At 43.1% G+C, this 72,089-nt stretch overlaps 1 protein-coding gene across 1 annotated transcript; it reads left to right on the plus strand.

The window, feature by feature from the left end:
• Nucleotides 1-6,070: 6,070 nt before the first annotated feature.
• Nucleotides 6,071-44,994, plus strand: prkx (protein kinase X-linked). Its single transcript, XM_085264202.1, has 8 exons — nt 6,071-6,858; nt 17,597-17,765; nt 18,704-18,967; nt 25,305-25,424; nt 32,954-33,049; nt 34,874-34,931; nt 39,874-39,951; nt 40,788-44,994. Exons 1-8 carry the CDS (start codon nt 6,711-6,713, stop codon nt 40,911-40,913), a joined length of 1,059 nt encoding a protein of 352 aa, XP_085120328.1. The 5' UTR covers nt 6,071-6,710; the 3' UTR covers nt 40,914-44,994.
• Nucleotides 44,995-72,089: the final 27,095 nt, after the last annotated feature.

Genomic DNA, 72,089 nt, shown 5'->3' on the forward strand with positions numbered 1-72,089 from the left:
TTTGCTTCATCTGAATTCACGGTACTGCAATGTACAGTATTGAGTAGGTCTATTTGCGTTTTTGGTTGTTTGGAAATGTGTCTCCTGTAAATGTGCCTTCTGAATACACAATGGAAATCAAGGACTGCAGTGCTTTATGTAAAGAAGACTAGTGTGTTCCCCCTGATCTGTAAGTGTTTGCATATGATGCAAGTATGTGTCATTTTGTCAACAGAGTTACATTTTGACAAAGGAATGTTAGGTTTTGACAGCAGAGTTTAGGTTTTGGGAGTAGAGTTTCAATTTGACACAGTTGTGACTGGTATATTTCCCAGTGTTGTGTCATGTGTACTTGTGTGTACAGTTTTGGCACAGAGAGCGGAGTTTTGCAAAATGTGTTCAAGCAGTGGGCAAAAACTGTAAGGTAGGGGTACATGTGTTTGAGGTATGGTAACAACAGCTTCACATTGTGTTACTTTAGTCTAAGCATGGGTTTATAGTGTTCAAGCAACGGGCAAATACTGTAATAAAGTCCCTCTGATTCTGAAGTTTGAATATAGCTGAGCTTTTGCTGGCAAAAGTTGAGGTTTGGAAAGAGAAAATCTGACAGGCCGGATGTGGTTGGCAGGAAGACGAATGGGGCTGGACAGCGTCAACACGTTAACGAGCTAACTGCGCTAACGCACTAGTTCCCACCCATGTAACTGAGCATTGCGTGGCACATCCAACATACTGTTTTACTTTAGTCCATGACACGTTTACCTTCAGGGTCATAAGTCACATGAAGACCAAAATAGTTCCAAACGCCAGATCTGAATGAGGGTGGGGGAGGTTCAATTTGCCATGTTGCAACCAGAGCTTAGCTTCTGTCTGGCTAGCTCGCCCTGCGCTCAGTGAATCTGCGTTCGACTACTCCGCCTAGGCTGCACTGTCGAGCGCAGATCCACTGAGCGCTCAACACAGACAGCATCGTCAGAAGGAAAGTTGATAACATAAATTAAAAATTCTGTATTGTTCGATACGTATGTGTACCGAACCGAAAGCTCTGTATCGAACGGTTCAATATCGATACGAATATCGTTGCACCCCTAGTTAATACTGTCCATATGTATATAGTGCTGCAGAACTGTGGATAACATAACAAACGTCATGTTTGGGGGTCCTAAAGGCACTGCACATCACCCCCAAAACACCAACAACGGTGAAGTTTGGATCATCATAGTGTGGGGCTGTTTTTCAGAATATGGCACTGGCACACTTCATATAACTATAGCAGGGATAAATGGAAAAATGTACCAAGACATTCTTGCTAAAAATATGCTGCCATCTACCAGGACCATGAAATGAACGTGAACGTTTCAGGAAGACAACGATTCCAAGCACACTGCCAAGGAAACTCTCAATTGGTTTCAGAGAAAAAAATAAAGCCTCTAGAATGGCCCAGCCAGTCACCTGACCTGAATCCAAGCCCTTGAGCCCTTGAGTAAGTCAGAGTCAGAGTTGTGGTTCCACAAGTGCTTAGAGGGCAGTTGTACTGAGATTTTTCTCCTTCCTTTTCTTTTAAAATACACCTCAAACTTCTGTGCTGCTGTATCTTTATAGTGTGGCTAGTATATGTTGATAACCTTCGGAACTATTGTGAGGCTCCATGCTACAGATTTGATCAATCAAATAATTGACTGTTATTTCCTCAGAATTCTGGAGAAAAAAAAAAGATGTCCCCACTTTTTCTTTTTCCAGCGGCCAATCATCTTTTGTACCATGCTCCGCCACTGCTGGAGGGGAAAAATGACCTATTGGAGTGAATGGAGATGCCGCAACTCTCCCATTCAACGGCTCTGGAAAGATCTAAAGCTCAGAGTTCACTGAACCTTTGGGAGTAGAAGACTGATTGTGTGGCCAAAGTCACGCCTGAGCAATGGGACTAGCTTCTCCATACAGGAGGCGCCTTGAAGCTGTCATCACCAAAAAAGGCTTTGGTACAAAGTATTAAATGAATCTCACTAAGTGTGTGCAATAATCTTTTTCCTGTGTCGTATTTTCATTTTTACACATAACTTCATTGTGGACATCTATGGTTGGATTTCTTTGTACGTGTGGATTTGATTGGTTATTACTGGCATCTGGTGAAAAGTTCATGCCAACACCTTTACAAAAATATTTACTTAGCGAATGTGGTGATGTGTTCAATACTAATCTTACCTGCTGGGGCTTAATTAATGGATGTGTGCACGTGAGTTAACTGGAGGAACCACATTAGCCAGTATGATGCCAATTTAGCATTGGCGCCTTATGAAAACATTTCAACACGTTTGAGAACTTGTTATTACAGAGCATTAACATCTGGGTTATTTTGTTTTTTGTTGTATTTTTGGGGTATTAGCAATTGGAGGGAAAAAATCAATTTAATCCACATTGAAGTACAGTTTCACCATCTCATCATCTTAGTGTTAAACTGACACTGGAAGTGTCCATAGATGTCCACAATGAAGTTATGTGTAAAAATGAAAATACGACACAGGAAGTGTCAGTTTAGTTACAAGTAAGTTATTTACTTGGGCAGCACAGTGGTGCAGTGGTTTGCACTGTTGCCTCACAAGAAGGGCCTGAGTTCAATTCCACCATCAAGCCAGGGATTTTCTGTGTGGAGTTTGCATGTTCTCCTTGTGTTTGCATGTTCTCCTTGTGTTTGCATGTTCTCCTTGTGTTTGCATGGTCTTCTCTCCGGGGAATCTGGTTTCCTCCCACAATCCGGTAAGGATACCGGATACCATACCATCCAATATGGTATGGTATGGTATCCAAAGAAGCACAGTTAGTGGGGTTAGGTTAAATTGCCCATAAGTGTGAGCATGAATCTCAGTGTGTTAGCTCTGCGACAGGCTGGTGACCTGTCCATGGTATACCCTGCCTCTTGCCCTAAGACAGCTGGGACAGGCTCCAGCCCCCTGAGACCCTGAATTGGATAAGAGGAGGAGAATGGATGGAGTGGATCTTTTAGCACATGAACACAGTGGGATAATAAGAAAGATAAGACCAACTGAAGCTTTGTTCAGAAGCTTGGGCACAAGGAAAAAAACATATAGACTTTGGTGAGTTGGTTGAATTTGTACAAAATGAAATGCCTGGTAATGGACAAGGACATGGATGGTTACACTCTCGTGCAATAAACAGGATGTATGTATCACAAAACACGATAAGATGGCCGATCAGTTTGTTTTACTAACTCATCTACAAGACGCAGCAGCCGTGGCAGTTTGTCCTGCAACAACAACTGTAATCTCCACACTTTGACTTTCTTATGGAAATAGTATTTCACTTTTTTCGTTGTTTTTTTAATTATTGTAAGTAGTACTTACAGTTTTTTACAGACGCTAGGACACATTTCCCAATACTTAGGTCACTTTTGCAAAACTCCTCACACAGTGAGCACAACAGAAGTCTATGTGGGCTAAACTGAGGACCAGTTATCATTGTTTTGGCACAAAATGCATTCAATGACTACATCTCTCAAATTTCATGAATTATTTTCTCACTCAGACACAACAACTGCCAAAAAGCTTTGTACATACAGGACACTTTGCATGTGCTTACATACTGTTTTCAAAACTGTTAAACTTATGGCCAAAACAATAACACAATGCAAAACTTAAAAAGACAGCAAAATCCAACAGCAATATTTTATTGAAACATATTTTAAATCTAAAAATGCAGTTTAACCAGCCACAGCTGATTCTCATTGTAGATGAACATCTGCACAGGTGTTACTCCTTCAATTGTTCAACTCCTTCAATTCTGGCAGCCAGAAGATTCTTTCCTAGGTGTGTTGCCCATAGATGACATAAGATGTGATGTGGATGAGAACCTGTGGCCAAATGGAGGAGACCGAGTAGATTAGCATTACTATTGTATGTGTATCAGTGGATGGTGTGTATACAAATTCTTGTATTTTGGGATTACTTAGTGCAAAAAAATAAAAATACATAAACAAATATTAACGAATTCTGCATGATGTCTGATTCATTCCAGTAACATATATTGAAATTATAAACAGAGATGTGTCCTTGTTTTACACAAGAAAACACTGTAATGCTACATGTTGTTAGTGTTTTTTAGGTCATTGTTTTGTGGGTGACAAAGTGTGTTTGTCGGCTGTCAACCTTTGCTAGTGTTCTGGAAGAATGAGTTTATTTGAGACCTGAATGAAGTGTTTTGGTAGTTGTAGTGCATTTTGAATGTGAAATGAACTGCTTTGCCAAGCTGACGGTCAGTTAGGAGGATTGTGTGAAGAGTTTTGCAAAAGTGACCTAAGTATTGAGACATGTGTCCTAGCGTCTGTAAAAAAACTGTAATCTTGAAATTTCGACATTTCTCAAAATGATCATTTTTAAAAATATATTTTTTATATTACGTTATATGTGTCGTAATGTGGAGGCTGACAGGCAGGAGAAAATAAAGGGGGGGAGTAGAGAACATGATAAAAGGATGGAGCAAAGTGTGTGTGTGTGTGTGTGTGTGTGTAAGTGTGTGTGTGTAAGTGTGTGTGTGTGTGTGTGTGTGTGTGTGTGTGTGTGTGTGTGAGAGTGTGTGTGTGTGTGTGTGTGTAAGTGTATGTGTGTGTGTGTGTGTGTGAGACAGTGTGTGAGAGTGTGTGTAAGTGTATGTGTGTGTGTGTGTGTGTGTGTGTGTGTGTGTGAGAGAGTGTGTGTGTGTGTGTGAGAGAGAAAGAGAGAGAGAGAGAGAGAGAGAGAGAGAGAGAGAGAGAGAAAGAGGCATAGTGAGTAATGAACTTCATTATGAGGGTGGGGAGCTGCAGTAACGCCCCCCAGAAACCAGAGGCAGGCAGAGATGGATCCAGGAGATCTTGGCCATCCACAGCCTCCAAGAGTACCGAAGACCTAAGGCCACACATCTCAGCAAATACTGTGCAGCCATCCCAGAAAGAGAAGGCCGGAGGGCCCTTACTGGTGGTGGTCAGAGGGCCAGTGTCCGGCAGCCTCGCCTCTGTCAGTGCGCCCCAGGGTGGCTGTGGCTACAATGTAGCTGCCATCACCAGTGTGTGAAAAGGTGTGTGAATGGGTGAATGACTGAATGTAGTGTAAAGCGCTTTGCGGTCCTTAGGGACTGAGTAAAGCACTATACAAATGCAGGCCATTTACCATTTTACCATTTACTGGCAGTAAGATACATATTAACTCATTCACTGCCATTGACGTCTATAGCCGTCAATGGCAGTGAATGAGTCAATGGGTTTAACTCATTCACTGCCAATGGCTGGCAGTGAATGAAGTTAAGTAGTTCTATTTACTATCATTTTGATCTTCAGATCAATTTCCTGACCTTGAGGGAGAAGTCCCAATTCAAATGTGACAGGTTATTTCTAATAATATCACCCTTGTTAGAATCAGAGTTTCTAAGTTATACCGCATTTTGTCAATTTTTAACCAAAAAGTCATTAAGCTGACCTTGAAGATCTTTGTGTACTTGAGCAAAATGTAAAGGATGAATGTACTCTATCTATATTACTCTATTCTACATGCCTACAACGTTTATTAGAATTCAGCTAAAACCTTTCATGCCATTGTGTTTACAGAATGATCACACACATATGCAAATGCTACCAAAACATTACCTCATTTCTAGTAATAACTAAGAAGCCGGCACGGCAGGTGCTGCTTGAGACATGTTTCTGCAGGCTCCAGCAGTTGGTAGGTTTGAAATTATGATGGCTCACTGTTTCACAGCAAATAATTATACAGGTTAATGTATAGTGCATCTCTTAGGCTGATTGCATGCAGGACCTGAAGAGTAATAAGATGTCCTTTTTTAATTTCATACATGTATGATATTCTTTTACTGTTAATAGCTTTGTCTGCTTGTTAAAGCTCGGGGTCCGGTACCTGTCTTCATCACCACGCCCTGACTCATGACTCACACATGATTGGTTAACGTCTCGGAACTAATTCGTTTTATTCGTTAACCGATTGTTCGTCAACATCCAGTTTCCGTGCCAGGTCACTTCCAGTAAGACAGCACGTTCAAGACGTTGACTAATATAACATAGAAAATATTTGCATTTTTTCAGACTTTGCACATATACCGCTTCTTTAACGTGCAGATGTAAAACGACAATGATGAAGGAAAACTCGGATCTCGCTCACGTTCTCGTTTTATCCAGTAAACCGGTTCGTTTTCTTTTCTTCTGAAAGTCCTAACCGGAAATTACTTGAAAAGCGACCGGAATCTCTTCCTGGTCGATGTGGACAGAAAGAAGAAATTCAGGGTGAGGTCTGTTGTTGTAGTTGCGATAATAATGGGGAGAATTACTGACGATATGTCGGGAGAGGCCCGTGGTTTATGCAGGACTGCGTTGTGCGGCGTATGAAGCCCACTTTCATTATGCTTGAACAGATGTGCAGCGCTGCATTCTCCATGGACACTGTGTTAGCCGCTAACGCTACAGACTAGTGCACCTGTGACCGGCTTCTTTGTGTCATTTCAATCTGCGGTTATTTTCCCCATTGACTGTTAGTTAACTCAGCTTATTAAGGTGAACTTTAGGAGGTTTTTTGCAATCATCCAGGGCGGCAAGCCCCAGTCACTGGTATCCGACGTGCTGTGCAAGGTTGACGAAGAAGTCCGTCTCCAGAAATGCGTGGTGTTCGCTCAGTTTGCCCCTGGCTGGATGTTTATAGATCCACATAGTCCCAGAATAGTTCCGAAAGTCAGCGATGGCGTCATCCAAAGCAAAGGTCGGAGTCAACAGTGAGACAAACGCCCTTAAAGACAGTAAAAGCAACGCGAGCAGCTCAGCTGAGGACGCCTCACCACATAACCGCACATATTGCCTTGATGACCTGGAGACTGTCGCCACAGTCGGTGAGTTGACCACAACATTTGATTTGTCCGTAACTGTTCGGGTGTCTTATCTTAGGCTTAGGCGGGGTGTTCCCCAGAGGTGTTTGACGCCAGAAAACCTTTTTTAAAATTGATGAGTTTTCATATTTGAGATCTTTTCCTTAAAAACATAAAGCTGGAGCTGGTCACACCTGGACCAGGTGCTGATGGTGTGCAGGGTGAGAGTTTTACAGTCTGTGCTGATTGGTTTCTATGATCGTAACATGTTGTTCTAAGGAAGCAGAAGCTTTGCTGGAGTGTTCAGTGATTTCCTGTTATTGGCAGTCGTTGCCAACTGAAAGGTTCTCTGCTGTGAAACAATCGGATCTGTTCTGTTTCCTCATTAAAATGATCCCTCAGTTGGTCTGAACTGTGAGCGTGCAGTGTGTCACTCTTACTCACACGTTCACTCTTCTGCGTTTTCATTCAGTGTCCAGTGTGTGGCTGTTTGGAGTCATCGACTGTGCTGTGCTCAGGTCTGATAGACCGAATCCTGACTTTGATTCATTCCCATAGAAACTGTTGGAATTGAAGGTTCTGGTCTGAATGAATCTTCTACCGTTTCTTTATCTGTACTTTTCCCAGTAGTGTAAGCTCACTACTGCTGCTGCTGCTGCCCGTCACCCCTCCCAGGGTACGCACCACCAAACTTTTAAGCTTACCTTTTTTTTTTTTCATTTAAATACTCATATTGGTTGTATCAGCAGCAAAAACCACATATTCAAACAGAACAAACACCATTTTTACATATTTACATCATGGACAATAGTTACCAAAGCAGAGTACTGTACAGTTATTAAAATTAGAGTACAGATAAGTGGCAAGCCCAGGCTGTAGTGTGCAAACAGAGCCGGATACTGAAAGGTGCAGTTACAGCGCTGATGTAAACCTCTGTTTGTTGGGAGCAGTTCTGGTTGTGCAGTCTGACAGCTGCAGGGAGGAAGGACCTGCAGAAACGCTCCTTCATGCATCGAGGATGCAGCGGTCTGTCACTGAAGCAGCTCTGCAGCAACATCTACATGCATGGGCTGGGAGACTCTGTCCATCAGAGATGTTATTTTGGCCAGAGTCCTTCTGTCTCCCACCACCTGCACTGGGTCCAGGGTGCATCCCAGCACAGAGCTGGCCTTCCTGATGACTTTATCCATATAATATGGGTTCCATAGGTCAGATTATTAGGTGCGCTCAGACTTGATATGGTACAAAAAAGTAAGAGGCATTTAAAAAAAAATTAGAACAATATAAGCACCAGTGTCAATAACAACACTGTTTTTCAGCTGTGCCCCCACACACCGTGTGGTGTACATGCACACTATGCCTGACCTAAATCCAGTAGAGCAGCATGTTTTGGTCCACCTAACCTGCCCAGATTCACCTCAACGATGCCCTGGTCCAGATCTGCGAGGAGACCCTGTCCCTTGTCTCATTAGGAGCGTCCCCCATGTTGTCAGACGTCCATACAGGCACATAAGGAGTATCCTGCTGCATCAGTTTATCACTTTGGTTTTTGGAGTCTCTTTGAATTTAGCTTACTGTAGTTTTTTTCCACATTTGTATCAAATGTGGCATCCATTTGTTATTAACACATTATCCATTGAGCAGCATCAGGACCCGCACCAGTGGGGGGGTGCATGGTGGGTCCTGAGGTCCTGAGTTGGAATCCACCACCTGGCCTGTTCTGCATGCGTGTTCTACCCATGTTTGCGTGGCGTCTCTCTGAGTAATCCAGCGTCCTCCAAACACATGCATTTGGTGGGGTTGGGTTAATTGATGATTTTAAACTGCCCATGGGTGTGAATGGTTGTCTGGAGTGTGCTAGGCTCCACCCCCCATGATCGCTCGGCACCATATTGTCTTTGCTGACTGAATTGAGTTGGTGAGGAAGGCTGCTGGTGTTTCTGTGTAACTGCTGGCACATCCATCCCTGCCAGGGTTGCACCTCCGCGTCAGTCCAGGACTTAAAGAGAAATGTCGCACTTTTTAAACACAAATAATAGTTTTATCCTTTTAATATGCAAACACTGCAAATAAGTATCTCATCCAATAGTACTTCAGTCAGTATTGGGCGTCAGTGTGCTTCATCATAACTGTGTGGAGGTTACCCTTTGCTCAGGTCAGCTAGTATAAATGAATGAAGGCTCGTGGTTATCAGTAAACAATAAATATAAAGGTGTCACATCTTTCAGTAACAACTCGATTTGGTGCAGTTTGAACTGAACAGATTTGCATTTCAGTGACTACAAATGGCATCCAATTGAATAAAACTATGGGATGACACCATTTATGAATTGTTATGGAAGTGAAAAGTATTCTTCTTCTTCTTCTTCTTCTTTTTAAACATAATTTCCTCTGGAAGGATTCTGATTCTGATGCTGATATCTGATAGGCCAATAATGTCACCTGACCCATGTGTCATCTGGGCTGTAGAGATCAGAAAGCTGCCATGAACATGCCCAGGCAGAGGTTGGACATGTTCAGGCAGCAGGCTGCCGTGAGGACACCTCACTGTTGGCACCTGCTGTACGTGATGCCACAAGAACTCGGGCAGAAACCTTCGGACTCTTACCCAGAGGACTTACAGCCCAGCCAGCCGTGGGCTGGATTTAATAATAATAATGGATTGGATTTATATAGCGCTTTTCAAGGCACCCAAAGTGCTTTACAATACCACTATTCATTCACTCTCACATCCACACACTGGTGGAGGCAGCTACGGTTGTAGCCACAGCTGCCCTGGGGCAGACTGACAGAAGCCAGGCTGCCATATCGCACCATCGGCCCCTCTGGCCAACACCAGTAGGCGGTAGGTGAAGTGTCTTGCCCAAGGACACAACGACCAGGACGGAGAGCCCGGGGATCGAACCGGCGACCTTCCGGTTACAGATACGCTTCCCAACCCCCTGATCTCTCTTAAGCACTGCATTTTTTAATCAGTGTGACAAACAAATGCACGTGCCACACGTTACTTGAATTCAGAAAAGCTCGAGTCCGTTAGATATCCAATTTACAATTGTGTAAACTGGATGTGTAACTGTCTGTAGGGATGAAAGGAGCATGTCATAGAGTTTGCACTTAAAGACCAGTTTACTCAAGCTCAGCGAGTTTCATGATGTCTTATACTGATGTCACAAAAGTCCAGATGAACAGGATCAGCGCTCCTGGACTGAGCGTGCATCAAACCCATACCTTCCTGTTGCTGCTGTCACCCTGACGCTCGTCTCCACCCTCTCCACACTGATCCACCTCTCTTCTGCACTGTGCACTGCTGTGGATGTTTGCGGCATTTCACAGCTTGTTGTGTCTTTATTATTGTACCTGTTTGCCTCTCATGCACATGCATGTTTTCTGTTTTGCTTCTACTGACATTCATCCTTCTTCTCTCCAGTGCATACCTCCACCTGTCAGGCTCTCATCTCTTTCGCTGCATATAATAATGTTGTCTGAGAACATCATAGTCCAAGCAAACTCTCATCTGCCTCGTCTGTGAATCTGTCCATCGCCAGTCCAAGGAAGAAGGGGCTCAGAGTCCCCCCGATGTCACTTCAACCCAGCCCTGATCCGTCTGTCACTCCTGCACACCTGGCTCATTCTCACAATGTCCAGTCCAGCTTTCTGAGTCATTGACTGCTATGCACTCCAGACATTGGATCAGTTCCCTTAATTTACTACAGCACTCCAAACGTCTTATGAATAACTACAAGCCTAATATTAGCTGTCATGGTCAGATTAAAAGCACCTGGAAATGACAGTTTATATAATAAATATCTTTACAGCTGTGATCCCTGATGGCTCGCTGGGCCCTGTTTTAAAATCCTCTCTGATTTATTTTATAGAATTTTTCCTCCTCCTCCTTCTTCTGGTTGCATTTCCTCTCTGTATGAACTGAAGATGTGTTTGTATCTCTGTGTGGTTCAAGTTGAACTTCTCATCTGCTGCCTGTGTGTGTGAGTGTCCTCCACATATGTGAGTCACCCAGTCTGTTATGGGTCTTAAAGTTCTCCTTGTTGTATAGTTGGATCAAGATCAAATGAAAAAAGTTCCCCTGGCAGAACGATTTGAGTTAGTCACTGTTAGGGTGGAAACTGCACCCATCTGTCACCTCTGCTGTCTTTTTGAATGAAGAAACAATGTAAGGAGCCTTCAAAATGATGAATAGTCTAACATGCAGCATTTTGGTAATATGCATTAGGCTGCACACAAGCCAAAGCCTAATGAGTGCTGGGCAGGTGTGCAGCAGGGGATCGCATTCATCCGCTGTTTCTGGAAGCAACGGCATAAAAATCCTATTTGCCAACTCATTTTGTCTGATGAGAGGGATTTGGTGGCTAAAACAGACCAGCTAAAGCTCTTTATATGTGCACTTTAATTGTCATTGAAAACATAAGACAGCTCTCTGGTGCCATTAGGTGAGTCTGCTGCTGTCACATGCTGCGGTGGCCTTTGTGACCGTCACTCACAGTTTGGGGATTTGTTGATGCTGCTTTTATTTATTTATTGTAACTGGCGGTGCAGTGGGAATGTGTGCTGTTGCATACAGTACAGTTGTTTTGTCTAAGCTTCAGAAGCAAACAGGTAGATGAAGAGTTATGGATCAGTTTCAATTCAAAGTACATTATTGTCTGATGTCACCTGGCCTTCACTTTCAGTGTCACTGCTTGGTGTCTGATCACAACACTGAAAAGCATCTCTGTGCTTAGTAACATAACCGAGTGCCTGTGAGAACAGTTCTGTTCTTGGATGAGGGGAAAGGCTTGTCTAACAACATGCTAATTATGTAGTTAAGTGCACTGACGGCTTGCTAGCATTAAAGCTCTCCAGACTGGCTTTTGTTAAATCCTCCCACCATAATGTTTTGGCACAGTCTGCATGGAGGGCAACTGAAGAGTACACAGCTGTGCGTTTCATTCACCCACTATTCATGTCCTATTATAAGAAGCAGAGCCATCCTCTCTAACCCAACTACAGACCAGTACAGAAACTGCCCTTCTCTGACTAGACCTCTGCAAATGACTCATTACAAAGACTGAGGTGTGCGCCGTCTCCCTGAACCAGCTCATGCAGCAGGGCTGATGCAGACGGTCATAATCTTTGGTAATAGGGCGTTGCAGCTGAGTGGGCTGCGTGTGGTCGTTTCTTACACACTGACAGTCCTACAGAAGCATTTTCATTTTAAAAGACATTTTTCTAGATACGACTTGTTCACCTGACTGTGACGGTGCACCGCTGTTTCTTTGTTGCTGTGGCAACAGCAACAGGACTGAGACAAAGGTTGATTGGAGGTAAAGCTGAGGAACGAGACAGCCAGCATTTCATTAGGCAGCTGCAGCAGCTCCACGTGTGACTCAGAGTAGCTGTTATATCACACAGCCCATCAGCGCCGCAGGAATAAAATGCCAATTGGTGCTTTGTCTTTAGGAGGAGAACAGTTCTGGGCTCAGGCCAATACCTGACTGCACAAACTGTCCTCATGTGGCCACAGGAGGACACGCTGCCTGCTCCTGTGGGATCTCAGCCATTACTGCCCACTCTCACAGTTCCACTGTGACCTGACGGCACTCGGTCTGATTGCTCGTGCCCTTTCTTCCCTGTCTGAATGAATCACATTATTCTGTTTTTCTTAATGTTGTTTCTCATAGCAACAAGTATAAGGAGACGTGAAAGACCCACGAGCAACAATGGTGTTGTCCAATCAGATTAAGGATACTAGTCACACATGTAAGTGCAAAAGGCATGAAAACACTTGCACAACTAGTTTACAGGAACAGAGACGAAACTGAAGTGTGTGTGTGTGTGTGTGCGCGTGTGTGTGTGCGTGCGTGCGTGCGTGCGTGTGTGTGTGTGCGTGCGTGTACACTCCCTGAACAGTACTCGTCAAACACTTTGTGATTGCTGCTTCATGTTTCATGACCTACTTTCTCGTGTTACTTTAGCTAATAGCAAATAGCTGCTGCTTGTATAGTCATGATTCAGAACCAGTAGGTGTTTGGGGTCAGCGCAGCAACGTTTGCTCCTCTTCCTCTGTAGCTGACAGTCTGCTTGTAATCAGACGTATTTAAAGCCCTTTAGTTCTCTGTGGGTGGCACTTAAAAGGTTCAGTTAAGCATCAGCAACCTTACTGTGCTGATGGGAGCTCACTTCAGTTCTCTTTGGCTTCAGTAGCTTTGCAATCAGAATTGGGATCTAAATGCACTGTGATGTGAAGCACATTTTGAATCTCTGCATGCTCCTCTTGTATCTTTTATCTGTTCATGTATTCATTTCTATTTGTGTTATTTCAGTTGTTACATTAAATGTGGTGTCGTATGGAGACGTGTAAGGCAGGACAGGCAGGGAAAAGAGTAATAATAAAAGGATACAAATGGAAATGCACACCGTATCGCCAACAGCTGCCCCTGTAAGAAAAAACAAACGTACAACTCCCAGAGCACATAAATGGGAAAATACGCAGATACTTGAATCAACAGTTGTACTGGGAGTAAGTGAGCGAGTGTTATAATAACTGCGTCTTTGTCACAAATGTGCTTCATAATGAGGATGGGAAGCCCCAGTAATGTCCCCCAGGAGCCAGAGGCAAATAATGAACCAGGACAACCGTGCCATTCGTAGCCCCCACAGTACCGAAGACCTGAGGCAGCACATCTGCGACATCTGCAGGCCCATCCTAGCAGGAGAGGGACGGAGGCCCCAGATGGGGTGTCCACATCCAAAGGGTGAGAGTCCCAGAGGACCAGAGGCAACGGCCAGTCGCTAGAGACCAGCCACCTTGGTACTTGGTACAGGTTTCCAGGGACCTGAAAATTCCCCGTGACACCACCGAGTCTGGGGCACCCACTACCCCCACCACACAGAGTAGACTGGGGCTCATCTGCACACTGTGTCACAATACCAATCAGTTACAACAGACACACACACACACTAAAGGGATGAGACAAACTGGTCTGGGTCTGAAACAAGCTGCACCCAACAACGGTTGTTCCCTCACCTGGACGCCCCAACCCACCCAATTGGCCTAACGGCACCCACGAGGCGCAGAGTGGACATTCTAATGTGGGTCGGCCCAAACTGCACGGCGAGTTGGCCAGGGAGGTGCAGACAGCCCCCACAGAAGGAGGGACACAGCCAGAGACCAGGCGACCCCGGGCGTGGGATCCCAGGCCCAGCACTCGCCCCTGCCCAGCTGGGGGCAAGTCCCCCACACCACAAGCACCCCAGTGCCCACATCCCAAGACCGTTAGGCAGCACCCACCCCACTTCTCAACCGTCACCAACTGAGGCAGATGCATAGACACTCCAAAACTGCAACCGCAGCTCTCCAGCCCCCAGGAGGCCACCAGGCACCCGTAGTCCCAGAGACCATCATCACCCACCTGCAAGTCAAACAGGGAAATGAGACTACACCCAACCACCCCCATTAAGTAGTGGAATTGATCAGTGGGGGCCGGAGGGAGACAAATTCATCCGTCCGTGGTTTGGTGAAGAGGCAGACATTCCACCCGTTTCTATTTTGATTGGTGCATAAGGTGTTTTTTTGGTTTCCAGTTCATGAGGATACTTTTCTTTGTGATTCGTAAGAAAAGAAGGAGTATAAATGATGTATTTGCTTCCATATCTAGTTCACCTCTATCACTGAAGTTGCACAGTTTGGGTGAGGTTGGTATGCTGTAACGAGACATGTGGTCATAGGTCTTACCCACATGTGCTCACGACCATATAGCATGCATATAATTCTCAGCAGAGTTGTTTTTGCAATAAGTGCACGTGTTCGACTGAGTGAGGTCCATTTGGAACGAACTTTGCCCTCTCAGTTTATGGTTGGGAGCGAAATTGATTTGTCAATTTTAAACAATACAAACTTTTTGAGGTACAGATATTTAAAACGTTTGACACCCAAGTAGGTATTTCTAGATTCAGGTCTCTGGGGTTGAATCTTTCCTGTATGATGATTTCAGTTTCTCATATTCAAGAAATGTGCATTTGCTGATTCTATGTGTTATAGGTTCTTCAAATGAAACAAATTTTCCATCTTGTAGAACATGTTCTGGATTTTTCCCCTTCTCGTGCCACAGTGAAAAACTGCAAAGCATTGTCTTTTTCTGATAAATATCGGGATTGTTCCAAATCGGTGTTAGTTTCATGGGCTAAGTGGAGACTTCCCACCAGACTGTGAGAGAAGTGTTTATGTTGAGGGTTTTAAAGCACTTATGATGATCAATGCTGGAGCTGATGGTGGCAGACTGGAGATTTTCACTTTTCTACAGAAGGCTTGCTCTGGGTCCAGCATAGGGCTGTCTAAGAAGCTTGGTTTAATCCATTTTAAAACAGATCTATTGGATAAGAAATGGTGAGAAAGATTTGTCAGTTCTAGATCACACTCATGTTTTGGTTTTTGTAGAGTTTAGACTTTTTATTAGGATCATTGAAAATGAGTAGTTTATTTTCAGCAGACTCATCATTTTAGTGGCAACTCTTCCCATGAGTGATATAGGTAAAGTTCTTCAGTGTGTGAGATCACCCTCTAGCATTTTTAATAATGGAATATGATTCAACTGGATCAGGTTTAAGAGCTCGACTGAAAAATGTATACCTGGATATGTAATGTTACCTGGATATATTGGAGCGGTGTCTGACAGTTCAGAGGCAGAGCTGCTGATTTACTCTGGTCGATGGAGTGTCTGATATGGATTAAAACTTATCTATAAATGTGATCGTCTTTAGCAAGGTTTGTAAGTAAAGTAAGTAAAATGTTATTTACATAGGACCTTTCACGACGAAATCACAAAGTGCTTCACAGAAGCTAAAACATAAAAACAAAAAGCAGCCAAAAGCAAGTTTAAAAAGATGAGTTTTTAGCTGTTTTTTAAAAGAGATGACTGAGTCCACAGATCTCAGGCTCGATGGAAGATGGGAGTTCCAGAGTCTGGGGGCCACAGTTACAGAAGCTCTGTCTCCTTTTGTTTTCAACCTCGTGTAGTGGACATGACCTCAGGGACCTACTGGGGATGTAAGGATGTAAAAGATCACTGATGTATGTTGGTGCTTGTCCATGCAGAGCCCTGAATGCCAAAATCATAATCAAAAAGTGGACTCTGAATTTTATGGGGAGCCAGTGCAGCTGGATCAGCAGGGGTGTGGCATGGGAGTACCTGGAAGACTTGGTCAATAGCCTTGCGGCAGCATTCTGAGCACCCTGCAGGCGGTCCAAGAAGGCATTACTTAGACAGGTGAACAAAGAATTACAATAGTCCAAACAAGATGAAATAAATGCATGTATGATCATTGTCAGTTCAGAGCGTGACACAGTAGGACTCAGCAAAGTTTCTTAAATGGTAAAAACAGAAGCGGACCAGAGATATAACGTGAGCGTCCAGCGTCAGAGCTGGGTCAAAAGTAACACCAAGACTCCTAATAGAAGATTTGGCAAATGAAGCAAGAGGGCCTAAATTTTCCACTACCAAGGGCACAAATTTATCGGGAGCATAAACAAGGACTTCAGTTTTCTCTTAAAGGAGATATATAACTGAATATCATCTGCATAGCAGTGATAAGAAATGTCCTTAAACGTGCTCAATAAGTGCTGAAGAGGGAGTAAATACAACAAAAACAATAAGGGTCCCAACACAGAACCTTGTGGCACACCATAGGCAAGAGAAGTGGAGGAAGACCTGAACTTAGAGGTAGCCACAGAGAAGAATCGCTCACACAAACAGTCCAAAGCAGACCCTGATATACCCACCCAGTGTCTCAGCCTATCTAACAAAATGTGATGGAAAGTAACACGTCATAAGCGTATAGGCTCACCTTCTGGTCTGTCTTCAGTTTGAACTTTGATAGCTACGTTTGGTCAGATTGCTGCTGCTGCTGCTAATGGTGAATCCGTTTAGTTCCAGTAGAGTTATATTGTTAAGAAGTTCTGCAGTGTCAGCATCGGAGGGATTCATCTGTGATGAGTGTAAAGCTGCATAAAGGTCTTTAAAATGTTTTTTTTCCTGCTGTACTGAGCGTGTCAATTTCTGGATTAAATCTAGGTTGAAGTCTCCTCCTATTATGAGTCGGTGTCAGTGATCAGAAAGGGAAGGAAAGAAGAAAGGAGGGGTCATCAACATTTGGACCATATATACTAGCCAAACACGAACTTCATACATTAAGTATTATAAGTCTGCCCTCTGGATCTGTAAGTGTTGCTTATAGTGAAGTTAGTTTTTCTCCTAACAAAGGGCAGCCAAAGAACGCCCTTCAAACAAGCTGAGTTGTGCTTACAGATTGATTAAAGGAGTTCAGCTTGTAGTGAAGGAAAAAAGGGTCACACCAAATATTGACTGTGAAGCTTGGTAGAATTGCACAAATACTGCATTTTCCTTATATGTTTAAAAGTATGCAGAGGTTTCAATAAATCCATTTTGTGCATTTTTCCTGACACAATGTAAAACAGCATCTAAAAAAATGAAGGGTGTAAAGACTCTTGCACCACAGACTTGCTGGTGTGCTCCTGCGTACTATTAGAAACATTAAATAAGAACTAAGACACACACATAACCCGTTCACATGCAGCTAAAAACAGCCACAACACGCTGGGAAGAGCAGCCCGCCTGAGCTGCGCCTGCCTGGCACCAGGACGGCCTTGGTTCCAGGCTGATGATTACTCCTGCTTGATAAACAATCCTTTGTCATGGTCAAGTTCCCCTGTGTGACCCCCTACTTCCCCCTGTTTCTCCCACTTTAGGCACGGGGACTTTTGGACGGGTCTTCCTGGTCAAGGACAAAAAGAGCAGGGCCTTCTTTGCCCTGAAGCAGATGAAGATCCCTGACGTGATCCGACTGAAGCAGGAGCAGCACGTCCACAACGAGAAGGAGGTGCTGAGCGAGGTCAACCACTCCTTTCTCATCAGACTGTGAGTGCTCTTCGCAGTCTCATCTGCAAACACATGGGGGCTCGTAGTCCAGTTGTAAATATGATCAACCTATCTCTAATAATCAGCTATGTACCACAGGCCTTCAAGCTGGCTGTAGTTAAACCTTTACTCAAAAAGCATCTCTAGACCCAGCAGTCTCAGCTAATTACAGGCTAATCTCCTTCCTTTATATCAAACATCCTTGAAAGAGTAGTTCACACACTGAGGTCAATTATGGAGTTCCACAGGGTTCAGTGCAAGGCCCAGGTCGGTTTACACTTACATGCTTCATTACAGGCAGTGTAGATGATGAGGGACTAGCAGAGAGGCAATGTTTCTGTCACATTCTCTTTGCTGGCTTCCTGTTAAATCCAGAGTTGAATTGAAACTCCTTCACAAACAGGGTTATGGTTTGCTTTGAGGTGATTGTTGTTGTGATCTCAACCTATATAAATAAAATAAAATTGACTTGAACATTTCTCAGTTTCGATGTGTTTTGGTGTGAATAATCATCCAAAGCATCATAAGAAAACACGCTTACTCTTTAGCGTGTAACATGGGAGCGTTGTGTTTTCTGTGTTACATAAAGGATAGAAATGACAAATTGTGAAAGCAAGAGTAGAGCTGAAACGTATGTGAGGGTCAGAGAGGCCAGCAGCCTCGTCCATCTTCATCAGTGACGGTGCTTTTTTGTCCTCGTTCATCTGAAGTGCCCTCCAGCTGAAACGCTTCCTGCACGCCTGCCCAAACACCACTGGGACATAAAAGAGCCGCAGAATGATGCAGCTTCTCATCTGATGTGATTCTCTCCACTTATTTAGACGTTAACAGTTTTGCCCTGCAGTGAACTTGTAGGACTGAACAAGACAGTGATGATAAAAGCTAAATGTAAGCCTGAGCTAACAGCACGTTTGACCCTGCTGTCTGTTACGTGGCAGGTTCTGGACTCACCACGATGAACGTTTTCTCTATATGCTCATGGACTACGTGCCAGGCGGCGAGCTCTTCAGCTACTTACGGAGCCGTGGGCGCTTCAGCAACGCCACGGGCCTTTTCTATACCTCTGAGATCGTTTGTGCCATTGAGTACCTCCACTCCAAAGAAATTGTGTATCGAGACCTGAAGCCTGAGAACATCTTGCTGGACAGCGAAGGACACATCCGTCTGACCGACTTTGGCTTTGCCAAGAAGCTCACGGACAGGTAAAAACCAGTGTTTGTGTGCTCACTGGATATTTGTTTTGAGGTAAGAACTAAATGCAGAAGAAAGATTTAAGGTAACGAATGCGTATTGTTGAAACAAGTAACACCCATAAGACACTAGCTGATGCTGGGGACGATACAGAGCTGTCTTTGGAATAAAGATGTGTTTTGCAATAAAATAGCTTCTTGTGGATTTCGTTCAACAAGCCTTTTGTAGCTTTCAGTTGCACGAGTCCATCATGAGCCCCTCAGCCTCAGTCACGATGCCTCATCAAGTAATGAAAGCTGATCGTGGATGTTGGAGACGAGTAACTGAGGTTTAACCTGAAAGGGCAGCAATGGTAGCAATGATTTGGTGTATAACTCTGTGCAGCACACAGACTCCATCTTCCGATTGCTCTTGAAGGTGTCCCACTGCAGAAAATTAGCTTCTGTGATTGGTGGAGAAAGTAGATGATTGCTTGTCAGAGCTGAAAGGAATTTGGAATAGTCTCTGAAATGATCTGTAAAGCCAGATGACAGATAACAAATGATATCATGTATTTATAGAAACAAAGCCAGGAGCAACAAAGCAGCTGATTCTAACCAGACGTGCTCATAAACTGAGTGGAAGGCTTCGTCTGATCCACGGCAGACGTGTCCTTCCAACACATTTGCCTGTTTATAGTAAAACATTTAGTACATACAGCTGCAAGATGTATTGAACATTATGTTCATAATACGTTATTGTCCAATAAGCCTGGGCTTGTTGCTTTTTCTAATGCAATCATGTTTCTTTCACACCAGAACTTCATGTCACCCCTCAGCCGTCAGAGGCTCGTGAAGTATGGTCAGGTGGTGTGAATCCACCAACTGGAGAACAGCACCACAGGTCGCATTAAAACTGACGAGATCTATGACCTCAAGATCGGAGGTCAAGTTTTCTGAAAATCTTACAAACGCAATAACTTGAAAACGAGGCGACATGAGATTTTGAGAGCATAGAGGTGTGCGCCCGCAGGCTGACAGTACTTTTAATAAACCATGAAAGAAGGAACTTTCTGTTCCACATTAATGTGTCCAAGTTTTAATGCACAGACTTTATTTGCTGTGTGTTTTACTGAATCTGATTAAAAGATATGTTACCAAAGAAAAAAGCCCAGATTAGCATCATGTGATGCACACATGGGTGGCTGTCCCTTCCCTGCGTCTCACTGTGCCCCACAGGCTACTGCTAAACCTAGAGGTCAGACCTGAGCTGACCTTTGGTTGAAACCTGCAAATATCAGGTTCAGTTTGTGATACTGAACCTTTATATTATAATCTGCCTGCCTCTCTGCCTCAGCTCCTTCCTACTGTACATCAAATAGAAAATGTAACCACTTCTTTATAAAGCGACGCCTCTGTAATTCATACAAGATAATGATGTGAGGAACAAATGTCCTCTTGATTGCAAATGCTGTCGGTGCTCTGCCCACACGGCTCACTGCGCTGCGTCTATACCCGGTTATGTCCTGGTTTGTGAGGATTCAGGTTGCACTTCATTACGTTTACAGTAGTGAAGTTTGTTCTCCTCATAACAGAGTATTTTGTGGGAACAGATCTGAATGTTTACTGTTGTTTGCGTGTTTATGTAACTACTGTGGGATCCATGGATGGGATGCGTGCACAGTAAATGACCTCGGACAGCATCTGCTGTCATTTGGTGACATTATTTTTTAAATGATCCAATAAAATAGAACATGTTGGATGTTGTTGATTGAAGCGTGGGATTTTGGGCTGAATGTGATTGGATAAATTTGGCATTTTGTATTTTTGCTGCATAAATTCTGTTTTTCTGCAGCTTTGCCTGAGAAAGAGCACAAACGACCATCGGTCAGGAGCCCTGGACACAAACAGCCGCTGCACTCGTGTGAGGCAGAAGCCGCCCTTTGTCTTTTTATTTAGGATTGTTTTAACTGTGAGGTTCTGCTGGATTGTGCACACGGTGCACGTCCACTGTCACGGCTTTAGCTGAAATTTAAAAGACGCACGAAAGCGTTCACAGGGGAGAGTTGACAGAGGCAGCTTGATGGCTTTTCACTGACTGAGGACGTTCACAACAGGTAAAAGCACTTTGGCTTGGACTCATGCTGCTCACTGGATGGTTGTATTGTTTTGAGTTTGATTGGCCAGTTAGCTCATAGAGAGCTTCATGTTCCTGTGAGATGGAGGAAATGTTTCACTGGAGGAGAAACTGGCGTCCTTTAGCCTGAATTAGATATACAGTAGTCGAGATCTCCCGGTCACCTCAGCAGAATGTCGAAGATGCAGAGTGAAGGCAGAGATGGCTTTATGTCTGCACTGCGGTCTCAGTTTCTCTCTGCATTTCGCCCAGAGCTGTACATGTAAAGATAATGGTGTAAGATTACATTTCCCCCAGACTGCGAGAGCAGAACAGATGGACAGCAGATACCTTTCTGATGTGCAAGTGACCCTCTTATATAAATGGAGGGCAGCAGAATTGCCTGGAATAGGAAGACAACTGCCTGATTGCCACGAGCTTTGTTGTGCTCTCCACGTTCAGGTTGTGATAAAGCACAGAGCTGCCAGTGTCTCCACAGTGCCCCCTGCTGGCAGATACACTCATCAGCACATTCAAACGTGACGACACGAAACTGTCGATATCATCACATATCACACTTATGTCCATCCTGCACCCCACGTATGATTCTACCGACAGCAGCAGCCTCCTCCTCCTCCGCCGGGGCGACGTGATTTCCATACAAATTACTGTTGTCATGGTAACTGGTTGAAAGAGGTCATTACCTAGGTGATATTGGTGACAAATGATGAAAGGCTGGCACTGGACCAAGTGCTCTTCAACAAAGGACAAGTGGCTTTGACAGAGGCGTGTGTGTGTGCGTGTGTGTGTGCGTGTGTGTGTGCGCGCGTGTGTGCGTGTGTGTGCGTGTGTGCGTGTGTGAGTGTGTGCGTGCGTGCGTGCGTGCGTGCGTGTGTGTGTGCGTGCGTGTTTGTGTGTGCGTGTGTGTGTGTGTGAGCGCGTGTGTGGTGTGTGCGCGCGTGTGTGGTGTGTGCGCGCGTGTGTGTGTGGCGTGTGTGTGTGTGTGCGTGTGTGTGGTGTGTGTGTGCGCGCGCGTGTGGTGTGTGTGGCGTGTGTGTGTGTGGTGTGTGTGTGTGGTGTGTGCGCGTGTGTGTGTGTGCGTGCGTGCGTGTGTGTGGTGTGTGTGCGTGCGTGTGTGTGGTGTGTGTGCGTGCGTGTGTGTGGTGTGTGTGCGTGCGTGTGTGTGGTGTGTGTGGTGTGTGTGCGTGCGTGTGTGTGGTGTGTGAGCGCGTGTGTGGTGTGTGAGCGCGTGTGTGGTGTGTGCGCGCGTGTGTGTGTGGCGTGTGTGTGGTGTGTGTGTGCGCGCGTGTGTGTGTGGTGTGCGTGTGTGTGGTGCGTGCGCGTGTGTGTGCGTGCGCATGTGTGTGTGGTGTGTGTGTGGTGTGTGTGCGTGCGTGTGTGTGTGGCGTGTGTGTGTGTGTGTGGTGTGTGTGTGCGCGCGTGTGTGTGTGGTGTGCGTGTGTGTGGTGCGTGCGCGTGTGTGTGCGTGCGCATGTGTGTGTGGTGTGTGTGTGGTGCGTGCGCGTGTGTGTGTGTGCGTGCGTGTGCGTGGCACATGCAGAGAGTGTCAATCAGCTAGACAGGAGCATGCACAGCCACATGTAAGTAATCTGCTCTAGACTGCATTTCATCACAGCTCCTGGACAAACAGCTGTAGTGATGATGATGTGTTTCAGTCTTATCTTCTGATGTTGTCCTCTAATGTTCTGTGTTGGAGGATGAAACCTGCCCAGTGTTGCTGCAGTGCGCTCACACACTGGCGTGGCTGCTTTGTCAGTAATAGACTCTTTGGTTGCTGTGGCAGAAAGATGATGCAGAGGTGATGCACATTTAAAACACGCCTAACTGAAATGTGCAGGAGCGATGCTGTGACTAATAGTGTCGGCTGGTTTTTCTTTGTTCCATTAGTCTGCTGGTGTGTCACCAGTTGCAGCAAAGCAGCTGATGTACTTTATTAGTTTAGTTACAGATTTGTGTTCCTGTTCTGCGCTTCATGGTTCACAGCACAGCTTCAGATCCAGGTGAGAGCAGAGTGTGGGTGTGTGTCCAGCACCAGCTGTATCCAGTCTGAATACAGATCAGTTTAAGCCTTTTATTGGTCTGTAAATTCTGAGGACGGAGAGGGAGAGACAATTAAACATGCTAGAGTGGACATGTGGGCGGGGTCAACAGCAGCAGTTATAAATGCCTCTGCCCATATTCACTGATGATTTTCTCCCAGTGTCCAGGTGGGTTCTCTCCAGGTTACTGCGACTTCCTGCCAGTCTAAACACATGCAGGTGGAGGGGTTAAACTGTGTGTAGGTGTGAGTGTGTCTGTGTTAGTCTGGCAACCTGTCCAGGGTGTGTCCCACCTCTCGGTCGGTACATGCATTTAATGGAAGCTTTGTGTGTTTTCCATTCGCACACTGTGGACGTTGTAAAGCATTTATGGACATGAATAGTAGCATTTGACAGGATTGCTGTCTCTCTAAACATGGCTGCGACTATATTAACGTGACAGTCTATAAATCTGTTCTCCACTCTCGGATTTGGAACATGCGATCATGTGAGTCTGCACAATAACAGGAGAGTTTGTATGCATCAAAAGCAGCTCTCACCAGCGTGCTTGTTTAGCTGTGTGGAGTCAGGACGATCTTCCAAGGCTCCTCTAAGTATTGGATCCTTTGATGGACTTCTTCTTTGTGGAGAGACTGAAACAGTGTTGTGCATGTTTATTCTTTCACCTCACAAATTGTCATTTCACTTATTTTGAAAAGTTCTGGTCGACACGATTGAGCCTTTGTCTCAGACTGTGTCCACCCTAGAACGGGCGTAAGTTGTTCTGAAGGTAACATCATCGTGTGTACCCAACTGAAAGGAGGTTTACAAATGTGAATAGAGTTGACTAAAGCAGCATATTGCATTAAGTGTAAGGCAGTGTACACAGACAGCATCTCTAAAGCTGCTCCTGCTTCCCGTTATTGTTCGCACCTCCTTCATTTGTTGCTCAGTATTTGATTTCACTGCCGGCCTACGGCTGTGCGATGTGACCAAAACCTCATGTCCCGATATCAGACATCTATCGTCCGATAACGATATAAATCACAGAAATGTAACATTTTCTGTAAATTCTGTGAATCTCGAGCAGCTCGACTTGCGTGAAGTGTTTCCTGCTGTGCGTCGTGTAGCTGGAGTCGAGTGTTTTAACCGATGCATGAAACGATATGTTTTTAGACATAAGTTGTAACGGCGCCGTTTTCTTTGTGAGTATTTCTTACACGGCGTGCTGCGGGGAGAAGCCTGTTCTAACGTTTGAGTCTGAGGTTTATTTTTTAGCACCTGGCGTCTTTTTTACTTCTCATCCATAAATAATCTGCTCTTTCACGTGATTCAGTTTATTTTGAAAAGTCTCAACAGGATCTTGAGCTTTATTGTGAAAGGTTTATGTGGAACATAAACAAGCGGACACGCGATGCTGTTACCGTCGTTGTTGCTAACGACAACGCATAAAAACAGGCGCTTGTCCGTCCGTAGTGTGGTTTTATTAAATATAAGAGAAAGAGAGAACTTTAAGAAATGAACACAGCCGCTACAGTGACATCAGAACATGAACAAATATTGCCGTAAACAGTTTATTTTGTGACACCACGAAACAAACGACAGCGTAAAATGAAACGACGGACGTTTTTATATCGTCATCAGATATATATGGTTATAGCAAACAGCCCTATGCCCGCCCACATTACACTCAGGCAGACATCGATCCATTACTCTTCCCACGTCCACACTGAGGCCCCACATCCTCATGGTAATACTGAAGATGACACAGCTGGGCCAGAATGCAAGTGCAGATCACGTTAGCAGTGTGGAACGTAAAGGTTACAAAAAGAAATGATAACGGGGATCACAGAACTGTTTGTGTTTGCATCTTGTCTCTGGACCAACTGCAGAAGCATCATGGTGATGCAAATACAAATGAGAAGGATGTTAGAATCACCTGAAACCCTTCATCATAAAAAGGCTCACGTTGGTCTTCTGTGGCCAGTTTAGCCACTGGATGAATTAATAACATTCATTTATGATCTGAACATGAAGCCATTTCACACCAAAGCTGTTCTTACTCTGCTAGTTATATGGAAAGAATCAATAACTTTGACAGAAAGAAAATTACAATGAAACCTGTTATTCATAATAACTCAGCTGTCACACAAGTAGGTTTGGATTGAAGAAGCAGGAGATGGAATAAATATTTGATGTCCTCTCTGGCAATCAGGACCTGGACTCTGTGTGGGACTCCTGAGTATCTGGCCCCTGAAGTCATCCAAAGCAAAGGTCACGGCCGGGCAGTGGACTGGTGGGCTCTGGGCATCCTCATCTTTGAAATGCTGGCTGGGTAAGTGGTGCAGTCTAAACATCTCTACACCTGCTGTAAACACTAGAGGGCACTCTCCTCCATTAGACCGACTGGGGTAAATCTGCACTCCTTCATTTTGTAAAAGGCAGTCAGAGTCGAACCTGTTTGACCTTTAACCTCCTAGGACCTGCGTCCACATATGTGGGCATCACATTTTGGGTTATTTAGACCAAAATACTCAATTTTGCTCTACAAGGGCCTGATGTCCACTGACGAGGACGTAATGCTGCTACTGCTCTATCAACATTTTAAACGAATATCTTCATATGTGGCTCTCATTTTTCTTAGAAACAAAAATAAGGTAGAAAAAAATCTGGTAATTCTTTGTTTTTACATTCATCAGGACCCAATCAGCCCAAATATCAAAGAGAGATTGAAAATGTATCCTGTGGAAGATTTTGGGTCTTAGGAGGTTAAAGTCAGGCCCAAGGCCACGGCTGATATGTGGAGGGAGACGTGCTGAAATCTACAGTCTGACAGCTCAGAGAAATATCTGCAGATACACACAATAAGGCAGGTACACACTGACAACCACCGAGGTCTCCCTCACATGCCTGAAATAAGCTTTTGGGTAGACATAAAGCAGCACGGAGAGAGCAGACCACTGCAGTGGTTTGTGTTCATGGAGCAGAAGAATTATTCAGTTAATCGTACTTTGACTTATTAGTCCTTTGTTTTTACAGGTAAAAATCTCATTTCCAGGAGAGACCTGCATTACTGCTGTTATTGTCTCATGTTGGGAAATCTTGTCATTATTAGAGGCTGTAGAGCTGGGACAAATTAATCTGTGAATGGGCCTCATTGTAGCACAGGAAGAACAACAGCACTGATCCTTATAGAAAGCACCTCTGTTTGTTCTCATGTGCTCACAAACAATAAGGATTTCCATTCGTCTGTGGCATTCCAGCAGTGCTGAAGGCTGTGATTGGCTTGTTTCAGAGACATTAATCCAGCAATGATTTCACTGCACAGTGCATGTTGCATTATGTACAGCACTGTGCAAAGGGTGGAAGCACTACAACATGCCAGAGACCCTTTGAAAGTAATGGCAGGAGTACTTTGTCGTTACCACAAAATGAGTGAAGACAGAAAAACTGGTCTTCAAGCCAACTGGCGAGTAGCTGGTTTAGCATCGGTGAGAACTTCCCACAGTGTTTCTGTGGATTTAGGCTTCCTCAGAGTCGTCTGTTTGTGCATCCCACACTGCATCACTTTCTGTTCTGCAACTAAGCAAAACGGAGGAAAGAGGATCTTAACTGAAATGTCCCTCAGTGACGGGGGGCGGGGCTTAACACAAATGTGTAAAAACTGCCTGAGGATGGAAGAAAGAGTTAAACTGTGGACTCTGTGTCTCAGTGCAAAATCTTCAGACCGTCTGTCTGGAGGGACACACGAAGCAGTGACTCGGACACATTCCAGTCTGAAAGGAAAAAAGCTTTCACAGAGTTTCATATTGACCCTTGATGTGCCACTGACACCTGTCCAGACTACATAACGCTCTTACATCAATCACGCTGAACCCCGTGGAGCGCCCTCCTCCACTTGCACTGAAATGCCACCTTTCTGTGAGCCTGGCCTGTCCTCCTCCTCCATCTAGGTTCTGTGTTTTGCTGGGAAAAGCTCCATGGCTTTGAATTGGTGGAAGGAATGTGACCTTTTTCCAAGTATGAGTGTGAGCAGGCGTTGAAGTGTTGGTGTATGTGGGAAAAGCTGCAGGCTGTGCTGCTCCCAGCAGAGGGACACTTCCACAGTCGGACAAAGACTCTTCATTCAGCATCGCCGTGAAGCTGTTTGTCACACGTCTCCACCAAAGAATGCAGCAGCTGTTTTTGAGAACTCAGCATCAGTAGATCATCCTGCTTTGGGCCAAAGCTTGTGTAGGAAAAACATCAAGTCAAGGATGAGGGGGAAAGTCTCCCTTATAATTTTACTTCTGGGCCCATATTCCTGTCCTTAATGGAAACCAGTACCCTTTTAGTATTTGCAGTTGCAGTACATGTGGCCGTGTATATGAAACCTTATTTCTTCTACAACTTACTTTTCTGCAGTACCTGATTTTCCACCTCAGCTCAGCAGAGCATCAGCCTGGTGGTTACATGGAGCTGCTGGAGGGGACACTTGCTGGTCTGGACTCCAGTTCCTCCACACTGCAGCCGTCAATACAATCTGATTTGAAAATGCTGGGACAAACCTACGATGCATGATCATTTAGTGATTCTTCAGGCTTTCTAGTAATTGAATGAACACCTCAGAGGTTCCCCTGAGGCTGTTTCATGAAGCTGACATAAAATCTCATTCGAGGGCATTTTACAAGGACAGGATCTTACTTTAGAAAAGCTCATGATCTCCTCACATTGGTTAGCTTTGTGGATGCAACTGGTTTCTGGAGAATTCTTCTTTATTGTAACATTCCCTTGCAATCAGCAGAGGCTCTATTTTGCAGCGCTAATATTCAAATTTAAAGTAATGTGTACATTAACCATGAAGAGGCTGCCAGGAAAGCTTTCCCCCCACGTCCAGCAGCCTGAGGCTGTAGGCTAAGTGGAAGGAAGGAGGCCGGGGACTGGAGAGCGTCAGCAGCACGGTCCAGGATGAGACAACGAACATCTGCGAGTACATCAGGAAGATGGCCAAACATGACGGCATGCTTAGGGAGTACCTCAGGCAGCAGAGACCCGAGGAAGAGGAGGAACCATCATGGAACGGCAGCTAGAGGAGGTGGCTGCCATCCAGAATCCTACCAGAGGCTGGACAAAGCTGGACTGAAAGACAGCACAGAGGCACTAATCATGGCAGCACAGGAACAAGCTCTGAGTACAAGATCCATAGAGGCTGGGGTCTATACACCAGGCAAGACCCCAGGTGTGTAAAGATGCCCCTGAGACAGTCCAGCATGGTGCTGGGTGTCATCACTGATTTGTGGAATCGATTCGATTTGAATCAGGAAATTTTGCCTCAGACAGCCAGAAATATTGTAATCCTGATCACAGCACACATCCATATTTTTATATATCAAAACAAAGCTGACGCTTGTGAGACTTCATCACAGGTGTGAGCATCACAGCAGATCAAAGTAACTGAGGATAAAACAGAAAAACATGAAGCAGATTTTTCTGGCCTGACTTTGTAAAGCAGACAACCTTAAAAATATTCTGCAGTAGAACGAAAACGAAAGAAAACCATGAATCAACATGTGAACATGACCTGATGCTGCTGAAGTGAAGCAGAGTTACAGGGTTGATTACAGACTAGAGATGGACCGATCCGATATTACGTATCGGTATCGGTCCGATACTGACCTAAATTACTGGATCGGATATCGGAGAAAAATAAAAAATGTAATCCGATCCATTAAATATCACGAAAGCACCTCACAAAACTTGCAACACGCCGTAACTCACCTCAGAACGTTAGCACGTCGGAGCAGTATGCATCACGTGATAGAGCGGCTGTGGCATGCGGGACCTGTCGGTGGTCTGGATAGCATGTGGAGCTTCGCTAGCAACCCGGCATTTCATCTCCGACAAAGTTATCCCGAGAGAAGTAAAGCAAGTGTGTAAGTCCATCTCTGAATGTTTGTAAAGCATTCCTGCGTTAAGCTTAACAAACGATATATGGAGCGACTGCCTCTCCTGCTGCTACTTCAATCATGAAACTGCTTAACGATCAGCTGATCGGCTTTTCTGTCGTGAGTCCGTGTCTCTGGTTTGTTTTTGGCCCACTTTGCACCAGAAAGAGGAAACCAGCGGCTGAACAACAGCAGCACGTTTAAGCTTGATCAGCTGTTGTTAGAATTTATTTAATATTACTTTCTACTCGAGGATCTTTTTCTACGTAGCTGACGCTGGTAACTGTGCAGGGGCGGATCTAGCAAAGTTTAGCCAGGGGGGCCGATAGGGCATGAACAGGGAAAAGGGGGCACCAAGACATACTTTTCTTTCTTATTCTCATTTAAAATGTCTAGCTTTTAATAAATAATTATCTGACACCCAAAGTTTTAATTTGATGCAAAATGAATAGAAGTCAATTACTGTATATAGTAACTATTAAGTCTAATATATATACCCTAGTAAGCTATAGTACTTTTTCCTTTGGGAAGGTACCATCTGTGCAGTCTGCAATTTTGTTGAAGAAAGATGTTGAATCTATTTAATATTTCTTGAAAAATAATTGATTTCTGTGCATTTTTTTTCACACTGCATCAAATTAAGGTTGATTACGTCGATTAAGCATCATGAGGTGGAGCGTGAGGGGTGGTTCCCTATTTTTTATTTATTTATTTTTGTTGTTGCTGGGAGTTGGAACCCTATTAGTTAGGCTGCTTAATATTTATGCTAAGTACTCTTTAAAATACCAGAATAGGGAGGATGGTGTAGGTTTAAGTTTATTAGATTGATCAGTATTGCTGAACTATGAAACATTTTTTTTTGCATACAGGTATAACAGAATAGCTTTAGTGTAGTTGTTGTTTTAAACTTGAGTATGAACTTATACAAAATGCAGCAAGATATTTAAAAAACAGTTTTGTTGATTAAAAACACTATATCGGATTCATATCGGTATCGGCAGATATCCAAATTTATGATATCGGTATCGGTATCGGACATAAAAAAGTGGTATCGTGCCATCTCTATTACAGACACGGCGTTTTGCAGTTTTGCATAATTTTAAGAAGTTTTAATTTGATTAGTGTTGAACGGCAGAAATGAGGCTCTGTTGTCGGAAGTAAAACAAAGCAGCGGCTGACAGCGCTGGTGCTCAGACTGGTGCGTAACGAGCAAGTGAATAATGCAGAGAGAGAGGTGCAGGAAGTGGTGTGGTGGAAGCAAAACAGCAAAAGTCAGAGTGAATCCATGACGATGTTTATGTGAAGCTTAGTTTGGATCTTCTTTGGCTGCTGGTTCAGTCAATATTGTTTGGAGAGAGATCAAACCTGCAGCTTCAGAATCAGCACAAAAACAGACGTGAACACAAAGCTCGACCCGCCGACACATCAGGATCAGCGAGCTGTCGGCTTTCAGCCCGGACCGTGTCCGTGCCGTCGGCGAGAAAGTCACATCTCACTGATCCTGATCCGTCAGCGGATCGAGCTTTGTGTTCACGTCTCTGTGCAGAGTCCGTGTTCCTGCTCTGATTCACTGTTTCAGCTGTTTGGTGGTTGTTGAAATTTTGTGAGGTTTCACCTGAGATTCTGGCGTTTCGGCCAAAATAAATTTATATTTAAAAATCGATTCAGGATTTTGATGAATCGATATCACGTTATCCAAGCCAGAATCTATTTTAATCGATAAATCGATCATCAAAACCCTGCCCTACTCCAGCACATAACAGCAGGGTGCAAGATGCCAGCAGGCAGGGCGTGCAGGGAGCATCATATCCAAGTGGCCGGCATAGTGTACAGGAACATCTGTGCCGAATGCAGCCTGGACGTCCCGAGGTCAAAATGAGAGACTCCCCCAAGGGTGGTGGAGAATGACCGAGCTAAGATCCTGTGGGACTGTGTGCAGAGACTCCCAAACTAGGCGAGCGGCTCCAGCAGATCCCGGGAACAACATCGGAGATCTGTGTCCAGAAGAGCGCAGTCCTGGGAACAGCTGAGATACTGTGCAGGACCCTCAAGCTCCCGGGGCGAGCCGGGAATTTTATTTTTCATTCAAAAGCCAAATTATGTCAAAATGCCAATGAACAAAAAAAGGATATTTACCGTAATTGTCGGGCTATAAGCCGCTACTTTTTGCACCAGCTTTGAACCCTGCGGCTTTTAGTCAGGTGCGGCTTTTCTATGGATTGTCCATGATTTTTGTCATATCGTAAGAGGATTTGTTTTGTTTGTTCCGCTGTTGTACGGCACTACGTTGCCTGGCGGAAGGATCAGGGTTCAAGAGTGGTATGTTGGTCACATGTCCATCCGCCAGGCAACATAGTGCCGTACAAGTAGCGCGAAAAACAAACTTCAAAGTAGCGCTACGCGTTCAGCGTGAGTCGTGGATGATGAGCGGCGATAAACTTGCGAAAAGCAAGTTATGCTCAACTCCACCGGTGGATTCTGACAGCGTGGAAAAGTGTGAAAACATCCACGATCACCAACGGATTTTGAAGGGCTGGACTGCTGCATGATGGAGAGGAGGACATCGCCACGGCCCTTCTGAGGGTGTTCGACTCTGACACTGACAACGAAGATTTCTTTGGTTTTGAAAGTGACAACGAAGGAGAGAAGCTGAGAGTGGATGACGAAGCCATCCTGAGCCTGTTCGTATCCGACACTGGAGGAGAGGACTTTGGTGGTTTTAGTGGCAGGAAGATGGTGAATGACTGACTTTTCTTCTTGTTAAAGCCGTGTCGCTGCACCTGAGCATAAAAGGTAGTCCGAATCTATTTTTCTGGTGTGCTGTAGGTTATTGTTATGTACTACATTTGTTACTCATTTATGAAGCACAGCACATGTGCAAATATGTATCCATAACTTGTTTTTCAAAATATTAATAAAAGGGGTGTGTCTCCAAACAGCCATCTCTTTCCTGATTCGCTTTGTGCATATTCTCTTACATATGATAAGTCAATATTGAAACACCTGCGGCTTTTGGTCAGGTGCGGCTAATGTATGTACAAAACAGGATTTTCCCCTGATTTTAGCTTGTGCGGCTAATATTCAGGTGCACTTTGTAGTCCGGGAAATACGGTAATGAGAAGATTGTCATTCTACTAATCTACAGAAAATCATATACATATGTAGTATGTGTATATTGGCTTCAAACAACCAGTACATGTGTGTGTAACCGTGTAGGTCCTCAGTCATCCAGGTCATGTCGTCTAAGGAGCTTGGAAAGAAAGCAGCTGGACTCCTTTAAGTTGCTTGAAGACGTCTTTAGAACTGAAGAAGCTTGTCTTTGGAGTGCAGCATAGTCGTGTGTGAAGCTTGATCTTCACACAGGGTAAATGGATGTTGGACGCACTGCAGTCAGGCCTTTGCTGTTTTGAGGTGGATGACTTGCATTCTCAATCTGACCTAAATTCCTCAGCTGTGACAGCATCAGTTTCAGAGAAACTGCAGCTCCCACAGGCCCCACATCCAACCGTTTTATGGCTGCAACTTTTCACTGGGAACACAAGCAGGGTGTGACAAACTGTGTTATTATGTGCCTCGCTGCTCCGTGTGCAATGTCTTTAGAGGCAGCTGCCATTATGTAATTTGTGGGTAATGACTTGTCCAGGCCAAAAGAAGAATTGAGAGCTGGGAAAGCATTCAGTGGATGGATGGTAGAGGGCGCGTACACACACAGACACACACACAATCATCAGCTGTGGACAAAGACTGCACTGTCTGCACCAGAATGGTGACCCCTCACATGTTCGTTCATAGGTTTAAGTGACTCGGGTGAGCGCGAGCCTTTTAGCTCCTGCCTCTGTTACCTGTTCCTTGCATCATGATCCTGAATTGTGATTGTGTGTCAGTGTGTGTCTGTAGCTTCAGATGAGCAGGCTGGGCTGACGTTTCTGTCTTTCCACAGGTATCCACCTTTCTTTGATGACAATCCATTTGGAATCTATCAGAAGATTCTGGCTGCAAAACTGGAATTCCCACGTCATCTGGATTTCTATGTCAAGTAAGATGTGGGCATCATGCAGGGGATCAGACACACAACCCAGCAATCGGTCTGCCAATGTTGGTCTTTATCGTTAACCACAGGAGTGGCTGTGAATGTTATTTAGGTAGAACAGGCCATCTAGTTGGAAGGTTGGCTGTTTCATTCCTTGTCAGTATGTCGAGGTGTCCTGTGATGCTTCTGTCAGAGTGAAAGCAGAAAGAAACACTGCATGAATGTGTTTACAGTGGAAAACATCTGTACAGTGAGACTTTGCTAAGAACACAGACATTGTGGAAACAATTGTAATTTATGAAACACTAGAAACTGGAGTAGGTTGTGATTGCTGACAGTAAACCCATCAAACGCTGTGACTCCTGGAGCAGAAGTGTTCATCGCTCAGGAGGGCTCGTTTCATTTAAACTTTAGAAATGTCTTTAAACTTTATTGTAACATAGAAACATGTTGACTCGTTGTGTGTACCTTAGGAATTGTCGTGCACAGTCGTGCTCCAGTGAACGCATCGGGAGCAACCCCGGGTTAGCATCCTTCCCTTTGGCATGCAGACTGGAGCTGCCACAGGTCGACTCACACCCGCTCTGATTAGAAGGCCACCTCCTCCACCTCCTGACCCACAACCACCCCAATATGTACTTCAGTACTTATTGGATATGCAGATATATGCATGATGGTGGTACAGCTGCTCAAAAAAGGCCTGCAGGTGGACCTGTTTGCAGGATGTGGCCAGTCGTATCCCAACTGAGGCTGACTGACACACTAACATGACTCAGTGTAAAACTTCAAACGGCTGTTGGGGCCGTTTCCTGAGGGTCCCTGTGGTTAAAGAGGCACTTTGGGTGGATCTGCAGTCACTGATGACACACCTGGCCTTTTTAGACTGGTTCCCCACCCAGTGCACAACACCCATCACAACAGCCTGAGGAGCAGGAATGATTACAGGCACTCTGGGTGGGAGTGTGTGTCACTAAGTTCTAATGCAGTGACTGTGGAGAGGTCACAGCTTCCACTGATAATTCAGCAAAGTCACAGCTTCCCACTCTTAAGCCATCTATCTAGCAGCCAACAGAGGAAGGGATTTTTAATATTCCCACAATTATGAATATCTTTCTTACACCACAGTGTCCCATCCATCAAACTGTGACAGGCCGCACAGAGGGACACCCGCCGTCTCTCCAGCAGCTGCTGTTGAATGTAGACAAGCAGACAGACTGGAGAAATGTCCCAGCACAAGAGGAAACGAGTATTATGAGCTGCTACCTTAGGACTTGTTAAATGGACTGATTCTTATAGAGCGCTTCTCTACTCTCCCGGAGTGCTCAAAGCGCTCTATGCAACACGCCACATTCACCCAGTCACACCACCGCTATACTGAGTGCTTTCTAACCACACTCACACACACTCACACTCCGATGGATGCATCGGAGAGCAGCTTGGGGTTGGTATCTTGTCCAAGGATACTTGGCATGCAGACTGGAGGAGCCTGGGATCGAACCTCCAACCTTCCGATCAGTAGGTGACCTGCTCCGCCTCCTGAGCTACAGCCACCTGTGAGAGAAAACCTGTGGATGTTTATATCACATGTTCTGATTTATAGTCTGATGAAGGTGTTGCTGAAAAATGTTCTCAGTTGCTTCAGTTGGAGATTGTCAGATGGACACACCTCACTTTGTCACCTGTAATAGGCCGTCAGTCACCCTTTAATGAGGAGATATTTGTCATTGTGACAGCGCTGGAAAGACATGAGTGGTTGTGTCCCACAGAGACAGTGCTGTACAACTATACTGTGAAGCTGTGGATTCACTGACTTTTCCTTTGTCTCCTCAGAGACCTCATAAAGAAGTTTCTCGTGATTGACCGAGCCAGACGGCTAGGCAACATGAAGGTGAGTTAGTTTGATTTCCTGCCTCCTGTAACCACGTGGTACCGTATGTCTTACTCTGAGTAGGCAGTTGATGACTAGCACAAGCCCGTGGTCCGGCTGGAGCACCGTAATCCTGAAGAAATAGACTTATGCAGAAGGGTTTTTGGAGTTATTGTGGTTTTTCAGTACATGTGTAATACGTCTGAATTATAATGTAAATATTCTCCAGTGAGAGCAGCCGCTTCACTCTTCTGAAGAACGTCAAGTTGGAGACATTTATTTCAGACAGAAGTATGGAGAGTTCTGAGGACAAAGACAGAGTTTCAAACATACGTAGGTTTGATGTGTAGGTAGGGCTGCTCGATTATGGCAAAAATGATAATCACGATTATTTTCACTGAAATTGAGATCACGATTATTTGACGATATTTATTTAACCCTTTAAGACCTACTATGGAACCAAGTCCACCAGAGCTTATATTATTATTATTATTTTTTTTACATGCTGTAGTGCCATTTGTGGGAGCATTTCAAGTTGCTATACATCAATACAACTGTTATAGCCCATATTTTAATAATATGTATGCATTAAGTCCATAGTAACTACATAAATTGCAAAAAAGTGCAATAAACTACAAAAAAAATTGAAAATCGCTTTTGTTTTGTTTACATATATTTCTACTTGGAGAAATTTAAGAGGTTTATCCCTCAAAACTTTAAATACAATAAAGTTGCAAAGAATAGTTTACAACAACAGGAAATTTATTTTGAGTGTCTTCATAGTTTTATTTTGGAGATACAGCAATTTTTATATACTGCAGGAAAAACAAAAAACAATCCTATGATGCAAATTTGCAAAGAAAACAGCAGGTGCATCATTTCACTGTGGGAAGTGTTACGAACAGCTGATAGGAACGGCAAAGCGTGTTTCTGGAATATTATGTTTTTGTTCCTGCAAGCGCTTTTTATGCAATTTTTGCAAAGCTATATGTGGAAGGAAACCGTGACCGAGGACAAGCTGATGGCATCAGATGTAAGTACAACTCCTCCGGTTTCATATGCAAAACAAATTATTGCGCTAGCTTACACGGTTCAGATTCTACAGGGATTTAAAAATAGTTACGCAAAACGGAGCGTGCTGCTCTGACCGGCTTTAAAGGGTTAACGATGACTTTAAAAAATAATATAAAATAGTGTGCAACACCACTGAAGTTTTTTGTTTTAACCTCTCTTTTCAACCAACAGCAGTCACTCTCCAAATAACTTCTGCTTAGCTTTCCGAGCTTCCCTCGGGTCCTCTTAATCAGCGGTCTCCAACCTTTTTTGCGCCACGGACGGTTTATGCCCGACAATATTTTCACGGACTGGCCTTTAAGGTGTCGCGGATAAATGAGGGAGGGGCTAATAATCGGCTCCGTCATTTTTAATGATCGTTGAAAGCCCAGATCGTAATCGTGATTAAAATTCGATTAATTGAGCAGCCCTATGTGTAGGTATGAAACGCTCCATAGACCAACAATCATTTGAAATTCTTTTTTTTCTTATACTACACGAGTGTTAATAGAGGGCGGCTCTTTTTTATGCTCACAGATTTTAAAACAGATGGATGCAATTTACAGTTATGGTTTTAAAAGCCATTCTGCTTAATGAGCGCCAGCTCGTTTCAGAGAAATGTCCAGTTTGTTACAGTCAGTTACCCAGGATTGTATTACTGTGCATTTGAGCTGCTGCATTGATGACTAATTTGAAATTGGTCACTCTCCGTTGGGTGACCAGACTTCCCGCTCTCTCTTGGATGTTTTTTCTGTTCCTTTGTTTGGGATTTTTCCAGCTCACAACAACGTCCAGGAAGTCCTGGAGTAATCTACTCCAGTTTTAGCCGTGTGTTCGTTTAGTTGATCTTCTTTCTGATTTGATGTCCTTCCCGTTCCTCACAGCTGTTTCATTATTGATGGTTCTGGTGGATCCCACTCTGAGACTGGCATGTTTTAATAAATCTCACCATGTGGCGGAAGTGTGTCTGCGTCTTATGACAACAGGAGGTCATGTGACGCATTCATTAGACCTGTTCAACTGCTTGTTAACAGAAATGTCTAATCAGTCAATCAGCTGACTGCAGCCCATGTAGGGGTTGTTTAGATGACCTACTGAAGTTGAAAGAAACATTTAAGAAGCGAAGTGACTTAGTGACTTTGGATGTGGCAGGGTTGTCAGGGCCAGATGGACTTACACCCAGGAAAGTGGTTGGTGCTGCTTTCAAGCTGCATCTAGTAGTTCAAACAAGTGGATTTTCCTTCTGACTTCATTTAGTTGGTTTGATTCTTGGACGTTGCGTGCAAGAGATGTAAACCCTCATGATCAACAGCGTGCTAGTTGTAAGGACGATGTAAAAGCTTGGATACGAGCTCGAGTTCCTCAAACCTGGTCGTCTGCTGTGCTCCTGAACTGTTAGCCTGTAAATTAGTGACCTTTGGGTTTCTCATTAACTTCTAAAAGCTTAAGAACTCATGAGTTCAAGTCGGGGTGTTGAGGCATTCATATGTCCGTAACAAATTTGAATACCAACAATAGTTTTTAATAACCTGACCACGACCAATTAAGCCTTCGCAGCAGCCACGATGAAGAACATGAACACAGCAGAAGAATATGTTCCTCCTCTTTTCTAATGAGTCCTTGATAGAATTACAGGCTGTATTGTGTCCAAGTTTAGTAGCAGGGTTCGTACGGGTGCTTGAAATCCTTGAAAATGCTTGAATTTTAGTGTTGTCTTTTCAAGGTTTGAAAAGTGCTTGAATTTCAGATGTGGTGCTTAAAAGTGCTTGAAAGTGTATATACAAACTATATAGTTGTATGTATAGTTTTCAGGGTTTTTATCGGTTTCCAGCGTTATTTTGTTATCGTTTTTATCGTTAACTCGGTTTTCCTGGGTCTTTTCACGTGTGTTATGAAGAAAGCTTCTTTTTTTCGGTACCGGTACTACTTTTATTTTGTTGTATTTATCCGCGACACCTTAAAGGCCGGTCCATGAAAATATTGTTGGGCATAAACCGGTCCGTGGCGCAAAAAAGGTTGGAGACCGCTGCGCTAACATACCTGTTGGTCGCTGTTTTAATGAGTGTTTGATGGAAAACGACAGTCGCATGATAGGTGAGTCCTAGTAAATCATTTTCCAGTACGTGTACGTTACACATGCTATTTTTTAAAATTATGATTATTATTTTGCTAACTGTCAAACTCGCTGGGGAAATGATTGAAATGCAGTGAGTGTGACGCAGTATGGCAGCGCAGTGCAGATCTCCATTCAAACTGAAGTGTGTCAGTGAACATCAGTGAAGTCAGTGTGACACTGTGAGCTGCTCTCAGTGAAACAGCTGCCTCTCTGAGCTCTGTGATTAACGCCACATAATTCCACACATGATGATATTGACTGTGGCTGCCAGTATTCCTCAGCCTCATCGCTCATTAACAGAACGCAGATTTTGATGTTGGGAGGTTGAACAGTGCACTAGAATAATGACACACTGAGAGTTTTTCTTTCAAAGAAACTGATGAACTACTTTTGTCCAAAAAATGATACGTTTGTCAAGTAAACATTAAAGTCCCCAATAATCCTGGTCAATGATGGATAAACTTTTTTCTTATATTTTTGCTACTGATTTGACAATTTTGTTCTTGAACAATGTTTTCAAATTAAAAGCCTCACAATGTGTTTTTACATCCATCTTAAGTTGACAAATTGAGCTGTGCGATATTAAAAACCAGTCTTAAGCTCAGGGACAAATCAAATGCTGATTACCTGCTCCTGCTCTTTGTTGAGTCGAGACATCAGCCGACACTGCCGACCAGCTGTAGCCTCGTCTGGGTCAGTGCACTCGCACGGCTTCACCTCACTCACGCAGACACATGCGCTGAGGAAGTCAAGTAGATCAAATTTCAGTTGAGTGCAGTCTGCACAGAGCAGCAGCAGGAGCTCTGATTGGTCAAATGTGGCATATTAGTGGGAGATGAGTATTGTTCCTGGCTTATCAGAGTTCCTGCTGGTGCACTTTTGGAGTTTATTTCAATTTTCTGATCCAAAAAACCCCATGGGTGATGGTGTGTTTTTCTGAAAAAAAGAGAAATAAATGAGGTTCTGCTGGAGGTTTGTTTCTGTAATCATGACCTCGGTGTAGACTTGGCTGTAGCTCAGGTAGAGCCAGTCACCTGCTAATCGGACATTTGGTGGGTCGACCCCAGTTTGTTCCAGTCTACGTGCCGAATATTATCTCCGAGCAAGATGGTAACCCCGAGTTGCTGCGATGCCTCCAGTGGAGTGTGAATGTTGGACTGAAGGAGCGTGGAAAAAAGTGATTGTGTGAATGGATGAATAAGGCAAGTTGTATAAAGCGCTTTGACTGCTCACAGTAGAAAAGTGCCGCTGATTTACCGTTTCCCTTTGACAATGTGTAGTCCTATGTTTTCATTTCAAAACTTTAATAATTTATCTGAATATTCAATGTGTGGATTAATAATAACGTCATCCTTTTGTGATTGTAGTGCACTTCAAAACTCTATAAAGATTTAAAAATCAGGAGCCATGAATGTGAGACGTTTCCCCAGGAAATTCCATCATTTGTAATAAAGTAACTGTAACATTTTACTTTGTTACAACTGCTGGAATTTCCTGGGTGCAACAAAATGTTACAGTTACTGTAGAATAGATTAGAATGCCTTTGTTGTCACTATACAGTTGTACAATGAGATACAGAGCATCTCCTGTATCGGGGCGAGGTTGGTTTAGCATTTTTCTGTCATCATTATTTAAACATTGCACTTTGCATTTACTCTGGTTTTCTTTGAACAATATTTCAGGCGACTGAACATCAAAGAGTGACAAATATACAAAAAACTGTGAAGTGAGGAAAGGGGGCAAATACATATTCCCAACACTGTGTGTACATACACATCGTGCTGTCTGTTTCAGAATGGAGCCGACGACGTGAAAAAGCACCGATGGTTTAAAACTATTGACTGGGAGGCCGTTCCTCTGAGGAAACTAAAGGTGGGTTTGATTCGGTGTATTTTTCACCTGTTCAGCTACATTCACATCAGGATGGTAAAAAATCTGCTTACATTTTGGACATTAGAATCATTTTCACAATTTTGCTTTTGTGCACGAGTATACCGATGGTTTCGAATGATGCAATAATGCTGTGATTGAATTGTAGACTTTCATTTAAGGACTTTCACATTGCAGACATTCCTGTTTTCTTCAGTTTCTATAGGTGCATAGAGTAATTGGACGTTTTTGCTCTATTTCTTAATTATTCAATGGCGAATGCTTTGATGATGATGATGTCTTTGCATTTGCAAACTGTTTGCAATCCAAAGAGATCTCGGTGGAAAAACCAAAGCTACGGGACACATGGTGAAAACTGCTCGATCGACTGTCGGGTTCGGTGTTTACAGACGAAATGCTGTGGTGAGCTCAGTAACTACAGAATTCAGGGAAAACCCACGCAAAGAGAAAAAATCTTGGCTCAGTTGGCTGAGTGGAGAAGAATGTGGCAATATTCAATCGAGAGGTGGCTTCAGGAATGTAAATACAGAGGATTTCAGTCACGAGGAAACGATAGGAAACAATCCAGCTCTACAGCCTCTGTGTGGCTTCAAGGGACGACACGTCGGAATGAAATGAATAACCCTTTGAACTGAATTTAAGTCTGTGTGTTATCGCAATCTATTTTTGTAGTGCAGAATAGAGAACTGTGTCCCTGTCCGGATGTTTATGGATCAAACTTTGGATGAATTAAGAACACTGCCTGTATGTGAATACTCACTAGCATTGCCCTGCAGGTCCACACCTCCATTTAACACGTTCCTCCTCCTTGTTTCCAGCCTCCTATAGTTCCTAAGGTTTCCCATGAGGGCGACACCTCCAACTTTGATGTTTACCCAGAGGACGACTGGAAAAAAGACCCCCCCGTGGCCGAGAAAGACTTGGAGGTCTTCAAAAACTTCTGATCCCTCAGCCGTGTCTATTTATTAATCGATTGATTTATGTGGATAACTAACAACACACATTGTAAAACTACTATTGCAGGTACTCTGTTGGAGAAAACACTTATTTATCAAATTGGGGGATTTGCATCTTATCTGTAATAATGAACTTCCAAAGGACAGATGCTGTGACGTGTATGTATGAAACTAAAGACATGGTTAGCTTTTTATACTTTTATTTATCTGCTACTTTGAGTTTATTTTATTTTTTGTTTTTATTCTCTGAGCCATTCATATGCAAAAATATCTGGTTCATCTGAAACCAAAAGACTGTTACTTTCTGGGTATAAAACAGAAAAAAAATCAGGTCCTTTTATATAGTCGTGTTTTATAGTTTCTCTCTTTTTAAAATGTTCATGTAGTCATGTTCAATGTGACTGCAGACTGGTACTGTAACAGTCTTCTGATCAGCAGTCATTAATGACTTATTCTATATGTAGTCAGACACTTGGACAGGAAACCAGTAGCACTTGTAAAGAAAGTGCCTTACATCACTGTTTGATGTCTCGCAGCTACACATTTGAATTCTGTGCTGTGTCAATGGAGTTCAAAGTATAGTGGACGTGGAACGTGAGGTGCTGTTGGAGACAACATACCACTGAACTGTTGTCACATCTAATAATGTAAAGCTGTGTAACATCTCTGCGTTAGGTCTCCACAGCCCAAGGTTTTTGCCATGACTGTAGAGCCACAGCTGCTCTGCAGGCGCTTTGCTGCACCTCACTCATTTTCATTCTTGTTGTCGTATTTTATTTAAAGCCAAGGATGTTATGTAAGAGCCTCATTTAGTGCATCACAGTACAGAGTGAATGTGCAGTTGGTAGGGATACGAATCTAAATTCTCTAGAAGAACCAGTTCCCAGTTATAGTTAGTCTGCCTGCCCATCAACCCTGCTTATCCCCTTGCATTTGCACTACAGTCAGCCGATTTCAGTTCATGCGCCGATGAGGTGGCACAGTTATCTTTATTGCACAAAACCGTGAGAGTGCAGTGGTACAAAGGAAAGTGTGTCAGGACAGAAACAGCTGTTAATGATGTCGCTAACACAACAGCTCTTTGGAGGCGCTTACACAGACAGCACAGCGTGCTAACGCTAAGCTAGCCAAGAACCCAGAGTTAAATGAAAGCATCGTGAATCTGACGCCAGCCCAGCGGTCAGAGCCTGAACATTGACCGGCATCGAAGCCAGCGATGAAGCCTTCATCTCTACCTGTTCATGTTTCTAAAGTAGAGGCACCGTGGCGATCGCTTAAAGTCTCTGTGCTGGTTTTCATCTTTGCTTCGTGTTCATACCTAAATACTAAGACAAGGATCCCATGCGTGTCCTCGTCAGGACAGGGATTTGTGTCGGTGTGTGCTGGGACTGTAGCCTCATGTTATTAAATGCTTATAAGATGATAGTTTCAGGTCACAAAGGACTTTCTCCTGGGAACAGTAAACTAAAGCACTTCATTGCTTTTAAGAACAGTGTTCTGACTAATATATTTTTGAGTAATGACCCCAGCACTGATCGCACAGCATGCAATTACTCTGAACGACTATAATGTTGTTGATGTGCTGCTTAGTGAAGGTGATGACTCTAAAAGCGGAGCCAGTGAAAATCAATCGGTGATATTGATCTTATCAGTTCCCATTCTTAGCATTCGTACAGTCAGTATTCATTAGCATTTCTGTGAACTGTTGCTTGCTGAATATCACAACCATATCAACCTTCCAAAATAAACCTTGTTTATCACGGGTTTTGTGCCTCATGCTTCATTATGAGTTGGATCCATCTCATTCTAACTAAAATCAGCACAGCTTTCTTCCCTGCCTCCAGTGCACATCCGTAAAAGGATGGGTGGATGGGGTTGGTGAAGAAGCTGAACCCTACCGAACACCTCCAGGATGAACTAGAAGGGATGTTGAACTCTTGTCAAACATCACTGGCTGACTTCAGAAGTGCTGACTCCACTGTGAAAGTTGACCTTTTAGGCTGTTGTGAAAAAAACGTTGAAAGTAGCAGGAGCAACCTGATGGAAGCCATGATGTTTGTTCAGATGGATACGATGATAGAAGGGTTGTATTTTATTATCCACCGTCCGCAGGATGACATAAGAGTATTTTCCTTTTTTCATTCGTCCCTCGTGTCTGTATCCTGTTTTGTAAACACTGGAATTATTTTTCCTAATTCGCTGTGCAGATGTTGCTCTGAACACAACCTTACTGGACCTTTGAAACATCCTAGCCTATCAATGCCTTTGACTGGAATTTGTTTTTGATACTTGGCTCCAGCATCAATTCGTCTAAAACACTCTGGGTGGACTGTGTCTCGCTGCAGAAACAATCACCCAATGTCCTTATTACACAGGTTTTCCTCATCCATTTATTTGGATCTAGCTGCAGCCACACTGTCCATAAACAAGTTTTTTTTCTGATTGCTGTTTTTGTTTTTACAACTCAAATTGTTCCAGAGCTTGTGGCACACCCTGAAGACATTTTAAAAACACGTTTTAAAGGTGAAAAGTAGCTCCTGTGAAATGAGTTAGCGAGAGTCATTTGTCAGATAAGGCCAAGATACCCCCTCATGTCCACGTAGGTCTGCAAAAGTCCAGACAGCTAGAAGGATACCAGAATAGTGGAGCTGTTGGCGAGCCATGTATCTCATGATGGTAAGCTTTTCTCGTTGCACTTTTGTGTTATACGGACAAACAAAGCTGCTTTTCTGTCGTAACAGCGACGTTATGTGGTTCAGGACCTTACAGAAGTAGACGAAAGTCCGCTCTTCAAGCTCGCAGATGACTTATTCATTGTTTATCAGTCCAATGTCAGTTGCAGTGGACTCCAGACATTGCAACTCTAAATTAGATAAACTGATAAGAAAATGATTGGATCCAAGTGTCTCGAGCACCTGAGACCTGCTGTCAGGCAGAGAGCACCTGTCCCCTGCATCACCTGTCCCCTGCATCACCTGTCCCCTGCATCACCTGTCCCCTGCATCACCTGTCCCCTGCATCACCTGTCCCCTGCAGTTATAAAATTACATGTTTGCTTACATTTATTTATTTAAAATAAATGAGAAATTCTCATTCCTGTGAATAAGTCCTCAAGAGAAGTGGAAACATCAGAGATTTAACTTCAGTGAACTGAAATCTAACTTTAGATCCTTCAGACTCAGGTCACTGCATCTGTAAGACTGCACATAGATCTACTGAAGGTTTTCCAGAACATTATCACACATGGATGAATTCTGAGGTGGACCTTTTAAAGGAGACTCTTAGTGATTCAGTGACAGTCTGTTAGCTATGGATGAATGAAAACCCAAACTCCTGAGCCACATAATAAAGAAGCAGCTCTGTTAGGCCGCTGAAGGGAAGGACCACTGCAAACCAACTCAGAGCTCCCATTCAGTGAATGGTTTGATTAAAATGATAAGGATCATGTTCTTTGACGGTCCTAGTCATGTCCACTTGTTAAACAACACTAAAAGTAGTGTCCACCCTCCGGGACGATGCCAGAAAATTCAAGAATCGGCGACTGCATGCTGTAACCTGGCACCTTACCTTTACCTTTATGGACACGCCTGTGCTGTAATCACCTGAGCTTAAATGTGTTGTTGACATTTGTGTTATTGTCTTGATACTTATCAGAGTGTATGATTGAATTATGCTGTTTATGGGCATCATTTTACAAAGAGCTTTGTGTCCTGTTAAGTAGTTTTTCTAAATAGAAACATCCGCATGCTTTAAAATACCTGAAGTGTCACACTAATCTGTATTCACAGGTTTTTCTCTTTGCTGTACCCCTGCTGCATTTCAAGCTTTGTTTTCTTACCCGACGAGTGTACATGTTCTGTCCAGTCCTGGGACATTGTGTCTTACACAGCAATATATTGTTTAAAATGTCAACCTTTGTCTTGGAAATATGTTTTCTGGTGCAAATATGCATTGTTTTCTACCCAATACGTAGCAATGCCTTTTCATTTCCATGAATTCTAGTTATACCTTTAGCTCTGAAGCCTGAGTGAAGTTTTAAACTGTCGAAACAAGTGGAGTTTATAAAGAAGCATGTTTTGTCCTGCTTGGTTTATTTTACACTCACCTGTGCGGCGTCCTTCAGCCACCCAGCAGCCTCTGAAGGTTAGTCGCCTGCCTGTGTAGTCAAGCAAACCTTTTGCATTCACAAAATGGAAATCTGACATTTGGGAAGTGAAGCCTTCATTGCTGTTTGACGTTTCTCGGGTCCAGGCCTTCATGAAAATACCGTCAGTCCACTCAGGAGACACCAGCATCCATCTAGAACAAAGCAGACAACACAGTCAGTGTTTTCATTTCCAAACCACTGCCACACATACTCCAGTTTGATTTAAAATATTAAATGGAATCGTTTGAACTGAAACTTGATTCTTTATGTTTAATAAGTGTTTTCTTGCCATATTTTTCCTTGGTCCTAACCGTTCCTGCAGTAATATTAATAGGTGCCCATATGCCACAGAAATTGGTCATTGAAACATGTCAGTACATGAAAGTAAACATGGACAAACCAGGAGGATCGTTTGAGCCACAGAAGAGAAATGCAGGGGTTACTTCTACAGACGGGTGCTACTGCATCAAAAGTTTAACTGAGCATCATAACATTAGATTTTTCTTAGTAGTTGGAAAAAACAATTATGTTATAAAACATTATGTCTGGTTAAAGTGTGTGTGAACTTTAAGGATGTGGGATTGTTACATGTGTGAATTTTCTGTTGCAACTTATTACCTGGAAGAGTTTTTCTAAGTAAGACTGATGACAACAGAAATGTTGACAGAACTGCCATTTCTTTTGGTGCTGGGAAGAGTCGAACGCTATAGTCCCCTCATCCTTTCTTCAGGCTGTTCACATTTCGGTGATTCAAGACAAAGTAAAGGAAGCGAGGTACTGCAATTTATTATTATCCCATTCTTACAGAATCTCAGCTGGAGACATTCTAGTGCTACGGCTGGTATGTGTGATGTGTGCACGCTTCTTGTCGGGCATATTTGTCATAGCAGGAACACTGTGATAGTGTAAAGGAAGAAAAGCTCCAGTCTTAATAGAAATCCAGTCCAGCTCATTTGTAGTACATTGGTTTGTGTTCTGATATCAACTGTGAAGCCTACCCACCATCAGCGTTCCCTATATGTTAATGTTAAATGTGCACAAACTCATTTCCTCTCAGGACATTTCCAAAAGCAGTTTGGCTGTCTCCTGCACTACTACCTGCTTGTTGTTTTTTATTGAATCATAGCCGTGACGGTAACTTCCTGAGTTGACATTATGGGACGTTTCATCCTTCATCCAAGCATCTTCTTCAGTCTTATAAACAGTACATTTGCATAATGACTGAAACTAACACATCTGACCAACACGCTGTGAGGTCAGGTTCTTGATTATTAATATGCAAATTCTCATGACCATTGATCAACAACCACTGATCAAAGCTCATTGATCAATGTCCATGAGTCCCATGCTCAGAGAGTGTACGATGGTGACAGATGTACCCTTAGGCCCCTCCTCCATCCAGAGATGTTTTTCCCTTTTCACGTAAATGGCTGGACAGACCAGAAAATGTTGCCCACAGTGAATACTGATTGACTTCCTTTGTTAATGTAGGTGTTAGTACAGTATAATGGAAAGCCTTTGCCTTGCATTATCCAGCATACTGTATTTCAAAGTTTTCAGAGTGCATGGATGTGATCCTCAAGTACATCGTTTCTTATTTTAGTACTTACACTGCGGAGTGCGATAGTCCAAAATTCCAGTGTTTTAACATCTGCCTTTAATCAAATAATTTACAGTTCATAGTTTTTTGTTCTGTTTTATTCATTAAAATTTTAAATGAAGTCTCTAAAGATTTGAGCAGCAAGTAAATGAATGATGACTGTTGCAGCAAATCTCCCACAACTTGTTAAGAGAGTTTCTCAACAACTCCAGCTTGAAGAGGTAAGTGTTTTTCTTCTCGTGCATAACTGAGGAATGACTTTATTGCTGAATAAGTGCCATAGGAATGGTTCTGACCGCAGATTTAGTCTGCTCGTGGCAGAGACGGAAAGTCATGAGTCAACGCTGAGTCGTATTGCTATTTATTCCTTAGAGACTGAATATGTGTGCTGCTGACTGGAGCAGCTGCCAGTGTATGCTGCTACCCTCCTACTGCTGCTGTAGGACTGATGCAGGTGGTTGATCCTGAGCGTGTCCATTGAGAATTAAGCTTTGTGACAAAAAGAGTTGGTGGTGGTACTTTGGCTAACCGCTTCATGAGGAAACAATCTGACAATCAGTCAAAATGTTTTTCAGCAAAGGTGTGACCATGTTGTTCTATAACCCTTTAAGCCTAATCCTACTTTAGTTACTTTAGTCTTAATTTCTTCATTCGATCTCTTAAATCCAAATGTAGGAGTGGACTTAATGTGCTGAATGCAGTGTTTCATGAACTGTTATGTTTCCAATAGAAAAGTGAGTCACGTTTTGTCTGGAATTCCAGTTTGCTTGGCTAAGTGATGACACTCCAACCACACCGAAGGAAGCCAATGGCAAACAAATGAACATGCTAAGCTGCAAGTTATTGGCTTGAGTTGCGAGAAATACTAAAACTAACTTAAGTCTCTAACATTTCCTATTTTTCCTAAACTGAAATTAAGGACAAACAAAAGCCTCTAGCTAAAAGAGAAAAAGGCTTCCAGCAAAAGGCTTCTTGCTCCTGTGTCTGAATATTCACACATAAAATTTAAATGATATTTACAAAAAAGTTTGAGTCTTGCAGTCACACTGCTAGTAAGTGATGGGATGCACTGTCCCAAGGCTTTGCAGCATGTATTGAGAAATTCAGGAGGTCTTTTATGAAGCCTGTATCGAGGCATGCTTCTTTAAGGGTGACATCACTGATGACATCTGAAGCCTCACTGGTTCAGAAAGGGGTTTAATAATTGGCCTATTATTAAACTGTGGGAGACTCCTACATCCTAAGTATCATGTGAAAAGGTTTTAGAAAGGTTGTTTTACCAAAAAGAGAAACTCAGTCCAAGCACCAAGGAAAAAGTATTATTTCTTAACAAAACGAGAGCCAGAGATTAATAACAAGTGCGATTCAGTGCAGAGAGGTCTATTAATACATAGTGGCACCCAGTGCATCATGAGAATCCCCCAGCAGCCTACACCTATTGCAGCATAACTAAGGGAGGATTCAGGGTCACCTGGTCCAGCCCTAACTATATGCTTTAGCAAAAAGGAAAGTTTGAAGCCTAATCTTGAAAGTAGAGATAGTGTCTGTCTCCTGAATCCAAACTGGAAGCTGGTTCCACAGAAGAGGGGCCTGAAAACTGAAGGCTCTGCCTCCCATTCTACTTTTAAATACTCTAGGAACAACAAGTAGGCCTGCAGAGCGAGAGCGAAGTGCTCTAATAGGGTGATATGGTACTACAAGGTCATTAAGATAAGATGGGGCCTGATTATTTAAGACCTTGTATGTGAGGAGCAGGATTTTGAATTCAATTCTGGATTTAACAGGAAGCCAAAACAGGAGAAATCTGCTCTCTCTTTCTAGTCCCTGTCAGGACTCTTGCTGCAGCATTTTGGATTAGCTGAAGGCTTTTCAGCGAGTTTTTAGGACATCCTGATAATAATGAATTACAGTCGTCCAGCCTGGAAGTAATAAATGCATGAACTAGTTTTTCAGCGTCACTCTGAGACAGGATATTTCTAATTTTAGAGATGTTGCACAAATGGAAGAAAGCAGTCTTACATATTTGTTTAATATGTGCTTTGAAGGACGTGTCCTGGTCAAAAATGACTCCAAGGTTCCTCACAGTGTTACTGGAGGCCAAGGTAATGCCATCCAGAGTAAGAATCTGCTTAGATACCATATTTCTAAGCTTTTCAGGGCCGAGTACAATAACCTCAGTTTGATCTGAATTAAGAAGCAGAAAGTTAGCGGCCATCCAGGTCTTTATGTCTTTAAGACATTCCTGCAGTTTAACTCATTGGTGTGTGTTATCTGGCTTCATGGACAGATAGAGCTGGGTGTCATCTGCATAGCAGTGTAAATGTATGCTATGTCTTCTAATGATGCTGCCTAAGGGAAGCATGTATAATGTAAACAGAATTGGTCCTAGCACTGAACCCTGTGGAACTCCATGATTAACCTCAGTGTGTGAAGAGGACTCTCCATTTACATGCACAAACTGGAGTCTATTAGATAGATATGATACAAACCACTGCAGCACAGTACCTGTAATACCTACAGCATGTTCTAATCGCTCTAATAGGATATTATGGTCGACAGTATCGAACGCTGCACTGAGGTCTAGCAGGACAAGCACAGAGATGAGTCCACTGTCAGAGGCCATAAGAAGATCATTTGTAACCTTCACTAAAGCTGTTTCTGTGCTGTGATGAGCTCTGAAACCTGACTGAAACTCTTCAAATAAACCTCTGCAGATGATCTGTTAGCTGTTTGACAACTACTCTTTCAAGGATGTTTGATATAAAGGAAGGTTGGAGATTGGCCTATAATTAGCTAAGACTGCTGGGTCTAGAGATGCTTTTTGAGTAAAGGTTTAACTACAGCCAGCTTGCGCGTGTATGTGTGTGTGCGTGCGTGTGCGTGCGTGCGCGCGCGCGCGTGTGCGTGCGTGTGTGCGCGTGTGTGTGTGTGTGCGTGCGTGCGTGTGTGCGTGCGTGTGTGTGCGCGCGTGTGTGCGTGTGTGTGCGCGTGTGTGTGTGTGCGCGTGCGTGCGCGTGTGTGTGCGTGCGCGCGTGTGTGTGTGTGCGTGTGTGTGTGTGTGTGTGCGTGTGTGTGTGTGCATGGGGTTATGGTCAAATGTTGGTGTTTTATTGTTCTGTGAAATGTTTACATTGTTTTTTGTTGTTTATTTGTTCATCCTTGTTGTACTAATACAACTTATTATAGAATAACTTGGTGTTTTACTACTCTTGTCACACAGTGTTGCCTTGAAGCAACAAACCAATATCTGTTTTGGGGGGGTCAAATATTATGATTGATATATTATTAGGAACCCTAAAGCTCCCCCAAAATAGGGAGAAATATTTTTTTTCCCCAAAAATGAAAAGGTCATGCAGTAGAGGGTTACTTTTCTTTAAGCAGGCGTGCTGGGGTCCCCCATTTCCTTCATGCTGGTGAACTTTTTACCAAATTTTTTCATTAAAGCTTCTCCATCACTGACAGGGATTGTTTGGGTGTTCACACTCATCTCCATAAACCCTAAAATATGAGTCTCACTTTGCTCACTCCGTTGCCAGGAGTCTCTCCATATTCCACAAAAGTCTATGCAAACATGTAACACATCCCATATTCATATAAATATTATTGATATTATAACAAAAGCTGTCACCAACACAATTGTCCCAAATGCTTTTTTTTAAACAGGATTTTCAACTAGAGGATTTCCCGATTCGACCGTGTCCCTCGGGGTGTCCTGTGGGAGGTGCTACGGGAGTATGGGGTGTCTGGCCCATTGCTACGGGCCATTCGATCCCTATACAACCGTTGCAAGAGCTTGGTTCGCATTGCTGGCAATAAGTCGGACTCGTTCCCGGTGGGTGATGGGCTCCGCCAGGGCTGCCCTTTGTCTCCGGTTCTGTTCATAATTTTTATGGACAGGATTTCACTTTGGTGGCCTCAGAATCTCATCTCTGATTTTTGCAGATGATGTGGTTCTGTTGGCTTCATCGGGTGAGGGCCTCCAGCTCGCACTGGAACGGTTCGCAGCCGAGTGTGAAGCAGCGGGAATGAGGATCAGCACCTCCAAATCTGAGGCCATGGTTCTCAGCCGGAAAAGGGTGGAGTGCCCACTCCGGGTCGGGGATGAGTTCCTGCCCCAAGTGGAGGAGTTCAAGTATCTCGGGGTCTTGTTCTCGAGTGATGGGAGAAGGGAGCCGGAGATCGACTGACGGATTGGGGCTGCAGCTGCAGTGATGCAGACGCTGCACCGGTCCGTCGTGGTGAAGAGGGAGCTGAGTGTAAAAGCGAAGCTCTCAATTTACCGGTCGATCTACGTCCCTACCCTCACCTATGGCCACGAGCTGTGGGTAGTGACCGAAAGAACGAGATCGCGGATACAAACGGCAGAAATGAGCTTCCTCCGAAGGGTGGCTGGCCTCTCCCTTAGAGATAGGGTGAGAAGTTCGGCCAGAGAGGGAGGTCTGGGCCTCTGCTGCTGCCCCTGCGACCCGGCCTTGGATAAAGCGGATGAAGATGGATGGATGGATTTCCCGATAGCTTATTTTTATATTTTGTACACAATAACAGAATTATTTCATAAAAACACAAAATGACTGGTGTCAACATTATTTGCCCCACAAAAAAAGTTTCCTTTTCATTGAGCTGGGCGATGATGTGCTTGAACTTTGTAATGTGCAAAGCTTTTAAAATCAAGTGAAAACTGTGACCCAACAGGATAAAAGATGAAACGGTTACTATCTGTTGATTTGTGATGCGCATTCATAAGGACTTTTCCTGTTTTTACTGCAGGTGGAAACCTGAAATCCTGAGGGTATAATGAATAGTGTTGGTTTCTGCACTTGAATGAAACTGCACATTAAATATGTGCTTAACACACACAAAGACAGCGGTGAGTTATTTTTATTAAGGCCACCTCCTAACTGTGGTGGAAATTGAGCTCAGCTTTTCATTGTTCACAGCTCTCTCTAAGCAAAATAGATTAAGCTTCTGGCATTACATGTGAATGCACAAAAACACTTTCCTGGTCTGCGTGAGCAAAGACTTCTTCAGAGAAGTGCAGTTTGTAATTTTCCATTCCCACTCCCTATTGCTAATATAACAGGCCAAAAGCCAGCTACCATTTCCATGCTGCACATGATTGTGTGTGCACATCACACCAGAACCACTTTTTCAGTAAATGGTTGCTTCCCATCCATCAGCACAACAGCTGGATGCAATTGAGTGTCTCCACTCCATCCCAAAGTCATCTGTTTATGTGAACGTGAAGTTTTGTCTCCCATATTTAAGGGAACCTCTAAAGAAAGATCATTTTCAGGCACTAGTAGGAGCACAATCATCCAAGCTTGCCTCAAATATCTCCCTTCTGCTTCATGCCCGACCTTTCATTCCCTCGTATCCCTTAAAGCATTTACTTTTATTGATGTATTTTCATATTAGCTTTCACCTTCTTTTCCCAGATGCTACTAAGCTGTCCTGCCATGCTTGTTGGCACATTAACCACACTTAACTCCCTCACTTCCTGACACAGAATAAATGTTTGGCCTTTGCCCGGCCTCTTGGTGAGCGCTTTGCTGTTAAGCATGATGTGGGACTCAACACCACGGGGGACAGATTCTTGGCACCAGCAAAGGGAAACATTAAACACAGGCTGATGGCTGTGACACAAGAGATTGGGAGAGGGATTCAGAGATTTATCACCCTGCAGGCCAGGAACACATCCAGACACCACCGCCTAGCTCACTGAGCAACGGCAAGTCAATGAATCGTCCTGATGATTAATATGTCTTCTTTATAAACCAGAATATTCAAAGCTATGTTTGACTGAGTGCAGTGCATCGCTTGGCCTAATTCTGAGTGAAAAATCACAAAAGAATAGTTTCCACTCAGCAGGGACAGTGTTTTGATTTTCATCTTTAAAAGCTCCAGGAATTCAATTCATGCCCCGGTCTGTGAAATCATGAATAGGTTATTCAACATGTCCAGATTCATCACTTATGTGTTATCATGGAGATTTGGTAACGTCACATTCACAGTCTGCTGTTGAAATGCCCGGTCCATCATCACCGACTCATTACTACTCTGTGTGCTTCTGCATTTCTATCCAACAGAGAAGCAACAGGGTGGAGACAAGCTAACATCATTTTGTTGCTCATGTTTTCAGGTTTTGTTCATCAGTTATCTGATGAAGTGTTTTTGTAAAAGGTGGAGAGCGCACTGGGAACATGCAAACTGCATTCAGGACAGAAAAAACTGCCTTACTGTCTTCAGCGAGTCATTTGGTGACATATTGCATTACTTTTAAGAACAGTAGCAAGTAGTGTGTAACACATTTCTGTTACTAAGAACCCCCAACACTGCACATGTGCAGCTTTATAATGACTCCTCTGTACTAATGCTCCTATTCTGACTTTTAGAGAAACGACTAATTCAGAAGTTCGTAGGATAGTTTGTTCTGTCAAGTACTCAAGGGAAATGGAAGAACATGGAATGGATAAAGTTTGTTTATTTGTTTATTTATAAGGAACCCCATTAGCTTCCACAACAGTGGTTGCTAGTCTTCCTGGGGCCCAAACCATCAAATGTCACCGAATAAAATGTTACACAATGAGTTGGATGCAAAATATCCACATAATTTGGCTCTTACTTCCACAATAAGGGAATTTTGGGTGACTAGCTGTGGCACAAAACTGAAAGTATGCATTTCTATTTGCTTTTTCATACATATTTGAAAAAATTTAAAGTAATTTGACTGAGAATATGAACAGTTAAATGTGTTTAAAATAATAGCTATAGTTAACTTGCCATATAGTTAACTAATTCATTGTTCATGGGGATCACAGTTCAGTCCATGTTTTTAAACAAGTTTAAAAAATTGACACGTCAGTTAGATTTTTTTGTGTTTATTATGTATTTATTTACTGGTTATCTCACTGCACATTACAAATGTTCTATCTATGGCACTTGGTGGTGCATAGCCAGGATTTAGGATCACACTCCTCCCTGACACTCACCAGGCCAGGGGGCACAAAACAGACCAATGTAATGTTGGGCAGTACTCAGTATTCAATCATATCTAGAGCCAGAACACTCTAACGTTGAGATTTGAATTCTCCTTATACACAGGCCCCCTGCCCACACATTGTCTTGTGGAGTCAAACTAAAAACTAACTTCTACTATGTTGTTGGCCCTCTTCATGTCACTAAACCAGTTTTAGGTCAAAAAGACTTGGTCTCAACAAGCATTTCAAGGGCTTGTGTGGTATCTGAAAAAAAGATGTTTTTCCACTCCAGCCTGGTCCTGCGGCGTCCACCTGTTCATCAATGCCAGCAATCAGTGGGAGCTGTATTTTAAGGTCAGCATCACCACTAGTTTGTCTCCACCAGCCTGTCAGTTACCTTATGGTTGTAACTAGACCACATAATAATTCTTTGTTCTTTGTACTGACCTTGTTCTCTTCTCTCTCCAAGCAGCCACACCACGAGTCCATGCCACGCTGAACTACTCTTCTCTTCCGTTAGCTGCTGAGCTCAGCTTAAGGTTGCTCACGCTTCTCTGGATTCATGCCGTCTTTACCTGCCTGTCCTCCTGCCCACCGGCTCTGGTTGCACCTGGAAAACAGGTTGGAATTTGTTTGCATCTGGACATTCACTCAGAAACGCTCCTCGCATACTCAAGTAAACCACTAACCCTGCCAGTGTTACTCTGCTTCTGGTTCCTCTCACTCAGATCAGTAACCGATCTCTCCTCTGTTTCAGTGTCCATCACCTCAGAGACTTGCTGCCACTCTCATAGTCGAACCAGGGCTCCTACAGTCACACCATGTCACTGTATATTGTGTATATACACAGTAAAGTACAGAAAGCTATTCTTGCCTTTGTATTGTGTCTTGCATTTGGGTCCAAGTTGTATTGACACTTTTCAACCAAGACTCTGTTTAGTTCTTCTTGGAGTGGTTGCCAAAAGGTCATCCTATCACATACTGGAGGGACTTCTTCTTCAAATTCTTGGGTCCAAAACAAACATCTGTGAAAATGTGCTACTTACAACTGACCTATCCATTCTGACAAACATGACTGTTAAACAGATTTGTTACACGTAGGATAATCCGATTGTTCAGTCTGACGTCACTAGCCGTGTCTGGGCCTAAACTCCGCTGCAGGTCCATATATCAAACGATCACTATGGCATTACTGAGAGTTGAAAAACTGTCTAAAGTCTTTCATCTTTAATAAAATGATCAGCGTTCTGCTCTACCAGGTGTAACAATTGAGTTTAACATCCAGGCATCCATGAAAACGGAATTTATGACATTTAACGGAGTTAGAAGTTAGCAGGAAGTTAGCTCGCTAGCTTCTATCTAAATACAATATAGCATGTCCTGACTGCGGGGTTTTGGAAACAAATTAAAACGTACAGCTCTGTTATCACTTCCAGCATAAATGAAGACAGAAAACTAAACAGCAGTGACGTTTGTAGGGTTACTGAAGTTGGGCTAGCTGGTATATAATGATGTGCTACGTGACCGCTAGCGACACAGCTATGTTAGCATAATATAAACAAGCTAACTTTTTCCCACTTGATAAAAGTTAACGTGAGTGTTCTCGGTGGTCAGGAACAAATGTAATCGCATGGCAGGATGCTGTAAACGGACCAAACTTCAGCCAGGAGAACAACTGAGATAATCCATCCACAATACGAGGTTAGTCATTCATATACTGCTGCATGGGCTGGGCTGTAGCTACATCCTAAGGTTTTAAAAACTGAGCTTAAATAAATGATTAGTGGTAATAAAAGCCGAGGGAGGTCAACAGTGATCGCTGACTGTTTTAGGAGCTTTTTGAGATTAAATAGAAGAAAATACATAACATTAAACATGTTAACAACACAAAAGCCATATTAAACGCAGACTACTTTAGACCCGGAAGTAGGATTCGTCACGGCATCACTTAACGACTGGATAAATATATTGTGTTTTTTTTATAATGCAATATTTATTTGCTTTTAGAACAATTGTCATTGGAAGCCTAGAGTCATAAAGCAGAAGATGTAGCAGTGGGTCAACAGGAAGACTGATATTTGTCAGTGATGACAATAACTTTATTACCTTGCACAAAAATACTGTGGTTTCGACTGTAGGTCCTGTTGAACATTAGAACTGTTATAAACTGACCAAGGATTCACTGATAAGATTCACCTAGACAACAGTACAAGTACAAGGATATAAAAGCTTTTTTGGTTTTAGCTGATGTTCAGCTGCTGTGTTTAGTCACGTTCATGTAAAGCTACAAAAACAAACACTTTGTTATCCTCATTAAATGTAATTCCACATCTTTCAAATAATCAAAATGCAGACTTCTCAGTGGCCAAGATGTAAAACGCACTTACATGATATTCAGCAGTGCCTTTTATTCTTGACAGTTTTGTCAGCTGCTTCTAAGTGACTACATCGCGGGCACCTTCTAGATTTTTGTTTCCTGCCTGAGTATATGAATGTTCATTTTTGACTAATGGAATTGCAGGTGAGTGAGCTATGTCTTGAGGGAAATTCAGACACTGCCCTGTGTCCTTCATTGAGTGGAAGAATTCTCTCATTCATTTGTTTAAAACCACTTCTCCATTCACTCGGTCACTTGACTGAAGAACAGGAACTGACTTAATCTCAATTGCTATCTTAATGCCAGATCACAGTAACTTTGGAATCCATCATCACGTCTATTATGACGTTGTACTGGCCAATAACATCACTAACCAGTTTTTATTAATTGGTCAATTTTTGTCAGATAGCTGTAACAACACCACTTCTTGTCCATAGCAATTGTTGCCTTTTTAGAAACCCTCAGTTTTCTAAAAGAAATAAGAAGACAAAGAGAAAATCCTCAGTCCTTCACTTCAGCTAGAACTAAACTAACCTTTGGGAAGCTTTTCCACAGCTTTAAAACACGAAGCAGCTCTCAAAAATGTCATTTTGAAAATTATGAGCTGTTCTAATCGCTGAACCCTTTTCTCTGGAGATACAGCCCTCTGCTGATAGAAACAAATGGGTCTGGCTGAATTCCACATCCACAGCTGAGGAAACAGAGACGCTGGCTTTTGCCCAAGGGAGTAGATGCAGACGTGCCTTGAAATTAGACTCCCTGATCCTAATGTAATTATATAGCCTGGTTTATCACTGTGATCTGGTTATATGTGACTAATGTATTGGGGTCACAAAGACAACAAAAAAACTGTACAACATGAAAATCCAACAGACCAACAATTCTTGTCTTGTCTGACAGGAAGCATTTGGCTTGTCTGTGTGGGCAGCTGCAAATTTAAAGATGTTTTTGGAGCAGTTGATTCTTTCATAGTTGGCCCTGTCTCACTCGATGGCTGTTACGTCACCACGGTGGGGGCTAAGGCAGGGGGGAGACAGCAACACAACCAAAATTAATGAAAGAGAGGGACAACGGAAAGATGAATAGTCAGGCAGTTTCTATTTATCGTTTACCATGCCTTGACAATAATGAACCTAGCAAAAGAAAAAGGTGGGGGAGGAGGACTAGGGGCTCGAGCCAAATCAAAGAAATGAATACAGCACAAAGAGCTTCCTTAAAGTCTAAACCAATACGCAAAAGGCCTGCTGGGCTGCTCGACAAAAAAGCTCATAAACATACAAAAGTGGCATCAACTACATAATCTAGTGGTTTTAACAACTGTAACTCTGTTGCAGGTATATGGGCTACCCAAACTTACCTGTCCAGCCTCCCACCACAACACTCTGTTCACACACACAGAAACCTACAAACAAAAGTTCAGAGACCGTCAGAAGCAGCCCAGCTGTCCATGGAGGTGTCCTTTTATAATGATCCCTGACGAGCAATTGGTCTACTGTGCCCAGATCAGCCAACAGACACTTGCCAATTAACTCTGAATTGGTATATAGGTTGAGGCTTGACACCTGAAAGACAAGAGCAGCCACTTATGGTGGCATGTTACACCCCCACCCATTAGGAGCCAAGCTCAGGATTTGGTAACATGTTCAAGTAGCACAGGAGAGTGTCTGCTACAATGTTCTCTGATCTCTTTTTGTGATGGATGTCGAGAACATGGTTCTGAATAATCAGTGACCAATGCATACGTCGCTGGTTATGATTATACATCCTAGAGAGTAACACCAAAGGGTTGTGATCTGTGAAGACTTGACCCTATATAAACTTCAAAATGCTGCAAGGCCCACAACAAAGCAAGCATCTCCTTTTTAATAGTAGAATGCTTGAGCTAATGTTTATCAAACTTGCAAGCGAAGTAACTCACAGGATGGTCAATGCCCTGATTATCCTCCTGCAGAAGCACTGCTCCTGCCCCAACTGTGCTGGCATCTATTTCCAGTTTGAATGGTAAAGAGAAGTTAGGAGCAGACAAGAGACACAGGTCTCTGAGTGTCCAGCTTTCAGAGGCTACCTGAGGACTCATGTGAGAGACAATCTGCTCACACAGATATTAGAGCCAAATACTGTCAATAAGGCCTCTGCAATGTTCTGAAGACAGTTAAACTTTCAGGTAGTGATGTCCAGCAGGTGAACATGCAGCTCCATGAACACGCACAGCTGTGGATTCCAGCTGCGTTCGTAGTTCTGCAAACTTTGACCCCACAGAGTCGAGCTTTTCAGTTCAGTCAGCTGCATTTCGATCTCACATTAACTGGCATTAACTCAGCCAGTTAATGTGAGACAAACCAGCTGATCATTAAAGCTTTCTGATTTGATCAGAAAGTAAAACATTGGTCCATAAACCTGAAAGTCTCAAAAACACATTGTGAATTGTCTCGAGTCTACGGATGTATCCGTGTATCTCCGTGGTGCTGATGCTGCACTGAGCAGACAGCTGCTGAAGCTTTTGAAGTGTCAGAATATGGAAATTTCAACATCGCTTGATAAAACTGCCAGCTAGCAACGTCCCTCTCACCAGTAGCTAAGTTATTTTTAGCCAATTACAAGTTGAATCTGGTAGTTGGGGTTGTTAGTTAAGATACTGTCATTAAGAAGCGGCACAACTATGCAAGCTAGTTTGCGATGCACAACGCTGGCCCGGGCATTTATTTTTTAATGCACCTGCTCAGATTAACTCACTGCGTGTCGTGCGCAGGGCTGGACTGGGACAAAAAAAATCGTCCCGGGCATTTTGACTAGAGACCGGCCCCCCCAGGTATTAAAGCCATAAAGCCTTTGAATGAAAATGCTGTTGTGACAGTGATGTACAGTCTTGTTGGTATATATGTGTGATTTCTATACATTTTATGTCAGATAAAAACTTTGGTTGTAAGATTCAGATAATTATTTAATAACAGCCAGACATTTTAAATGAGAATAAGAAAGAAAAGTATTTCTTTGTGCCCCCCTCTCCCTGTTAATGCCTACCTGGCCCCCTGGCAGCACTTTGCTAGACCCGCCCCTGCACAGTTACCAGCTGTCATCTGCTTAGAAAAGGATCCTGGTGTTATTTGTCTCTCAGAAACAGCTCATAACTTCAACTCATCCATGTCACCTAAAAGGTAAACCTGTTTCTCCATCACAGCTCTGATGATTCAGTAAGGACATCTCCTGGTTTCATCTTCATGTTTCCCTCTCACCACATATCCAAACCGACATCATGACCAGCAGCTTTACAGCTGTGGCTCCAGCAAACATCAGCTGATACTAGAAATTAATATTAAATAAATTCTAACAACAGCTGATCAAGCTTAAACCTGCTGCTGTTGTTTAGCGCGACATCCGCTGGTTTCCTCTTTCTGGCGCAAAGTGAGCGATAAACAAACAAGAGAGACGATCAGCTGATCATTGATCAGTTTCATGATTGAAGTAGAAACAGGAGAGGGAGGGGGGAGAAGAAGAGGCAGCTGTGCAGCGTAAACACAGAGTAACTCCAGCTTTGTGTCTTTTCCATTGTAGCTGAAGTCCGGGACAAACTGTTCCTTTTCACTTCAATACGAAACGCGTAATAATTTCTCTGAATGCGGGATGATTTCATTTTTTTACGGGACAGTTGGCAACTCTACTAACTAACCTTATGAACAAAATAAAGTTCACTATCAGTAGCATCATAGCACCCACCCAGCTGTATAGAAACTCCGTCATGCTAGCTAGCACGCAGTACGAGTTATTGTAACTGACTGTAAAAAGTCAGCACAACGAAAATAAACTCCACCTAAACTTGGTTTATATCTGACCCAGATAGACTGCAGGTCATAACTTCTTACCTGAAGTTCAGTTCACCTGATACTCGGACCGGCGGCCGCCTCGAGTCTCTCCTCCTGTCTCCCCTTCCCTCATCCACCTGCTGGCCTCTGTGGAAGCTCCACCATAGCCACAACCAAACAACTGAGTTATTTTTACACATCGACCAGTATCTGGCCAATCCACCACCTCTCATTGTTTATACCGTTAGAAGAAGAAAAAATCATCGGCCCATAAAAACGAAAAATCACCATCGACCCACCGGGCAAATACCCGATGGCCAGTCCAGCTATGGTCGTGCCAGCAGTTAACCCTTCGCGTGCCAGCTGTGGCACACGTGCCCAGGGTGGCCGACCCCTGGTATAGACCATTGTCAGTCAATCTCCTGCCGTGTCGCCTGTACAGTACAGAACGCGTTTAGCTTGTCAAATTTATATAAATCTGCGATCACGAGCAGTGTGACTCTGAAGTGCTGCACTGTATGTTTGCAAGTTTTCTCCCCAACAAACACAAAAATGTTGATGAAACGGTTTGCACCGTCGAGCCTTTGTTTTCATTCTATAATACTGGACTTATTTTTCTACGAAGGTTTGAACTTTGAGAGTTTAAACAAGAGAGAAAAGTGAAAATGTTCATGCCTGTCTGAGAAAAGTGTGTAGTGAGGGGTTTTACAGCATTAAAACATCTATAATAATTGTAAAAAATAAAGTTGGCTACTTCGCGGATTTCACCTATCGTGGATTATTTTTGGAACGTAACTCCTGCGATAAACGAGGGACCGCTGTAATATCGAATTACCTAGTCCAGCACTTTGAGGCTCAGCACCCCGTAACACCAACCCATCTTCATCAGGGAAAATTTCACCTTGGAAACAGAAGCCATCAGTGATGTAGCCACCTGTTCTTGGGCCATACAGCTTCATCATGTTGACATGACAGGGTGTCTACGATCTAGGGTCCGAATTATGTAGTTGGTCTTGCTGTGCTTTTTGTCTACAACTTAAGGACTAGAAAATTTAACAGAAAGAGCTGAGCCAGACACAGGAAGGAGAAGGACCACTTTGTCACCTGGCTGGAATGAACGGTCAACAGCCCTCTGGTCAAAGTGTCTCTTCGTCTTTGCTTGTGAAGTTGGTAGTGCATTCCTTGTTAGGGAATAAGCTCTCTTTAACCTGTCATTTAGCATTTTGACAGACTCTGGGAGGATTTTGGTGTTGTTAACCGGAGTAGCCAGCCTATCTTTAAGAACTTAGCTTCATGACAGGCAAATAACACAAGGGGAACACTTTCGTCCCAGTCCCGCTGAGAACTGTAACAGTGTTTCCACAACATGGACTGATCAAGTCTGATCAAACCTTTTTAGCGCCCCCTGACGCTCAGGACGGTAAGGACTAGGGGTTATGTGCTCAATGCCTAATGTTTTAAGGGCCTGGTCAAACACTCAACTTAAAGTTGGTGCCTTGGTCACTGACCAATGGTCAGTTTGCACAGCTTTAGGCAGACCAAAGGTTGAAAAGAATCTCACCAGAGCTTTGACAACAATCTGAGCCGTAATCCTCCGTAGTGGGATTGCCTCAGGAAACCTGGTGGAAGCACACATAACTGTCAACAGAAACTGAAATCCAGTTTTAGGTATGTAACGGAGGGAAGGTGATTCTATTTCCACAGTGTTTTTTCTAAAGGAAGGAAACCTTCCTCCAAACGGACAGAGCAGTGGAGCCGCCAAGGGAAAGCACACGATTAAAAAACTGTATAATTAAAATATAATTTATTATATTTAAATAGTTAAAAATGTAAAATGAATTAAAACAACCTTGGCCAAGGGGTAACACAATAAAAATCAATAAAACACAACATTAAAAGTCCAGTGGCATCCGCCACGGTATAAAAGTCACAAAGAACTAAGAAATCCAGCGAAGTGATATAAAAGGGAAACCCAGCGGAGTCCTCGCCTTCCTCCCCGCATTCCGCGTCCTGGTACGCTGAAGAAAGGGAGGGAGCGGCAGTCACTATTCTTTTCGGCAGTTTTCATTCAATAAAAGGGGATAAGTCGAAGACTTACCCCGGGTGGGCAGAGCTCTCAACTCCGCCCGCCGCTTCTTTAAAACTGCAAATCGGCACCAGCTGTCTCGCCGCCTCTGCTCTCCCGCAGTGCACAGGCTGGGCTCTTGTTGCTACTGCCATCCAACTGTTCGCTCCGCGTCCCTAGTCGCTGGTGCTGTATCGTGCCCTGGAACGCCAAGCTCCAACCCGTCTTATGTGTCTCAGGCCTCATCTCCTAAGCCTCCGTGTCACTTCAGGCTCTCGTGGGTTCCCGTGACACTCATGGGTGCCTTCATGCTTCGGTCCTCTCTTGCCTCTCGGTCGAACTGCTTCCTGTGGTCTGCCAGGCCCTCTTATTGGCCTCTCTGGGATCTCTCGCAGGTGTGATCAGTTTATTATCAGGTAGGGGCGGAGTCTTTCCAGGACAAGTCAACAAATAAATACCATTAAAACATGCAGTAAAACTCATAAAAATAACCCAATGTACAATATTAAAACATTAAAAAGATAAAACACAACAAAAACATGCACAGTAAAAAAACTTAGATAACTTGTCCCTTTCCACCCCGTGACAGGTAAAGGTCCCACACAGTCAACAATCACTCTTTGAAATGGCTCCTCTGCTACTGGGACAGGACCGAGGGGAGCCAGAGGGATTCTTTGGTTTGTCAGTTTGTTTTGTCATGTATGGCAGTAACAAATGACATCCAATTTTAGACCTGGCCAGAAGAAATGTTTTGTAAGTGCCGAGGGGATCTGACCTCTTAAAGGAATCAGCCAAGTCAGGGTCACACTTTTCTGACTGGGTAAGTACAGAGGCTGGTCTTGAGCCGAGGTAGACTCCAGACTCGGGTTGGGTCTGTCTAATACTTCAGGAACGGACATGCCTTTGCCTCCAGCACAGTCATTACCTAGGATGAAGTTAATACCTTTGAAAGGCAATGCAAAATGTGGAGATCCCAGTTCTACTCCCTGGACAATGACACTTGATTGACAGAATGACTCTTCAGAAAATGGTAAGATCACTTCTCTAATGACGGACTGAGAGGCCCCGTGTCTCTCAGTATTTTCACCAGTTGCTGATCTTTTGGATTCCCAGTCAGTGAAATTACTCCCTTTTAGGATGAAGGGCTTTAATCAGTCCCACCCCTTCTGGTTGTGAGGAGGGTTGCTGTTTATGCTTTAATGCCAGACACTCTGCAATGAGATGATCCTTTTTATGGCAGTAGAAGCATTAACGCTCACCATGTGGAGGTGAGGATAGTCTTACTGGCCTAGAGGAGGGGCAACTAGACTCAAGCTGTGCAGGATACAACGCTGCAGGTTTGCCTGGACGAGAAAAAGGGGTAAACACATTTTTATCTGTTAACAGAAACTCATCGGCTACCACAGCTGCTTTTGACATTGACATCACCTTCTGTTCGTTTGAGAACGTTATTACTCCATCAGGTAAAGAATTCTTAAAGTCCTCCAATAGCATTAACTCACAAAGGGACTAATCATCACTAACTCTGTTAGTAGGACACCATTTATCAAAAAGAGCCCCGTTTTCATGTGCAAACTCAGCATATGTTTGACTGCTGGACTTCTTGTGATTTCTACATTTCTGCCTGTAGGCCTCAGGTACAAGTTCATGCATGTAAAATTGTTTCTTTCAGCACTTCAAATTGCATTTACGCTCATGCTTATTTTAAGCTTATGTTTACTTTATATTTTGTAAAGCATGTATTGATCAACAGTCACTTACTCATCTATTTATCCTTATGTGTTTGTCACACCATCCTTGGACAAAAGGCAATAAAAGGAAAGTCCAGTTATACACTTGTTCAGTATATAGCACAGAGTTTTATGAAGAAGCACTATACAGATAAAGTGATACATTTACCTATTTACAAATAGGTCACGAGATCCAAGGTCTGGGTGGATTGGTCCTGCAGTATTCATCCCTCAACTATTAAGAAGAGACTAGCAGATAATTCATCAGTGTAAACAGTAGAGCTGGTGGTCATAATGCTTGGTTTGCAGTGGGCAGAAAGAAATAATCCAAAAAGTTATTAGTTAAAGTTATAAAATTATTGATAATGATTTGGGTCTGGGAAAACATGCAACTAAAATGCTAACATGAAAAATATTATAGTTTGCAAAGATTGCACAATAGGTGTGTAAATACTGAGTTTCTTTGGATTCCCACACATGTACGTGTGGAAGGAAACAAGGATGTGGATATACTGACAAAACAATCATCGAAACTACAATCACTTGATTTACAGACACCACTGAGCAAAGCTTATGTTAAAAGTTATAGTCAAATCCAGCAAATATGGCAGAAGTACTGGGACATCGATACAGGAACGCACTCATACAAAATTCAAAAACATGATGGTCATGGGAAGTGAGCAAGAACCGAAATAAGAAATATCAGTCACCCGTCTCAGGATAGGACTCAGGTCTTCATAAAACTTTACAATAAATATAATGTGAAATCTATGGCCAACTGATGGAATTTGCGATTTGTAATAAGCGTGTCTGTTTTTCTGTCAAATTCCTGATCCAGTGGGTGGCAGTAATACGCCTTTAAGCTGGTTTGCCAACTGCCATTAAACCCAACAGATGAAGAGGAGCTTCTGTGGAAAATACCTGTCTGAACTCTGGATTTATCTTTGCCTGAACCAGCGATTCCTTTTGTATGAACTACTAAACTTGTCAAATTTTATGTTAGACTCCAATATTTGAGTTCAACCTGCCCGAGTGGCCATGAGATCAGTTACCTTTTGTGTTATTTGCAGTTTACTTTGCTAGGTAGCAGAACAGTAACAAGTAGTTACCTACTTAAGGTATCTGCATTCTTTGTGCTTAGTTGGAACTTATTGTAACCCTTTGAATTATTTACCTGGTTTTTCTTGATTTAGGAACTTTTCAGCTTTAAATGAAGGAAAAAGTTTGACTGAATATGCACTTGTATAAAAGAGAGAGAGACGCAATAGTACAGGGTGGCCATTTATATGGATACACCATAATAACATGGGAATGGTTGGTGATATTAAAGTCCTGTTTGTGGCACATTAGTATATGTGAGGGGGCAAACTCCTCAAGATGGGTGGTGACCATGGTGGCCATTTAGAAGTCGGCCATCTTGGATACAACTTTTGTTTTTCCAATAGGAAGAGGGCCATGTGACACATCAGACTTATTGGTAATGTCACAAGAAAAACAATGGTGTGCTTGGTTTCAACGTAACTTTATTCTTTCATGAGTATTTACAAGTTTCTCTTTGTTCACAGCCATCGACATGTCGAAGAGGTTAACACGTGAGGAGCAGATCAAAGTTGTGTTGATATCTGGTGAACGCAGTAACCGGGTCATTGCAGCAGATTTCAATGCAAGACACCCTACGAGACCACCCATCTCCCATGCTACAGTCAGCAAACTGCTTGCTAAGTTTCGTGAAACTGGTTCAGTGTTGGATTTGCCAAAATGTGGACGCAAGAAAACTGTGACTAATGAAGAAACATCAGTGGCTGTGCTAGCTTCATTCAGCAAGAGCCCACAGTGTAGCACTCGCCGCATGTCACTGGAGAGTGGCATTAGTGTAATGAATGGGCGAAACAAACGAGATGTGCAGCACCTGAAACTACAGATACTGGATGCCTGTGCTGGCATTTCTCCTGTGGTGTTGCTATCAGTGTGTGAAGAGTGGGAGAAGAGGGTTGCATTGACAATCCAACACAATGGGCAGCACATTGAACACATTTTATAAGTGGTCAGAAACTTGTAAATAACTCATGAAAGAATAAAGTTACGTTGAAACCAAGCACACCATTGTTTTTCTTGTGACATTACCAATAAGTGTGATGTGTCACATGACCCTCTTCCTATTGAAAAAACAAAAGTTGTATCCAAGATGGCCGACTCCTAAATGGCCACCATGGTCACCACCCATCTTGAGGAGTTTGCCCCCTCACATATACTAATGTGCCACAAACAGGACTTTAATATCACCAACCATTCCCATGTTATTACGCTGTATCCATATAAATGGCCCACCCTGTAGAATGATAGAGTTGAAGAGCATCAGGAGGATTCCTGCATTTACAGTCACTCTAAATGTCTCTCAGACATTTGGCTTTTCTACTCTATATGCTCAGGGTGACTTTTTTATGACGATTCACCTCAGAAAACAGTCCCACAGCATGTGCTAAAGAGTATTTGGACACTTTGCCATTATGTAAACGCCAAGGGAAACCTAATGGCTGGAAATTTAGAAGATGAAATCCTCAGTTTCTGCCACGGCATCCCATCTTCCTGTGTTCAAAAATGACTAGCCAACAGAAGGTAAAGGGATAAGTTCTTCATCATTCTTTCTGCAGGAAAAGCAGCATAATGTGAAACAGGATCCTTGAAGATTTATTAACACATCCACAAGATTTTGTCCTCCAACAACCAAGCCAGATATTAGAAAAAATGTAGAGAAATAGATAAGACTGGTTGAACTTTAAGTCATTGCAGAAAAAAGCTTTGCAGGAAGGAGAGGGGAGGAAAAAGTGACTCACTGCTGGATGGAAAACTCTCTAGGACCTCGTAACCCTCACACATACTTTCAAATGTTAACACATGTCTTCTTGTACAGCATGACCTTGTCTGACTCTCTCTCTCCGCCTTGTCTTTTTCAGTAGACTGGTTATAACCTCGTGTAAGATCCTGATCCATAACAGTTAAAATGGGAGGGGTGGAGGAGGCGACTCAAGCTGTGACATTTATAGCAGTTTACTTCACAACTCTCTAACATGACTTCTGGTCTTTTCATGATCATTCCTTTTTATTAACTTTTAGAGTAAGTTTCCTTTCATTCTAGGTTTATAGCTTTTCAGTCCACAATCAGGAGTTTTATTCTCACTCACTATTTTCAAAGTAAAATTGTAGCCATGACAGATGTTTTTAGGGAAAAATGCCAAACTAGTACACTGCATGCAGTCACAGAGAATAACTAGGAAATATAGTTTACGTACCAAAATGGTTCATCTTTGACATTAATTAAAGCTTAAAAATATCCAAATTTACTCGAGTCAAAGTATCTCAGATTTCACTTTTATGTGTATGTTTGTTACGACGGGTAATTTGCTATTTAGGAGAGACTTAAAACAGTATTCCCACTTTGAACAAACAGCTGGCTTGTTTAGCAAACTTATGCAAGAATAATAGTAGCATTAGTATTATTGTTTCAGGCTTGCTCTGTTTATCTTCTGTCTTAGTGTTTCCTGTTTTATTTTGGTAGTCTGCTGTCCTGTGTCAGTGTATCCAGCTTTGCTTCCTCTGTCTCATGATTATCTCCAGCTGTGTTTCCCATCCCGCTGTTTTCCTGTAGGTGTACTTAAGTCTTCAGTCTTTGCCTGTTTGCCACGTTAGCTGTGTTTAGTGAGTGTTTCATGGGCTCTTGTTTATGTATAGTGATGAGCTTGTAGTGTCCAGAGTCTTTGCTTTGTTTGCTTCTTTCTACTTTGTTTTTGAGTTTAAGTTCCCAGTGGATAAAGCTGAAACTGTAAGTTAATTCTTCTTGTCAGAGTCCTGCGTTTGGGTCCCACCCCTGCCTGCCGCACAGCTCACCTTGGTACATATTGTAATTTTTTTGTAAGTTTCAATGCAAACATGTGTATTATCCAACTAACTGAAGGAAACAAAATCTAATTTATTGCGTGCACTATACAGAGGTATTGCATTGTTTTATACCACTAAATTTCACTTCAGTTCTTTATATGTTAGAACCGTTCGGTGGCTGGCTGACAGACCAACAGCAGCATCACCCATTGTACCACACACTTTCTACACTGCCTTCACCAGCTCGCTGCAGGCAGCTTGGCAGTCCCTGAATTGGCAGGGAGTGCACCACGCCGACCATAAAACCAGCTTCACCTTCCAAGACCGCCTGTCTGGTTTGATTGAAGTATTCAGTTTGAATGCTGCACTGTCTTTAATCAAGATATTGAACATCTGAACATTGATCATTGTGAGCCTGTATGATCAGTTTAGTTTATTTGTACTGATATACCAACAATTCACAGCAACAGATTCTTCATTGTGTTATTACTGTTAGGCAGACCTTATGATATTAGAATGAAAATGCTAGCAACCAGTCGATCTCCTATATGAGCGACCACTTGTTGGTGGCAGGAAAGAAAAAGTCTTTAAACAGGAAAAAACGTTAATCAGAACCAGGCTCCAGGGTGGGCAGCAGCTGCTTTATGGTGAGGAGAAGAAAAAGGATCGAGAGTGTTGATCAAAGGTGATTCCATGCAGCAGTGACATAGACCTGGGAGAGAAATGCTCATTTCATCATGTGACTTGTTCTCATATAGCATCTTTATACTCTACCTCAGGGGTCAGCAACCTTTAACACCCAAAGAGCCATTTGACCCGGTTTCCACGCAAAAGAAAACACTGGGAGCCGCAAATACTTTTTGACATCTAAAATGAAGAAAACGCTGCATATATTGTTTTTTACTTTAAAGCATCATTCACACACATAACATGTGGACCGCTCCAAAGCAGATGCACCCACCCAATATTTCAGCCTATCAAGCAAAATTTGGTGGTCAATGGTATCGAAAGCAGATGTCAGGTCCAACATGAGCAGAGCTGAACACTCGCCTGCATCGCTTTGCATCAAAATGTCACTGGACAGTTTCAGTAGAATGAGTCCTACAAAACACGACGGTTTGTCAAGTAAACATCTGTAAGCTGCTCAGCAACAACCTTTTCTAAAATCTTAGCAATAAACGTAGCAATGATTTGGAGATTGCTCTGTAATTGTGAAGAAGAGCAGGGCCAAGCGTAATCTTAAAAACAAGCAGGGACCAGCTCGAGTAAAGAAACGGGCAAAAACCTTCTACAATAACAGGATAAGATGCTGGCTGATTATTAAAGACCTCATATGTGGATTTACTCTTTCACACAGGGCTGGATACATATGGCTTTGTTTTTTCTTTAATAGTAACTGAAACCAGGATTTAATATTTTTTATCTATCATTAAAATTAGTTTGATGATCTGAAAAATGTAAGTGTGACAAATATGCAAAAATACTAATAAATGTGACAGAGGCCAAAACCGCTCTACTCAATTCACAGTGTCCATGAGCTAACTCAGTGTAGTTCGTCTGAATGTTAATGAATGATGAGAGGACTGAATCAAACCAGAAAACACTGGGCCCTAAAATAAAAAGAAACGTACAGCCTAAACATGATTCTCAGTTTCTTTTAGAAGAACTTACAGTGTCAGATTATTTATTCTAATGCAGTGAAAAGTCGTCTTTTTTAATCTCTGCTGCAAATGATTGTAAGAAAACTTGAAACACACCTAAAAGTAAAACGTCACCGGTGTTAAGAATCAACCATGAGCTCAACTGTGTTAGAAAAGCAACAGGAACAGAGGGAGCTCCATCACCTCCACTGTTCTCCACCACGTTACAAAGCCTGAGCTTCAGCGTGTTCTCTATGTGTTTTTGTTTATGGCCCATTCTTAGTAGGCCTTGTATGCGTGTCTGTCTGTTTGCTGGGGTTTTTTGTGCCCTATATGTATGAGTCAGTGTGAATGACTAGTTTACATTTTCTTTATATTCAGCTTGAGTTTAGGGAAAACCGAGCAGTAATGCCACCTTTCGGTTCTTCTGTCTCTGCATGCAAATATCAGCTAAACCCAGACGCTCAGTACTGCATCAAAATTTCTGTTATCTTCGACTTCTAATCAAAACAATTGGATTTGAAATGTTTATAATAATGCACAATGAACTGGCCTAACTCCTAATTCCTTACACTGGAGGGGAAGAGGGATTACTGCTGGCACTGTGACAGTCTACAGTTTCTACAAGTACGTTTGGCATGTAACACAGTTGCACTTAAAGTAGAGTAGAAAAGCACTATCTAAGAACCAGTTCAGTTATGCGAGCTGCAGCATGCTGGCAGCACTGGTTCTACTGGTCAGTTTGACCTTGAGTAGGCTGGACCAGTGAAACTCCTCTTTCTGTCAGTTCATATTTAATTGTTTCTCTACGTGATAAAGAAAAAGCTGCTGTGACACAGAAAGAAATCTGTCAGCACGACTCTTTGGACTTAAACTGTAAGAAATAAATGTGCAAAATTACAGAAAACGTTCTGAGAGCTCAGACGACTGTCCAGTTTTTGTTTTTAATAACTGTAGTTTTTAAAAGCCTGAAATTTAGATATTAGAAAGCGAAAAATAGACATTTTTCTGTCCTTGAATTGTTTATTGCTTACTGACTGTGTGTAGTGTGAACGGCCATCAGGCAGGAAAAGGTGTCAAACATATAAAAACTAGTGAGCAGCAGATCAAAGAAGTGTGAACGGCACATTCAGACCTGTGAGACCCACACTGAGCCTCTGTGCTTCCTGCGTCTCTGCCATTCAAACACTTTGTACATGCTGACTGTGGAATATTCAACACTCAACTATAAATTTAGGCTTTTTCAATGAAGCAATTTTTACTCAGTGTTTTCATAAAAGCCTTACTTTTATGGATTCACTGCTACAGCGGAGAACACACACGAGGTTTAAGACCTGTGGCTGAAAATAAAAACGGGCATCACTGCATCAGTTCTGCACTCACCAACATCATTTCATGTTTTCACTCATTTCTTCACTGTTTCCCGACGCGATGCTTTTAAACCCGACTCCCCGTCTCTCTGTGGACCTGGCCTGTACCACTACATTATCTGTCCTCAGAACTTTGCCCCCCTTCCTTCTTTCACAAAATGGTACGATCCCAGACTGTCTTTGCATGTGATTGGCCGCATGGTTTGCCCATCATAATAAAGTCCCACCCCTGTCCGCAGGGCTCTCAGCAAATCAAATCAAATCAAATCAAATCACTTTTTATTGTCACATCACATGTGCAGGCACACTGGCACAGCACATGCGAGTGAAATTCTTGTGTGCGAGCCCCACAAGCAACAGAGATGTGCAAACACAACAACACAAACGAGCAAAATACAAGAATGGCCAACCTGAAACTAATAAATATATGTACAATATATAATAGTGTATGCATTTCTGGATGTGTATACTAAATATTTTCCTACGTGTGTGTGTGTGTGTGTGTGTGTGTGTATACACATTTTTACAAATTAAATAGTAAAAAAATAAAATAAAATAATAATAATAATAATAAAATATATAAAATATACAGAGTTGAATATGTGCAAAACAAGTGGCATTTATATACAGTGTGGAGTGCATAATGCTCCCACATACCAAGGTGTCGTTCATAATTGACAGATGAAATTATCTCGGTGGCCAGATGTGGCCCTCGGGCCTAAGTTTGACACCCCTGGTCTACATTTAATAGAAGGAGAAGCTCTAAAAGCCTCCACACCCACTCATTACCTGGAACAACTCCCTTTTTGAGAAATCTTTACCTCAGAGCTTCACTTAGTTTCTTGCGCCTGTGTGTTCTAGAAGGAGATGAAAGACTTGTTCATTATGGGATGGATCAGTCCAAATTTGATGTGTTAATAATGAAGAAATCCTATTAAGTTTCACTAATTTGCAACTGCAGCTATGGCTTAACAAGCTTTTATGTAAGACTCTACGATAATAAACTGTAGTAACTCCATATTACCTTTGTGAGCTGGAACGACCACTCGCACATTTTGAGCCTCGCTCCTCTCAGTTATCCTTTAAATATGATCAGTGTGGATTCTCGTGGATTAAAGGAGGAATGAAAGCTGTCCGAGCAGCATGTGGGAGAGTACAAAAAGGGGAAAATAGCTTTAACCATCTTTTAAACCATGGTACTCTAATGGAGTAGTAGTGTTACTATGAAAGAACTAAAACATGGTTATGCGTTCACTATTATAATGGCGCTCAACTCAATGGCATTTTTAGGGTTTAATCTGAGGTCACGTGTGTTGCTCAGATATAAATGCTTTCCACTGATACTCATAAAACATCCCCGCAGTAATGTGAAGAGCAGGCTAACAGGCTGCGGTCCGAGCAGCAGCCTAAATGTCAAAGTTTGTTCAGTTTGTGTAGTTCAACAGTTTCTCCTCCTCATTCTTTCAGCTTCCAGCGTTGATCTACTTCCCAATAGCTTCAGTATGACTCACGAAGCATATCTAAACACTCAGCAGTTGTTAGAGAGCGGTGTGACATCGCTGCTCCGTCCTTCAGCGTCTAC

Source organism: Mchenga conophoros, linkage group LG23 (assembly GCF_057382185.1).
Source record: "Mchenga conophoros isolate Kocher_MC1m ecotype Shallow Benthic linkage group LG23, M_conophoros_male_GT1.1, whole genome shotgun sequence".
In the NCBI taxonomy this organism is placed as follows: Eukaryota; Metazoa; Chordata; class Actinopteri; order Cichliformes; family Cichlidae; genus Mchenga; species Mchenga conophoros.

Bases quoted from the DNA above. Each gene is read 5' to 3' on its own strand.
- prkx (XM_085264202.1), top strand. From the start codon at position 6,711: ATGGCGTCATCCAAAGCAAAGGTCGGAGTCAACAGTGAGACAAACGCC. The intron at 33,050-34,873 runs GTAAGATGTGGG...TTGTCTCCTCAG, and splicing joins CATCTGGATTTCTATGTCAA to AGACCTCATAAAGAAGTTTC. The intron at 39,952-40,787 runs GTGGGTTTGATT...CCTTGTTTCCAG, and splicing joins TTCCTCTGAGGAAACTAAAG to CCTCCTATAGTTCCTAAGGT.